General features: G+C 35.1%; 1 protein-coding gene and 1 long non-coding RNA gene across 3 annotated transcripts; one reads left to right on the top strand and one right to left on the bottom strand.

Moving 5' to 3' along the window:
• Nucleotides 1-219: 219 nt before the first annotated feature.
• LOC111508100 (glutathione S-transferase 1-1) lies at nt 220-37,318 on the bottom strand. The gene is made up of 5 exons (XM_074172945.1): nt 37,056-37,318; nt 31,193-31,251; nt 27,863-28,004; nt 20,859-20,982; nt 220-622 (listed from the first exon to the last, which is right to left on the bottom strand). The coding sequence occupies exons 1-5, from the start codon at nt 37,194-37,196 to the stop codon at nt 435-437; spliced, it is 654 nt and encodes a 217-aa protein (XP_074029046.1). The 5' UTR covers nt 37,197-37,318; the 3' UTR covers nt 220-434.
• LOC141481435 (uncharacterized) lies at nt 22,253-36,543 on the top strand. 2 transcript variants are annotated; one of them, XR_012464979.1, is made up of 4 exons: nt 22,253-22,310; nt 22,962-23,018; nt 23,079-23,216; nt 35,588-36,543. It is a non-coding gene; the product is annotated as an uncharacterized lncRNA (long non-coding RNA). The 2 variants fall into 2 exon arrangements; XR_012464978.1 differs by lacking the exons at nt 22,962-23,018; nt 23,079-23,216.
• Nucleotides 37,319-60,948: the final 23,630 nt, after the last annotated feature.

The raw sequence follows: 60,948 nt of genomic DNA, 5'->3' as shown, positions 1-60,948 counted from the left end.
ACTCATTTTCTTTCCAAATAAATTTTGAACTTTTTCTCAAACCATTTTGAGTATGTTTTTAAAATAATGTCATTACTATGTTTTTTTTCAGTATACAAGTCAAATTTGAATTTTCAAAACCTCATGGCCTTTAAACTCGGTTCCAAATGATATTGTTCCATATCACCCTGAAATTTCATCATGTTATTGTAATAAAATTCAAACTACAAAAAAATAATATTTCGTATTGAGAAAGAAAATATTTATTTAAATTTTTGCGATAATTGACATTATTTGACAAATAACTTTACTCGAACTCCATTCATTTTGGTTACACACAACTCGATATTCTATTATCTCTGAGTAACGTTCAGATAATTACCAATATATGAAAAAAGTGATTTATGTATTTTTATATCCTTACTGGATGGATAGAATGGTGTAAATAATATGACTCAAATCTGGGACACTACTTTCGAAAGTTCTTTCATTCCCGCTTCAACAATTTTCCATAAAGTTGGATGTTCCAATTTGTATGTGTCATACCAGTTTTTAACTAGAGGCCAAGGGCTTATGTCGAAGTTGATAGATTCGAGACACATGGTCGCTGTTATCAATTGAAAATCGGCAATTGTCACAGTATCTGAAAACAAAAAAATAAGTATTTCAACTGAACATTATTGCAAATTCAGCATCTATGAAAAGTGAGGTGATGTTGATGTAGAGAAGTATAAATTCATACTTTGGACAAATGTATGTACGATCCTATATTTGAGTGATATGTGCAGTTCAGTTCATTTGTAACGGATAAATTAATTTTCTATGTCATTATATTTTACAAGTATGAGGCCAGAAATATCTCAATTCTCAAATTTAAAAAGACATATATAATATCCTATATACGTCCCTCTTCAAATCACTTATAGTGTATGCACCCCCTTTTTAAACAGATTGGGGATGCACGTGAGTGCTCATTTGAAAGATTTTGTTTACGCTTCAGTGAGAAAATTGATATTGAAAATTCCTAAAAGTATTTCGAATGTATCAAATGTTGGAAATACTTCTTGTATTTCATAACGATGAATGTTATGTTCTTATGTTACTATATATTGTTAAGTTATTGTTAACACATGTCAAGTAATACAATTCTTGTTCAACTTGTCGAAAGTTTTTTCTCCTGTCTGTTAATCGAGTACAAAGTAAATCTCCATTTTTAGTTTCGATTTCAGCCTTAATCCTAACAGGTAACGGTTCTGCCCATACACTGAATTCCGTATGTGGCGTAGAGCTAGCTGCAAATATATATCGTGAGGTTGTTCAATTAATGACCTATTCATTTTGTAGAAATTCATATTGAATATAGGATAAAGAAAATACCTTTTGTCTGATTTCTACTAAGATTTTCATTTCTTACGATCTTAGGAGAAATTAGATAAATGTTATTTTTGTTGGAAGGTGGTTGACAGAAGAAGCTATCCGAAGATGGGGACCTGAAAGATAGAACAAACTTACCAATACAAGTAATCATGAAATTACTAGGATGCTGTGTACGAAACTGCTAATTGCAACTCAAGGACGAATTCTTTACGCAAGATGAAGGACTGCCAATGGGATCGCCACTTTCACCGGTTATAACCAATGTATATATGGAGTGGTTTGAAACTCTGGCCATTGAAGAAGCCCACAAGGAGCCCTGAGTCTGGTTGAGATACGTAGACGACACCTTCATAATATGGAATCATTGGAATGCAGAACTAGACACTTTCCCGAAGCACATCAACAACGTAAGTCCTTCCATCACTTTCACAATGGAGAAGGAAGTCCACAACGAATTGCTTTTCTTAGACGTATTGGTGAAGAGGACCGACACTAAATGTAAAACATCTGCATGTCGAGAACCCACTAACACAGGACAGTATCTGAACCAGAAATCTAACCACCAACAATCGACTAAGAGAGGAATAATCAAGACGCTACTAGACCGTGCTTTCGGGCTCTGTAATACAAAGGAAGGTCTCGAAAAGGAACTGGGCATCATCAAAAATGACCTTCAACGGAATGGTTACTCCAGAGTGATGGTAGAACAGGCTTTAGCTAGAAGAAAGCAAGAGCTCCTCAAGGAAGAGGAGCCGTCACAACCAGTACTTGTACTTCCCTACATCAAAGGATTATCGAAAAGGATAAGAAACATTGGGTCCAAGTATAACATCAAGACCTGCTTCAGATCTGGGAACACCATCCGTAGCAGCCTCACGAAAACCAGGCCACCAAACGCAGACTGCGATTCCAAGAATTGCATTGATATTCTACTTGAATGTCTCTTATGGGTTAGACATATTTCACTGTGCTGTCATAAAAGTATTATAAATTAGTAAATTATTATCTTACAAGCTTTGTTAGTGAGCAGTGATTGTGCATATAGAATTGTTCTATATTACATTGCTGAATTGGTACTTTATTTGCACCATAAAACAAAATTTGAATATGGGTTCTCGAGCCAACAAACGGGGCGAGGAAGATCTGCAGACGTTAGTCAGAAATTTAGTTCTGAAACTTTGTTCTTCTGAAGAATTTATCAACCAGGTAACTATCACTATAACAGAGACACTCAACGAAACATTTGAAAAAGAAATTCAATTGTTGAAAGAAAAAAATGAGAGTATGTTGATGAACTTAAAAAATCAAGAAATACAAATAAACACACTCATGGAAAAACAAAATGAATATGAACAGTATAGAAAAAGTTGAAATATCATAGTCTATGGTGTTTCAGAGGAAAATGATGAAGACTGTTATTCAAAATCAATTGATATTTTTAAAAACGAAATTGAACTGCATATTGATCATGTAAACATTGAGAATTGCTATAGAATAAAATCGGCGAATTTGAATAAACCCAAACCTATTTTTGTGAGATTTACCAGAAACAGACTTGAAAATGATGTTTACCATAACAAGAAATCTCTGAAAAACACTGGGATCATCATCAGGGAGGATCTAACTAATCAGCAGCGTCAAATTCTCACCGCTGCCATAAGAAGATTTGGTAATAATGGAAAAGTATGGACCAACCGGGGAACTATTTTTGGTAAAATCAACGAAGAAGCAAATGCATCTAAAATAAATTCCTTTGGTGATCTTGATAGACTTTCTATCTGAATATTTACTTTTTCTCTGCTCATTTTTTCCAAATATATATATAGCAAAATGGATTAACGGGGTCTCTCGGTCAAAAAATCAAAAATCAAATCTCTGTTCTACTTTGCCAAGCTTTCGCTTCTGATAGGAAGCTTCTTCAGGGCCTATAATTTATTGAGTTGTTGGTTTTTTTGCCATCGAAAAACATTACAATTCATACTTACAGTAAAAATGAGGTAAAAACAATAAATTGAACATATAAACTGACGGAGAAGGTTGAACATGTATAAGATTATTTTAGTTTGACAAATGTCAAACCTTCACATAAATGTCATTTTTCAATGGGTATGATGATTTCATAATCTTTGACTTTAAGAAAGAGTTATTGATTGATACAATTTTCATCATTATCATGTTTTTGATGTAGTTCCAGTAAGTTACTGTATATATTGCTGAGATTATGAATGTTAGTTTTCTGATTCATACAAACAGAAGACTTATTAATTTCAACCATATCAAGAAAAAGGCGTTTAGAAATATTTTTTTCTGTATGTAAAACTTTGATATTAGAGTAATTTGGTTTATGTCCTGTTTCTATAGAATGTTGTGCTAAAGCGCATGATTTTTTATTAATCTTTATATAATTTTTATGCGAAGTTATTCTATCATTAAGAATTCTAGATGTTGTTCAAATATAATCCAAGTTACAGTTGTTAACAAGGAATGTTATAAATCACATTTGACTTTTTGGTGGTATCAGTTTTATCTTTCAATTTAGTATTCAAATTCATTATAGTTTTAATATTTTTTGGCATATTTTGATATTTTGTTCATTATGAAATAGTTTTATGATATTTGATACATTTCCAAGGTTAGGTATAGATTTATAAAAAAAATTCATAGGTAAACTATCATTACATACATTTCTGTTGATTACATTGGAATTTGTATTATTGCCAGTATTGAAAATTTTTTTATTGAGAAGTTTTCTGGGATAAGAATTTTCGATCAATATGTCTCTAAGAAGTCTGAGATTTTTTTGCTTGAGGGAAGGGTGTACTAATTTTTCTATTCTTTCTTTCAAATATTGTATTACATTGATTTTAACTGATTTTTATGAAAAGAATAGTAATTAATATATCTTCCTGAATTAGTAGGTTTGACATACCAATCAGTAATCAAGGAATTATCAGTTCTACGGCTAACTCTTGTATCAAGAAAAGGAAGAGTCTGATTATTTTCTATTTCGATAGTGAACTGTAAATTTTTATCATATCTATTGACAGCATCAAGAATTTCATTAGATTTGTCATAAGGTATTGCACAAATGACATCGTCAACGTATTTATTTAAAAGGGGAATTTCAAACCTCAGTTTGGGAAGTATGTTTTCAAAAAGATCATCCATCACGTTTCGAGCTAAAATAATCTTATACATGTTCAAACTTCTCCGTCAGTTTAGATGTTCAATTTATTGTTTTTAACTCATTTTTACTGTAAGTATGAATTGTAATGTTTTTCGATGGCAAAAAACCAACCACTCAATAAATTATAGGCCCTGAAGAAGCTTCCCATTAGATGCGCAAGCTTGGCAAAGTAGAACAGATATTTGATTTTTGATTTTTTGACTGAGAGACCTCGTTAATCCATTTTGCTCTACATTTCTCCATATACCTATATATATATATATATATATATATATATATATATATATTATATATATATATATTACATATATATGTAGTCCATTTTGCTCTACATATGTAGAGCAAAATGGATTAACGAGGTCTCTCAGTCAAAAAATCAAAAATCAAATCTCTGTTCTACTTTGCCAAGCTTGCGCATCTAATGAGAAGCTTCTTCAGGGCCTATAATTTATTGAGTTGTTGGTTTTTTGCCATCGAAAAACATTACAATTCATACTTACAGTAAAAATGAGTTAAAAACAATAAATTGAACATCTAAACTGACGGAGAAGTTTGAACATGTATAAGATTATTTTAGCTCGAAACGTAATGGATGATCTTTTTGAAAACATACTTCCCAAACTGATCTTAATAATATACTTCAAAGCAAACTCAACAAATGAAGTTTTTTATTCATGTTTACAAGTATAATTTGAAAAATTTGTCGACAGCATGGGTGCAATTGATCCCTGCCCATTTAGTTTATAGCTACATTTTTCTTTTTTGATTGGAGTGAGAGTAGGATCGGTTTTCGTTCCTCAGTTTTTGTTTTCCTTTTGCTAAAATATTTATTTTTTTGCTTTGAAGGAGGTACATTGTTGATATAAAATTGTTTGGGTCTTATTATAGATGATTTAAAATATTTGATATGAACTATTTGAAAATAGGCGGGTTGAATGTTAGATCTCTGATACTGTCATTTTCAGAGGTTAAAAATATAATAATACAGGAAAATTTTGATATTTTTACAGTTTTCGAGTCTAGGCTGAAAGCGGACATACAGGATCATCTGATCAAAATCAATGGTTTTAAGTTATTTAGGAAAAACAGGCAGAGCCGAGGAGGTGGTGTTTGTATATATGTTTCGAATAAATTTAAATGTTAAGTCATCGGTCGACTTAACCGTTTTTGTGAACAATTGTGCGGTAAAAATTTCTCTTCAAAGAAATTTTTTTGCATTGGGTGTAATATACAAGCCCCCTCAACAGGATGAAAAACTGTTTTTAGAAGAATTCGAAGATACTCTGAGTTATTTTCATCCAAATGTTGATGAAATTATATGCACTGGCGATTTCAACATCAACGTCCTAGATTTCGGAAATACACACGTAGACAATCTTTTAACAGTTTTAAAAAACTTTGGTTTGACTCAAATCATTGACTTGCCTACTAGAATAGGTAAAAACAGCCAATCACTTTTGGATTTGATTATAGTTAACGAAAATTCTGAGATAGAAGGGGGTGTCATCGATAATAATGGAATTTCAGATCACTTCATGGTTCAATGTAAAATAAGAGTTGTAAAATAAGAGCAGTTGAAGAGCAGCTGAGAAATCATCTCTCTCGCTTTTCGCTACTTCGGAAGTACAATCTGGGTTTCGCAAAGGTCATAGCTGCGCCACTGCTCTGCTGCACATTGTGGACGACATTATTGGGGCTACAGATGAGGGTCTTTGTTCTGTTCTTGTGCTTCTTGATTTTAGTCGAGCTTTTGACACTCTAAACTATGATCTACTTCTCGCCATTTCAAACTATATGGGATTATCGGGTAGTGCTATCAGACTTCTTGAATGTTACATCAAAAACAGGGAACAAAAAGTGTGCCAGGGTGGAATCTATTTGAATTTCAATTTTTTGTCTAATGAAATTGTTATTTTATTGTTATTTTCGGTTAATCCTTTTTTTTATTTTTTATTCAGGGATTTCAAATCAATTTATATTATATTAGACAATGAAAGTCCGAACTGATGAAATGTTATTTTCTTTTTCCTTTATTCTAGAAAATCAAGGATTGAATCCCTAAGCAAAAAAAATTGTCACACCTGGAAAATGCACATGGAAGCATAACTAATATATAACGACGTCTGGATATATGTTAATGGTGAAATGTCTTTGTTGGGGCTTCGTCATTTTCGTGTTCTTGCTGTGCAAGAGTCTTGTTACTTCAAAATAAAATAAAGTAAGCAGTTTTCTCAGTTTTATTCATCAAGAAGTCATAACCTCAATAATATTTAATTTATGTTCTTATGCGTAATCCAATCGCAAATAAATCAGAACCGTTAGATTCGTCAAAAATCGTTTTTCGGAATGTTCTAATGAAAAAATGGTCGCCATTTGAACATACCAGTCGAACATACTAGTCACTGGAAACTCTGCGATTGTAATTTTCTGATATCACCTGAGGTAGGTACTTGGATTAGTTTACGTCCGATCATGGCCACCTAGAAGCAATTTCAAAAGTGTCTCTGAAAAATTCAGTAGACGTAAAAACTCCCGAAAATGTCACATTCTGATCCAGAATTGTCTCAGAAATCCAATATAAAGGGTGTTCCATTTAAACATTTAGAACCGGAGTCATTTCCGGTTAAACCAAAAGTGACCAAAAAATTGAAAATATGTGAAAACTCTCCTCTTTACATATCATTTACATATACCAAATCCCATTTTGATACACCTAATAGTCTAGAAGTTATGACTAGTCTAACAGATTCGGTGACACCCGGCATTTTTTTTCTATCGATAAGTTACAAAAGATGGAAGTTGAACTGAATCCAGATTTTTTCAACTGTCATGCTGCTGATAGTATAATCTGGACTCCGGTTTGGAGAATTTTCGGTGAGAAATAGAGTTGCAAGACAAATTGCCTTCACTGAATGTCTTGAGTGTGAAACTAACTGAAGAAAGTGATGCTACAGAAACGAGTCCCAAAGTTTTGAAAAAAATGCTATGTATGTTAAGGTTGGTTCAAATAAATAAATATAGTTGAAAACAAAATAAAAAACACGCTTTCAAAGAATATCGAAATAAAAAGTTAAAAATATTTTTTTTAAATAAGCTTGAAACAATAACGAACGAAAAATAATGAAATTATTGTGAAAAAAGCCACGGGCGCTTGATATATAAAATATATAGCACAAAGCGCCCACGCTTTTTTCACAAAGATACTAGTATTTTTCGTTCCTTATTGGTTCGAACTTATTTAAAAAAAATATATTTCTAACTTTTTAGTTCGATGGTCTTCAAAAGCGTGCTTTTTAGTTCTTAAAACTATATTTATTTTTCATTTTTTGCTATGAAATCGTTTTTTTTTCGTTTTTTTTAGTCTTTTTGAACTAGATTCATTTTATCTAAACTTTGAGACCAATCAGCCGTATATTGTTTAGGAAAATAACCATTGATATTTTCCAATTCCGGAGAGGGAGCCTGAAAATCAGCTACCAAGCCCAACGAAGGCAGCTGGCGCGCAAAGGAGGATTACAGATAAGGCAGCAGTAGCGCGTCTTAATAAAAAAAATAGTTTTTCAAATATAAATGTAAAGTAAATTCGAATTATATCAAGGAGAAACGTACAGCGCCATCTGCCCGCGAATAGATCACGCAATAATGTCGATAGTTCTGTCAAATACAGATCCACACAATTCGAAGATTCTACCTCCAATGCCAACAGCCGTCTTCTAGCCAACCTTTTACTCGATCACAACCTGTACAGAATTCCCTGTCCTGACCCGACGTTTCTGAGCCACCGGGGGGCCTCTATCATTGATCATATCTTGTGTTCGGAAAGTCTGATAGAGGTGGTCGATGATCTGGCCTATATCGGTGACACAATCATGTCGGATCACCTACGCCTAATCGTCAAAACTTTTAAAAACTTTCCTATTCCGTCACCCCCTGAAAACATTTTCTATTGAAAAAACAAATCACGATTCAACTCCCTCATGAACCAAAAACTTTCTTCCCTTGATAATCCTCCCCTCAATCATCCCAGACAATTAGACGCACAAATCAACAAAATTCAAAACTTATTTCTGACTCTGACGACTTAGCCACCCCTACTTCAACCAGACGAATCGATCAACCCCCACTTTCACCTTATCTCATAACACTTATTAAGAACAAACGCAAACTATACATAACATTCATTCGAACCAGAGACCCTGCTCTAAAAACCGAGTGGAATCGACTTAATGCACGCATACGTCTCCTCATCAATCAATTCACCCAGAAAACGTGAATCGAGGAGACAAAGAAACTTTGAATTTGTTCCAGAAAGCCGTTCCGTCCCTGTCCTTACAAGACAAAAACGGAAAACCGATAGTCACCTAGTGATTGACGGTAACATCATTTCCAACCCTTCTGATGAAGCAAAAGTCTTCCGTGAAGATCTCGAACTTACATTTCGACCCCCTAACGACGCTCATTTCGACAACCCCAGCTACGCAGCAAATGCCTGCGTAGCTGGGCAGGCATCCCGGTCAGATTCCCCTTGACTTCAACTGCCCCTTGAGATCCCCATTTAGCGAGGAAGATATCCTCAATACTATTCACAGCGATAGAAATACCGCTCCAGGCCCAGACTTAGTGGATCGCTGAGTGCTGAAAAACCTTCCCAACTCCGACATTCATTTCATCAAACACACCCTAGATGCTTGTCTAGTACACGCCTACTTCCCAACCGCCTGGAAACCTCATTCCTATAGACATATCAGCTTGCTTAGTTGTCTGGGAAAACTGCTGGAATGATTAATGACCAACCGACTGAATGACTTCCCTCAAGAACATAACATCATCCCTCCACACCAGCATGGTTTCAGACCTGACCCAAAATATCAACTCTTCTTTTGGCGCTATCGCCATCCTCTTGGACACCCAGAAAGCTTTCGACAAGGTCTGGCACGCGGGCCTAATCTGGAAGCTTATCCAAATTCGTTTTCCACACCACTTCATCAGACTAGTATTCCTACCTATCTAACCGACAAATTCGCGTTAAAGTCGGTGATGCTTTGTCCTCCTCTTTGTCTCCCAAATCCGGTATTCCTCAGGGCTCAGTCCTCGCTCCCTCATTATTTCTAATTTACACTCACGACGTCCCCACTACCCAGAAAATCCTCCAGTGAGCCGATGATACTATCCTCTACTCTTTCGTCTCCAACACCCGCAGCTTGCAAATTCAAGTACAAAGCATGATCGATCACTTCGAGCAGTGGTGCAACAAGTGGTGTATCAAGATCAATCCCCCCAAAACCCAAACCATTCTTTTCCGACATCCTCACACCACTACCCGTCCTAAACTAAATACCGATAACTTGAACCTCAGACTTTTAGGAGAAAACCTCATAATCCAAGATTCGGTGTCCTACTTCACGAGGACCCTCGAGGGTCCTCGTGACGAGGTCACTTTCACGAGGACCCTCAACTGGGAGGTCGCCCTGAGAGAAACTCTAGAGAGAGTCCGGAAGAGAGCAAACCTGCTAAAAGCACTGAGAGGCAAGCTCGGGAGGGGCGACAGTAAAACTCTCCTACATACATATAAATCTTTCATCAGGCCAGTCCTAGACTACAAAGCGATGATATACTGTACGCTTCCCCCGAGACTATCCCACCGTATCCTAACTACCGAGAGAAGAATCCTACGCAACATCCACAACCTCATTCACATCCACTTACCGATACCCATCCCAAAACTTATATAACCTAGTAAACACTACACCAATCAACCTACAATTTCAGGAACTTCAAGGACGATATGGACCAGAACGATGAGCAGCAGTAACGCCGATGCCATCAATTCGCTGACAACACCGTGGACACCCTGTGGAGGACCCAGAAGAATTCCTAGGAAGAAGCTCCCGTTTCCCCCAGCAAGACTCCTGGGAACACTGGAAGATCCGCCGGAGCACATCCAGGATATCCTAGAGAAATAAACACTTGGAATCAGATTGCGGACAGCTACGTCCTGGAAGGAGCTGAAATCTGAAGCCAGTACCCCCGGCCTTACAACCCGTACCCAATAACTCCAATGACCACTGCAACTGACCCGGACCACTCTAACGGAAAAACAAGAGGAACACATGACAACTAAAACACCACTACACTAGACATCACTACACACGACACCACACATGCAACCCACTAACCCTGAAGAGGCAGAAGCCTATAGCTGGGCCCCACACAAAACACAATCACAATATTTTGTAATTAATCCTGAAGCTAATAAACATTTTTGCCTTGACTTGACTTGAGATCAAGCAATAATTGATAATTCTGTCAAATACAGATCACGAACATTCAAACGGGAATAAATATGAAATGAAATGGAGAGTTACAAACAAACATACATACAGGTGAAGCTAATAAAAACGTGTTAATTGAAAAACATACTTTTTTCTAATGAAGAAATACATGTGAAGTGAGTTCAAGGAGGTTACGTACAGCGCCATCTGCCGCGAATAGATCAGGTAATAATGTCGATAATTTTGGAGTTACAAACAAACAAACAAACATACATACATACAGGTGTAGCTAATAGAAGCGTGTTAATGAATTGAAAAAAGACCAAATTTTTCAGGTGCAAGTATCGTAACTGTAGGAAAGTTGATCAGAAAGCTTCTGAGTTCCGTAAAATGAAAATAAATTTATTCAACTCCTGAAAGATGTGCCGAAAAATTTGTCCCTTTACGCCGAGAATACTTTGGAAACCATTTCTCCTGATTTGAGTACCAAATGGTGCTCAGATAGTTATGCTACGTCACACCTTTGTAAGGAACTTTATAAAGTTGTAGGTATCAAAATTAGAACATGCCCAAAACTTCATCTAGCAAATGAAGCATGCGGAGTTCAAATTATGCTTCAGAAAAGTTATTTCAACAATGGATTTTGAAATGTTTCATAATTTTATTGGTCGGTTGGTAGCCGGTTGGTAGCCGGTAGGTCGGAAGCCGGTCGGTTCGACGTGGGTGCTTTGTTCACTCACTCGAATTGACTGCCGTGTCGGTCGGTGGTTCAAGCCCCAGACTGAACGATCGATTTTCATTTGCTGTCGTCCAACCCATGTTATAAATCCCACGTTAAAAGGTAAGACCTCGTTAATCCTTAGCTCGTACAAGTTTCGAATTCTGAGGGTTGTCGTTCGTAGGGGTGCGACAGCTGGTTAACGAAAAAACAGATTTCAAACACATTTTTTTTAACAGATTTTTATTCATTGGTTGAAAATTATCTAGAAAGTTAATTTCTCCATTAGCAATGAACTATATCATGTATGTTTTGTCGGTCAGTCTATTCCATTCTTCATATAGAATAAATACCCAGTAAATGGAAAGCTTGATAGATTTTATGATTCTTATTCATCCATATCATACAGGGTGTCCCTGGACTTTCTCTTTTCCTCTCGAGAATGTATAGATGGGGTCAAAATATCATCAGTACTTTATATAACTTTCGTTTCTGAAATCCTTTGTTACCAAGTTACGGGCCATCAAAATTACAAAATGAAAAATGTTTTTCTTTGATAACTTTTCAAGTATGTATTCAAAATCAACCAAATTTTGTTGATTGACTGAACAAATGAGTTGCTTTGATGAGCTCTCAATATTTTTCAACAAAATCAGGTTACTTAGACAATTTTCCGCATGAAAGTATTCGTGTAACAAATCGATCGACGCAACGATTTTTGATAATCATGCACTTTTGTTCGACGACAACCGACCTGAGGTGTCTGCCATTATTCGAAAAGATTAATTTTGAATGAAAATAAACTGCTCAATACGACTCTTTTCTTTCTTAATACATTTTCATATTCTGCGAAGACACCCTCTCTGTACTTGAAATAGCATTCCAGGGTCGTTTCGTATGGCTTCACTATGTAATGTTATACTATTCAACAAGGCATCTCTTGTGTGAATGGGTGTAAATTTAATAGATTTGAATCCGGAAACCACTGTGGCAATGTATATGGCTCACCATTACCAATTCATCTATGTATTGTGGAAAGTATGGTTCAGATGATCCCGCACAATCAAACTAAAATGAAGAGAAGCGCCATCATGCATAAACAACATATCTCTTCGGGTTTGCAATGGATCATGTACCGAAAGTCCATTCAAATCGTTCTGAAGGAAATTCAAATAACGTTCGCCATTCAATCGGTCATGTATAACGGATGGTCCTATAAGATGGTTTCCTATGATACCAGCCCAAACATTCACATTGAATTTTCGTTGGTTTTTGGTTTGTAATATCCCATTGAGATTGTCTTCGGCCCATATGTGGAGCTAATGAGACTTGACAACTTCATTTCTACTGAAACCTCCTCTATCAGTAAATAAAACTAGAGGAATAAAAGTCATATCCTCTCTTTGCTTATCCATGAACCAATTGTCATATTTCAGTCGTGCTGGAAAATCTTCAGGAGCCATGGCTTGTATCGTCTGGATGTGATATTGGTGGAGCAGTTGTCCTCTAATTATTTAATGAATAGTGGACTTGAATGTATGGAACTGTTCTGATAAATTTCTGATGTTCATTGAAGTATCGTCAGTGACAGCTTCCAAAATATTTTCCTCCAATACAACGGTACACAAGCATTAGGAGCGCCCTCACCACCTCGTTTTGGCAAAACTGTACGTAGGTTCAGGTATTATTGTAGAATAATATAGAAATAAAACAACAGGCTCCAATTAATTATCCATTAGACATACCTGTCTCCCTCAAGCTGCGATCGACACGCTCGAACGTTTCTCTTCCCGGTACCGTTCGATTGGGAAATTTCCGGAATACAGACGGCGGCTTCTGTAGCATTAGAAAATGTTCGTCCTTGCTTGTCGCCCATTTGTCCGGTACAGTACAGCACAGCTCGTCTCATCAAAAAACGGCTAGGGTTGGAACAATGAAAAGTAAAGGACAATCGCCCACTAGTCCGGCACGGCACAGCCAAGAGCGTCCGCCGCCGGAAAGGATTCCAGCACTCCGAATCTGTCCGGCAAATAACGGTACGTGCTGTGACGGACTGGCCAAGTGAGTGCATCGCCGGCCAGCGGTTGTTAGCATATACTTTTCCAAACGTACCTGGAAGGTTTCTGTCTCTCTGTTTCGTTATTCCATCAGTTGACAACGCAAGGTCAGACGGTACCTATGAAAATGGACGCGAAAAAATGAGTTGCTTGTTAAGGCAGGCTCTAAAATATCCAGAAGTTCTGAAAATTTTCCTGGATCATTCAGAAATACTGGAAAAATTTCTCCTCGTCTTCTTTCAGGTCGTTGAAAAAATGATGAAACTCTCTCAGATTGGCCCATTTTTATTAATGGGATGGATCCACAACATTCTTTTTTGTTGATATTTTCTTCTACATTCAATAATGCGGCCACTATAATGACGACTTCTTCGTCAGAACTGTTAGTGATAGACATGTTTCTGTCACCGCTCGATGTCAACTGAAATTCCCTTGAAATCGAACAAAGAGCACCTTCAGTATGCTTGTTGTAGCTGGATAAGTGGGCGATGCTAGTACCCGTCGCCATCAGGTGACGGACAGTGCCGTGCTGTGCCGTGCTGTGCTGTGACGTCAAAATACGTATAGAATTGGAACAATGAAAATGAATGGACAACCACTCACTAGCCCGGCACGGCACAGCCAAGAGCGTCCGCCGCCGGAAAGGATTCCAGCTCTCCGGATGGACAGCGCCGTGCTTTGATGTGCCGGACAAGTAAAGGCGACAAGCTTAAAATGCATACATATCTGCATATTCGTTGAATGTAGTCTGTTCTGTCATATCAACAAACTTCAAAATACCCTATCGAATATTGATCGGGTTGAAGATTTTCTCCCATCAAATTAAGTTTCAGCTGTGAATACGGCTTTTAAACATTCGATTGTTGAAACTCATGAGCTTCAGGATAACTCAACAGGAAACGTGATTATTCCACATGTATATACAAAATAAGGACTGATTTCGATATTCGCGTAGCTTGTTAGTTCGAAAACACCACGAATCTACAGAACTCGATACTTCATTTGTATTATATATTGATATATATATATATATATATATATATATATATATATATATATATATATATATATATATATATATATATATATATATATATATATATATATATATATATATATATATATATATATATATATATATATATATATATATATATATATATATATATATATATATATAGATATTGTATTTGTATTGTTGCATAATTATTTCTGCTGTGAAAATTTTTCATTTCAAATAATGGTAAACATCTCAGGTTGGATGTTGGCGAGCAAAAGTGCATTATTATCAAAAATCGTTGTTCAGATCGATTTTCCACACAAGTTATTTTATGCAGAAAATTGTCTACGTAAAGTTTTGGGGTATAAACTATTGTTGGTAGACCGTTCCTGACTTCGTAGCAAAACAACTGACTCCTGCATGATAGCTCATCAAAACAATCCATTTGTTCAGTAAATCACCAAAATTTGGTTGATTTTGAATATTCTCTTGAAAAGTTATCGAAGAATAACATTTTTTATTGTGTAACCTTAAGGGCCCGTAACTTGGTAACGAAGGATTTCAGGGGAAAAAGTCATAAATGAAATACGGGTGATATTTTGACCCAATTTATACATTTCCGGTGGTATACAGGGACACCCCGTATACCACCCCTCAAGTTATGGTTGCATCAATATAAAGGAGAAATCTACTGGGACAAAATGAAGCTTTTGTGAAGAAATATAGCATACAATATGAATACATGTGTTTGTGATGTATTTCGAAAGCACATACAATTTCCAAGATAACCAGTTAATAAAACATTTTCAGCATTTCAGATATTTAAAATTATATACCACAGTGAACAGAGGCTGGGAGATAATATATTCAACAAATTGATGGATGTAGTCGTTACTACGTGGTAGGAAATCATAATGAAGAAAAGAGAATTGAAACTTTCTATGTTTTTACCACTTTTATTTGTAACTAACGTTACTGCAGATTCGTCCTATAAGGACATTTTTCAAACTTATACATTGAAGTTCAATGTATCTTCTGCAGTTTCGTCCTTATAGGAAGAAACCGCAGTAACGTTATAGTTTGAAAAATGTCCTTATAGGAGGAAACTGAAGTAACGTTAGTTACAAATAGAAGTTGTAAAAAACATAGAAAGTTTCAATTTTCTTTTCTTCAAGATAATATATTGTTAGGTATCATTTGACAAATTCTAAAGGCGATTTCTTGGAAGCTACGGAAGTTATGGTCGGATCAAAGTAGTTCCTAAGTCTAACGTTTTTCTGATTGATTATTTTGAAAACATGCCCAAGAACATAAACAAGAGGAGTCGTCAATAAAAGTCACTAGTTGTGATTTCGGTCAACTGTGTGCTTACGAGGCCTCAATTGATTTCATCCCGGAGGCCAGGTGTAAGTCAAAGAATACGGTGAGTGCTTTTGATCTAGAAATACAGGGATGGTACGTGGTATGCACGTTTTCATGCCTGATGTTTCGTCTACTACTGCGGTAGACATTATCGAAGGCGATGAGGTAACGGTCGACCACACTAATAGACGAAACATCAGGCATAGCAACTTGTCGACCACGTCCAATAAACCCGGAAAATAGCTTTGACACAGTTTTCTCCAGCTGTGAATGTTCACATTATCAGGCATAGGCAAGTTGAGAAGTAAGTCAAATTACTCATGATATATACGCCTTCGTCATGAGCTATGGCCACCACCGTTATAACCTGGTGTGTTTGTGCGTTCTGCAATCTGCAATAACGTGTTGCACTTTCTTGCACTCATTCTATAACATTATTAAACAGCCAGTTCGCCAGAAATAAGTATCTATAGTTTGTATTCAGGATTATTCTCTCACTGATTTACCAAATATAAGGAATTTGATGTAGTTAAGGATAAGGCTAGGCATTGCGTACTGATTCAACATTAGGAGCCAGATTCCACATTTACAACTTCAGATAGAAAACCGTGTGTTGCTAAGTGGACAGCCCACATCGCTATAATTATTATGAAGCATTGAATATAACAGCAATCCATTTCCCAATTTTGGGAAATAAAATAATTTGGCTTTCTACTTTCTCTTTTCTATACAAAGGCATGTAAGAATATTTCCATATTTTTTTGTATAAAGATGAAGAAGTAGAAAGCTAAAACCTTTCTTTCCCAAAAATAACTGAACTAATGGATGATTTTTAAATAGTTACTTCAATTAATCTGGCATTTTGGAAGAGTTCCTAAATGCTATATCTCAAACAAATTTTTAAGTATGTCAGAAATATTTTTTTTGTGTCAATGGCATTGAGTGCTTTGGTCATTAGCCGCGTATTCTGGGTTGACAATATTAATTACTCTTCAAGAAACCTGATGAGCATTACGAATATTTGCAGTCCGTCGGCCATGTAGCGTTGCAGAATTATCCCAACTTCAACTGGAAACTAGATAAATTCTCTCTAGAAAAATATCTGGTCAAGGTAGCTATCGAACTCAAAACCAATTCACCGAAGAGTTAATATTATATTCACTCTTTACAAAGGAATTATTTTCATATAGAAACTTCAATTGTTTACTTTTTATAAAGAAAAATATACAATATGTATGTATTATCTGCTAGAAATAGTATATTGTACAACAATTGAGAAAAATGACATTTTTCTCACGAGCGCAGAAGTTTGATTGCACGAACCGAAGGCGAGTGCCGCAAATCAAGCGAGTGAGAAATAAGTCATTTTTCCATGCTTTGTACACTCTACTTTTTCTACGGTTGCGTTGTTTTCAAGTATTGAAAATTGAAATACATATATAATAATAGTTGTATGTCATTAACTCATTTTTATATTTCATTTAACCGAGATATGCCCACTGTCCTTCTATAAGGACACCAAATATTGGAATCTACATTTTATATTTTTCATGAATTTGAGCTACTTAAACACAGATGGCGGGTTGACAAATACTCTCAATATCTTTAAGTAGAATTTACAGCTGACCATCACGAAGCAAGTGTTCAAAAACTCTGACATACAATCCTCTAAATATTCAGTGTTTTTTAAAATGGATGATATAATCGACCTTCGCCCAGTTGGGTAAGTTTCCATTTAATATTGTAGAAACTATTGGTAAGTTCAGGTGTAATGTAATATATTTCTCCTTTCACGTTGATACACTGATCTAAAGTTTATATATGGGTAGTTATTTTTTACTATTTTTGAGAGTGTCCTTTTAAAAGGACAGTGGGCACTTACACAAACTTTTTTAGGGGGCTGACTTTACACGAGTTACTGTCTGAGCTTGAAGATCTGCCAAATGAAGCTAAAACACCCACTTCTGCGATTGACGTCGTTTTAACACCTCCGAACAATGCTTGTGATGATCACACATATGAAGATTCAGGAGATGAGGACTTTATGTCTATAAACAACCTTCCTGCTTCTCAACTAAATGTCCAAGCTGAATTTTTTCATAATGATGAATCTTCAGAAAGTGATCCGGAAGATCATATACCTCTTCAACTATTAAGAAAAAAGTGGCTAGAATCTAAGAAGCAGGCAAACAGCAAGAAGCAAAAAAAAATACAATTGGATCAAATCTGATATAGAAAAAAAACACATCGGATTGGTTACCGAAATAAACTGCAAGTCATTCACTATCTCCACCTGAAATATTCTTTCTTTTCTTCGATGAAGAAGTAATGAACTTGATTACCCATTTCACCAACAGATATATTTCGCAGAAAAACAAGAAAGCAGACATTTCAATAAGTGAAATGAAAAGTTTTATAGGTATATTGATTATAAGTGGTTACAATTGCATGAGTAGACGCCGTATGTACTGGGAACAATCTGCTGATGTGCACAATGATTTGGTTGTAAATGCCATGTCAAGAAATCTATTTAAATTTATATTATCCAATATCCATGTATGTGACAATCAAAATTTAGATAATGCAGATCGCTTCATAAAAGTGAGACCGTTGATATCAGCTTTGAATAAAAGATTTCAAGATTATGCACCACATTCTGAAAATCATAGTGTTGATGAAGCGATGGTACTCTACTATGGTAGACACCCTTGTAAACAATTCATTAGAAATAAACCGATAAGATATGGATATAAATTCTGGATAGGGTGCACCAGTGGTGGACATATTATTTGGATGAATCCATATCAGGGTGCTAATAGTGAAGTAAAAGAAACATACAAACAGCTTGGGCTGGGCCCATCTGTGGTTTTGGAATACGCTGATGTCTTACTGAAAATAGGACATTATCATTATCATATATTCATTGACAATTTCTTTACAACAGTACCTCTGCTCGAAGAATTATCAAGGAAAGGCATAAGAGCAACTGGAACGATTCGAGAGAACAGAACATCGAAATGTCCATTGGAAGATGCCAAAAGAATGAGAAAGAGTAACAGGGGTTCTTATGATTATAGGTCAACCAAGGAAAAAACAGTTGTTGTTGTTCGTTAGAATGCCAATAATGTTATGTGTATTGCTTCTAATTGTGAAACAGTATTTCCACTACAGAAAGTCAAGAGGTTTTCAAAAAAGGAAAAAACACATTTGTATGTTGATCAACCGCCTCAATTGATAAAGCCTTACAACAGTTTCATAGGGGGAGTGGATCGATCAGATCAGAATATGAGTCTTTACAGGATAAGTGTTAGAGGGAAAAAATGGTATATTCCAATTTTTATGCATTGTATCGATATGTCGATCCAAAATTCTTGGCAACTGTACCGTCAGCAAGGAGGTACTATGTATCTACTGACATTTAGACGAAGAATTGCTCTTTTTCTATTGGTGACAAATAACAAAACGTCACTCAAAAGGAGCCGTTCTTTTTCGTTACCAAAAACTGGATTCCAGATTTGATCGTTTGGGTAACCTAATTATTTCCAAGGATAAGCAGACACTGTGTCGTGTCTGTCATAAAAAAAGTATCGACAAAGTGTGAAAAATGTAATGTTGCACTTCACATCAACTGTTTCAAGTCATACCATATAAATGATTGATATTTCATTAGAATTAGCTGTTCAATAAACATTATTTAGTTAACAGGTCCGTTTGATTATCCATTAGCTCACTGTCCTTCTGAAAGGACACCCGTTTTTGGAAAAAACTGATGATTAAAATTTTTTTCACCATTTTTGCACAATCATTTGTGAGCCATCAAAGAGGGTTTTTCGACAAAAATCAAAAAATCTAGATTTTTGTTTTTTTGGGCATATCTGGGTTAAAATAGTAATTAAAAGTTATATTTGAACAATTTTTTAAAGTAATTCCTGGTTTTGTTTCAACATGTTTTCGGCAATTGAAATATTAGCTGCGATCGAAGTTGAAGTTGATGGGGAAACGTACTGAGCTTCTACAGCATTGTTGTCTTCAGATTCTAATGGCGCTGCAGTCTGAATGGATTCTATTATACTTTTTGAAATTTTCATTTTGTTAACTATGGAGTTGTCGATATGAGATTCAGCAACATTGCTGGATTTCCAACCCCCATGGCGTTTTAAAGTTAAAAGATCTGCCCCTGCATTAACTAAAATAGTCGCAGATGACGTTCGGAAACCGTGGCCAGTATACATTTAAGGGTTCAGTAATTATAAACTAACAAGATATTTTCGGAACAAGAATTCACCTTGGCTTTCATTTTCCAGTCCATAAAGTTTCTGTAAGCGATTTCATATTTTTCTCTTGATGTGCTTGGTAGCAAATTATTACAAACATCTATTGCTTTCTGAACAATTTCTGGAGGTGTATTTTCCAACTCTAAATCTTCGTATTCCATTATATTCAATATTTAATAAATCTGAACGTTGGGTAAGTTAACAGCAATAATTATGCAGTGCTTCGGTTTTGTTGTTATGTAAACGCCGACAATGGGCTGCTTGAATATTGCACGCAAATCGTCGGCGTAGCGTTGTCAACATGGAGAACGTGTCATATCATTCTGACATGTAACAATTCATGACTGACTTGGGTTATCGTGATAACACTGAGAAATTATTTCTCACTGTAATGGCGGATATTTCTCACTGCGTGAGAAATCTTTCGTTTTGAACGTATGAAAGATGAGAGAAGTGGGACATTGTATAGCATCCGTAGAAAAAGAAATGTACACTAGCGTTCAAAAACACTTTACGAAGTACGAACTCTAATTTCAAATAACACTATTTCAGTTGCAATTTGTCAACACTCACATCAAAACTGATTTAGTTGAATGTTGAATGAAATAGACCAAATATAAAATGCTTCTCACCTCCTGCAGCATATTTTTTCCCAAGTAACTTCAAGTAGGTGGTAAAATTATCGAGGGCAATAATCGTATGCGTTATCTGTGGACTCGGAGGAGTTGTTGGATGATCAGGAAATAATTGGTCTACCTGAAAATAATATTCATAATTAGGTATATTTTATGTTTGATATTTGCATAAACTTTCACTTGTGGAAAGATTGTGATTATAAATATGAAAACGTGTTCGCTCAACTAGAAACGGTGAGTAATTATCAAATTATATTAACTTTTTGAATGAATATATACAATTTTGGATGGGGACTAGAATTAATTGATAAAAACTTCAACAAAAAATATTGTATGGATAATGTAGACAGTCTTTTAGAATTTCTAGCAAATACCGAGAGAAAATGACCAAACGAAGTTTTTACTGAGAACACAGAGTCAATGTATTTTGACTTGCAATGAAAAACTAATTATTCATTATTGAAATTGAAACGAACCATTACAGAATGATTCATTTTTCTGAAGCGTATTTATACACTAACATTCAATTTATTTTTACTCCAAAAAGGATTTTATCAATTATGATTGATGAATACTCTGACCCGTGACTTGATGGAAATTAATAACACTATCTATGATAATGATTATATAATTTTCAAAGTCAATTTTATTTGAAGACGCGTTCCGCTACACGGTAGCCTCATCAGTTACTGGTATGAGAAACAATTCTACAATGTATTTCAAAGTGACAAAACTTATTGAATAAATGAATAATCTGGACAAACGGGTAGATTTTGAGAAAACATCGGAAAAAAAGATTTGTTACTTCGAAGAAATTTATTTAGTCTAATTTATTTCATCATTTTCATTAAATATCATCCATTCCAAACGACGTGTGTATTGTATCGATTAGATGATCATTTTGCGGAGACAAAATGAAATTCTCATTTTGATTTCTCTAATATTTCAATTCAAGAGGTATTTTACTTAGTCAAATGAATTGTGGATCATTTCAAGAATAACATTTATTGAGTTCTCAAAATAATTCAGTTGAGTCAAACAATATAATTTCATCAAATCAAAAGTACGTCTGTTGAATGAAAACTTTCCAATTCAGTTTAACAGTATGGGGTGCTGTTTTGACACTAATATATAATTGAATCAGCTGAATATTTATTTTCACTTCAACAATACATATCAATACATTCAACTAATTTTGGACATAATTTCAAGCCTATGGATAATTTCATTTCAATATTTTTATTTTTTGTTGGTTTGAAAAATTAAATTATTTTATTGAATGAAATGGTTTAGTTGAAATACTTCTAAGGATTAGAGTACCGGTCAGCACCATTTGCGTTTGCGCAAGAACCGTAAACTAATCACGAATGGAATAAGAATTAAAATTGTGTGAGGTTTACAGTTTCTTTTTGAGTATACGTAGATTGAAGTTTTTCAGTGTTTTCACAGGTAGGTATGTTGATATTTATTTACTTTCTTTCATTCCATATTTTGAAATAATTATGAATAGCATGTATTGGATAAACGGACATCGTTTTTTTAAGCACGTGCCCATACATTTTTCTCGACAGCTATCCTCTATGAAAGTGGCTTGAAGTTCTTATTGTTTAATGTAATGACTAAAGGAAAGCTTCGATGTTTTCAATTCTGTTTTTAAGAGAGTAGAAGTTGTTGAGTGAAATGATTATCATTGAGTGGTAGGTAGGTATGCATACACTGGGTACCTAGTTGACCTTTGATCTTTAGATATGGAGGAATCGGACATTTTCAGAGTAAATACAATTAAGGTGTTTGCCACAGAAATAGGTGTAGGTATGTCAATATCAATGTTGAATTGTAAATTACTTACATCATAAATAATTGAATGGTGCCGTAAACAATGATTTCATTTTCATCATGATTGTATATACTGAAACTTCGAAGGAACCTGTTTTTAAGATTTTTCTTTTAAGAACATTGTGAAATAATCAGAGTTTTCTCTTGTATTACTTCATTAAAATCAGTAAGACCGAAAGAGGAAAGTTATTTGTAACATATTTACAGAAATGATGACATCCAGCACGAACTCAAAACATGCATTATAATCTTTTTTATTTTTAGACATGGAGGAATTTCTTAATAACTTGGGATTAAATGACCTGATTGGCATTTTTAAAGGTATAAAAAATAGATATCTCCCACTAATAGGTACACTTAAAACACATACTTTTCAAACAGAAAATTATGTAACCTTAGACATAGCTGAAAGGCTCACTGATGGAGAAATCAAAGAAATGATTCCCTCAATTGGCAAAAGAAAAATATTCAATCAAGGAAGCAATTGATGGAATAAATTTAAAATCATATATAACAGAGGTATGTCTTTCATTCATAACTTTTATAATAAATATGTATACCATTTCAATAAAAAACATATTAAGTTTTCTCAAATAACTATATATTTTTGCGATTTGCTGTAGATTCTTATTATTATTCAGGTCTGTACCTGAGTAATTAAATGCTAGAATTCTCAAATTTAGTAGATTTAAAGGCTTGAAAGTTATGTTTGGAGAGCTAAGTGAATTTTGTTATCACAGTCATATTTCTAATCAAATTTTTCTGTGATGAAGTACGTCATTGTTTTTTTTCCTATTATCAAAAAATAAGGATACCTCCGTTTGTTAAATTTTATTTGTACAAAAAAAATAATCATATATTTATATTTCTATGAGATCCAATGATATTATTGCGAAAATGTAGACAATCACTAATCTCTGTTCTCTTTCAATTTAGAACTTTACTTCAGTGAAAGGTTTCGAAATGGCCTCTAATTGTTCTTTAGTAGATGTTACCAATAATAATAATGAATAATAAAATATGTTAATGTTTAGGATTAACCATTTGTGAAGAATTTATATTTTTATTTAATTATTTGTAAAACTCTATTATAATTTATTAATTGTTTGAATGAGTTTGTTACTAAAATTTCTGTATTTTCATTTATATTTTGCTCATTCCCATGTTGAAACATTTTCCATGGCATTTACATAATCAGTTTTGAATATGAAATATTATGCGCAAGACTGATTAAAAAATCTTGATACGTAAGTAGATCAATAATCCAGTTGAGAAAATGATACAAATTGTATTTCATGTATCAAGAAATTGGGTTGTTGAACAAATTATAATATATTCTCACGATTATTCAATAACTAGATCTATTTCGATTGGAGATTCATGTAAATTCAATCACTGACTCTCTGTATTTCTGATTCTGCCGAAAAGTACTTTTTTCAATACTAAAACTACGTAATGCTTTTAATCTACAGCAGGGGATGACAACAATCGATGGTCTAATCATTTTTATAGAAAAATATTTGATGGTAAAAAGCATATTGAAGTTTTAGAGAAGAGAAAAGTAATTTTCAGTAGAACCGATCTGAAGCTCCATTACTACCAACGAGATGCTGGTACTCAAATTAGTATAATATTTGGTTGATTGAATCCAATGACCAAATCCAAACAAGAGGAAAGGATTTTGATTTGTAACTTCATTTCATTTGGTCCATCATTATTCATACTTATTTTGAACTTTCGAAATGAGGTATAAACATTGTTTGTTCAACTACTATTCATTATTTGTTCAACAAAATCATTACTTCAGTGGAAATTTTCCCATTATCAAAACAAGCTAAGTTCTCCATCATCCTGCAGATATGTTATGTTTCTTCAACATTTTTACTCAATTTACTCAATTTTACATTTGATTATTTCAATCAGTTCCACTATTTCACCCTTCTTTAAATTTTGTTTGTTTATTAGAATATTCGAATTACTCTAAATAATTCTCGCTATCAATTAGACAATATATTACTTGAATTTAATTCTTCTTTAAATTGAAATAATTGATCGATGTGATTGTTTCAATCAAATATTTGTTTGATACAATGAACATATGCTTGAAGAAATAGTTGGTAGAAATTTTGTCGTGCATATATGAAACTTTTATTTCTTTGAATGAAGTGAATTTTCTTTCATTCAAATCTTTATTTTGATTACAATACAATGTTACTTCTATGAAAACAGGTAGAACATTGGCCTCTAATGTCAAACTGAATCAGTTAAATCAATACTTTTAGCAAAACAAGTAGATTCTGAAAGAACAATCATAACATTATTAATTATTTTTTTTAAGGTGGTTGACAATGTTTCGTGGTGTATTTCATTAGTTTGGACTTCCATTGTCTAATATAATATAAATTGATTTGATAACCCTGAAAAAAAAAACCAAAATTAACAATTTTATTAAACAAAAAACTGAAATTACAAAGAAATAACATAAAACAACAACCAAACAAATAAAAATTGAAATATCAATAAAAGCTGAAAAAAATTGAAAAATTAAAAATATTATTAACAAAAAATGAAAAAATTAAAATTAAAAGATTTCAAACCAAGTTATGTCACAACGTTTCGATTGTTAGTATCCAGAATCATCTTCGGGTGATAACTGGACTTATTTCTTCGAGATCTTACTATTTATAGGTCATTCGAGTGCTTTCACCCATCCCCTCTTCCCTCTTTCCGCTTCATTGGTTTTTGGCGGGAGATGACCGTTTGGCGGGAGTTGGTCGTTTTTCGCTTGATGAGAGGTTTCCATATGTTACATATCTCTACGCTAGCTTGACTAAATGCGTTGTTGGACAACATATATGCAGCTTCTTTAAATTTTCTCCTAAACCAGTGTTCCTCTTCGTGGATGATTTCAGCTTGAGCTCACTTGATGTTATGTTGATGAGTCCAAACATGCTCTGCTATTTCGGATTTGCTGGTTTCTCCTCGCTGTGTGTGTTTCTTGTGCCCAGCAATGCGAACTTTCAAGGTCCTCTTAGTTTCACCAATGTATGATTCTCCGCATTCGCAGGGTATCCGGTAAATGCAATTGTTGGAATCGCAGTCCGCGTTTGGTGGTCTGGTTTTCGTGTGGCTGCTATGGATAGTATTCCCAGATCTGAAGCAGGTCCTGATGTTACACTTGGACCCAATCCGTCTTATCCTTTCCTGTTCTACCATCACTTTGGAGTAACCATTCCGTTGAAGGTCATTTTTGATGATGCCTAGTTCCTTTTCGAGACCTTCCTTTGTATTACAGAGCCCAAAAGCACATTCCAGTAGAGTCTTGATGATTTCTCTCTTAGTCGATTGATGGTGGTTGGATTTCTGGTTCAAATAATGTCCTGTGTGAGAGGGTTTTCGTTTAGTGTCGGTCCTCTTCACCAATACGGCTAAGAAAGGCAATTCGTTGTGGATTTCCTTCTCCATTGTGAAAGTGATGGAAGGCCTTACGTTGTTGATGTCCTTCAGGAAAGTGTCTTGTTCTGCATCACCATGGTTCCATATTATGAAGGTGTCATCTACGTATCTCAACCAGACTCGGCTCTTCTTGTGGGCTTCTTCAATGGCCAAAGTTTCAAACCACTCCATATATAATTTGGCTATAACAGGTGAAGAGGACTGACACTAAATGAAAAACATCTGTATATCGAAAACCCACTCACACAGGACAGTATCTGAACCAAAAATCCAATCACCATCAATCGACTAAGAGAGGAATCATCAAGACTCTACTGGACCGTGCTTTTGGACTCTGTAATACAAAGGAAGGTCTCGAAAAGGAACTTGGCATCATCAAAAATGTCCTTCAACGGAATGGTTACTCCAAAGTGATGGTGGAACAGGCCTCAGCAAGAACTCCACAAGGAATTGAAGCCGCCACAACTAGTACTTGTACTTCCCTACATGAGAGGATTATCGGAATGGATAAGACGGATTGGGTCCAAGTATAACATCAGGACCTGCTTCAGATTTGGGAACACTATCCGTAGCAGCCTCACGAAAACCAGACCACCAAACGCGGACTGCGATTCCAAGAATTGCATTTACCGGATACCCTGCGAGTGCGGAGAATCTCACATCGGTGAAACTAAGAGGCCATTGAAAGTTCGCATTGCTGTGCACAAGAAATACACACAGCGATGAGAAACCAGCAAATCCGGAATAGCAGAGCATGTTTGGACTCATCAACACAACATCAAGTGGGCTCAAGCTGAAATCATCCACGAAGAGGAACACTGGTTTAGGAGAAAATTTAAAGAAGCCGCGTATATATTGTCCAACAACGCATTTAGTCAAGCTAGCGTAGAGATATGTAACACATGGAAACCTCCAATCAAGCGAAAAACGACCAACTCCCGCCAAAACCAATGAAGCGGAAAGAGGAAAGAGGGGATGGGTGAAAGCACTCGAATGACCTATAAACAGTCGGATCTCGGAGGAATGAGTCCAGTTATCACCCGAAGACGATTGTGGATACTAACAATCGAAACGTCGTGACATAACTTGGTTTGAAATCTTTTAACTTTTATGTTTTCATTTTTTGTTAATGATATTTTCAATTTTTAAATTTTTTCAGCTTTTATTAATATTTCAATTTTTTATTTGTTTAGTTGTTGTTGTATGTTATTTTTTTTGTAATTTCAGTTTTTTGTTTAATAAAATTGTTATTTTCGATTAATCTTTTTTGATTTTTTCAAGGTTTTCAAATCAATTTATATTATATTAGACAATGGAAGTCCGAACTGATGAAATTCAATCACATCACATTTAATTATTTATTTAATTGGTTCGACTTGTGTTACATAAGTTACATAAGCTTGAAAATAAATCTTTCAGTGTGTATGTATGAAAGTAACTCACACAATTAATTTTCAATAAGAATTTCAATGCAATTAGGATGTTCAGTCTGTATGGAAAATAAAATAAAATGAAATATGAGAAAGTAATATGATTCAAATGACGCTTATTTCAATTATATCGAATAAGTATTCACTGAGATGTTAAAGCTTGATGTAGACTCATGTAAACGGGCAAAACTTTTGAAACAACCTCATAGGTTAGTATTCATTGTTTTAAAAAAGACGGTTTCATCAGTAAATAATTTCTGCAAAAATGAGCAAACTCACCGCGCCTCTTGAAATATATGAGTAGTAAGTGGATGAGTGGAAACAGAGTCTGTGATTTACAACTGCTCTAGCTTTTGGATCTTTTGGATATAATGTGTCATCTTTTCCGTATTGTTCTGCCAGGTACTGGAGAATTGCGGTACTGAAAATAAAATAATTATTACCTATAGTATCGATTCTGATTATGTCTAGGAATTATTGAAAAACTTTCGGGCCTTCTGTGAGTTTTTATTTTTTTTACTTTCTCTCAGTTCATTCCATATGTACAAAAAAGGTATCTAATATTGAATGAATATTTTTTTTTAACTCGACATGAATTCGTGAGATGGTCATCAATAATATTCACCCCGGATAAAATGTGCTATTATGATTTGCCTTATCTGCCAATTCATTTTAAAAAATAGAAGAAGGTTGCTAGAATAATGAAAAATCAAGAAAGAACAGTAAATAGTTTTTCAATTCTATATTTTTATGATGAGTTTGATTTTGATTGAATGAATTATTGTTTTCTAAATGGCAGGAATGCTATGTTGTTTGTATGTTTTGAAGTTTTGCGATTCTACATATTTTTCAAAAAATGAAAAGAAGAACTTTGAAATTTTTCATGTCCTCCTCATAATGATTTCCTTCAGCTGATAGGTAATCTTATTTTTTCTTCAATAAATTCTGGTCACCTTCTTGAACAATTTTTGGAAAATTCCAATCTTCGTGAATGAATATCACGATGAATATATGATGGTTACTAGACTTGTGAAATTTTCATTGAAATCATATTTGGAAATGGCTTGGCTCGTACTCAATCACGATTCGTTAGAAAAGAATAGTAATGAATGTTTAGAACACAGAAAGTGAATACTTGGAAAGAAGTTGTATTTTTCAGAATCCAATCAACCCGTGGCGGGTTGGCTGTCCTTGTTCATCTTTCACTACCTGAACCACGGAGCAAGCTGTTTTTGGCGAGTGCATGTGGGGGTTGAGCAAACCGGCCATCGGATGCCTGCTTCCACGTAGCCCCGCTGGATACGGGAATGACAGAATCACTTGTGGTTCTAACAATCCCTAACTGAATGGCTTAACTCTAAGGTGTGTGTATCCGTGCCGAAAGGATGACGAGATACCGGACGCCCTCTCGTCGTAGCATCGCCTTGTCACGGTAATGCGGGGCTCTGCCATGATTGACCTTCTTTCCCTAGCTACTCGTGGGACTTTTATGGACAGAGTAAACTTAACTGACTGACCTCCCTGTAAATTTAGTTCAGGAACGAGCCTCTAGAGGAGATGGATATCGAGCTTATGACTCCAACTGACATCCCTGTAAACTTAGATCAGGAGCGAGTCTACAGAGGAGAAGGATGTCGAGTTAACGACTCCAACTGACCTCTCTGTACATTTAGTTTGGGGGCGAGCCTACAGGAGAGATGAATGTCGTGTTTACGATTCCAACTGACCTCCCTGTGAATTCAGTTTAGGAGCGAGCCTACAGAGGAGATGCATGTCGAGCTTACGATTCCAACTGACCTCCCTGTAAATTTAGTTTGGGAGCGAGCCTACAGGAGAGATAGATGTCGAGTTTACGATTCCAACTGACCTCCTTGTGAATTTAGTTCAGGAACGAGTCTACAGAGGAGATGCATGTTGAGTTCACGACTTCTACTGACCTCCCTGTAAATTCAGTTCAGGAGCGAGCCCACAGAGGAGATGGATGTCGAGTTAACGACTACAACGGACCTCCCTGTAAATTTAGTTCAGGTACGACTCTACAGAGGAGATGTATGTGGAGTTTATGACTCCAACTGACCTCCCTGTGAACTTAGATCAGGAGTGAGTCTACAGAGGAGAAGGATGTCGAGTAAACGACTCCAACTGACTTCCCTGTAAATTTAGTTTGGGAGCGAGCCTACAGGAGAGATGAATGTCGAGTTCACGATTCCAACTGACCTCCCTGTAAATTCAGTTTATAAATTTAGTTCAGGAGCGAGCCTACAGAGGAGTTGCATATCGAGTTTACGATTCCAACTGACCTACCTGTAATTTCAGTTCAGGAACGAGTCTACAGAGGAGATGGATGTCGAATTTACGACTCCTACTGACCTCCCTGTAAATTTAGTTCAGGAGCGAGTCTACAGAGGAGATGGATGTCGAATTTAAGACTCCAACGGGCCTTCCTGTAAATTTACTTTAGGAGCGAGCCCACAGAAGAGATGGATGTCGAGTTAACGACTCCAACGGACCTTCCTGTAAATTCAGTTCAGGTACGAGTCTACAGAGGAGATGTATGTCGAGTTTACGACTCCAACTGACCTTCCAGTAAATTTAGTTCTGGAGCGAGCCCACAGAGGAGATGGATATCGAGTTTACGACTCCAACTGACCTCCCTGTGAATTTAGTTCAGGAGCGAGCCCACAGAGGAGATGGATGTCGAGTTAACGACTTCAACGGACCTCCTTGTGAATTTAGTTCTGGAACGAGTCTACAGAGGAGATGGATGTCGAGTTTATGACTACAACTGTCCTCGCTATGAATTAAGTTCAGGAGCGGGTCTACAGAGGAGACAGATGTCGAGTTTAGGACTCCAACCGACCTTCCTGTAAATTTAGTTCAGGAGCGAGAGCTTCTCTACTCCCCAAAATTCCTGATTCAATAACTGAACCTTAATAAATGAAAAGGTTTGGTGGTGCAGCCAGGAAACGACTAAGTCGTCTCCTCAAGTTCGGGGTACCTTATAAAATCGCCTTGCACCAACTTCTTGAGCGACGTACGTAGAATCTGTCTCAGGTGGGGCAACAAACCCCCCATGAGCAGCTTAGCAAACGTTTGCGCTCAAGTGATGATTCACCAAAATCAGAGGCGAAAAAGTCCTGCACGGTTAAACCTAAGGTATCGTTAGGTGTAGCTAACGTGCAAAAACCCCCATATGAGAAGGTTGTCGTGGGTATCAAGATGGGAATATTCAACTTGACTATCCGACTACCTCATCAACGATGAAACAGCAGTGCATTACCTTTTTACCTGCGCTGCTAGAAACCGAATCAGGTTTTTTGAGTTCGGCAGAGCCGTACTCTTAACATCTGACCTGAAAGACCACTCACCATACAAAGTAATCGGCTCTTTTGAGAAGCTGGGTATATTTGGTCGAGTGTGAATAGGCGTGAGCTACAATAAACCCTTACGGGTTGTGGTGTAGGGTCGAATAGACCCACTTCCTTTGGACCAATGTTCGTTATTTTGTTTTAAACGTAATTTTGTGAGTTGAACGTAATTTTGTGAATTGACATAGACATCATTCAAACATTTTGATTCGTTTTCAGGATAGAACGGTGACACACTCACCTTTCTACCAAGATGAAACCGTTGTCATCTAGAACTGGTATTTCCATCTGTGGATTATTCTGAAAAAATAAATTATGGTCATTTGTGACATAAGCCACAACTCGATGAATACATATAATATATATATATATATATATATATATATATATATATATATATATATATATATATATATACACATATATTCACACACACATATATATATATATATATATATAGAAAGAACTTCGAAACCACTATGTGATTTTTGTTTGTGAGGTTGCAGTCAATTTTGAGGATGCCAGGGAGTAAGAAAAACTCTTTGGTATTATTTCATGCTTCCAGAAATGTCTATTTCCTTCTTCAGGACTTACTAAAGAATTGTAAACAAATTAACAACACTGTTATAGTCTATCCATTCCCAATTGGAACGACAATAGAAATAAAAGCACTACGAGGGGTGTTCATAATCACTGCCCGGCAATTGGAAATGTATATACTACCAGTGCTTTTATTTTCAAAGCGTCCCTGATACAGTCATAAATATTTCTTGCCTGTGGCCCCTATTCGCCCAGATAGTTAGTAAATGTGCTATCAAATGTAGTTGAGGAATAAAGGCTCGGCTAGCTGGACTGGCTGAAAACTAATTTTTGTCCGTTTCACAATATTTCTTTATCAGTGTCGTGTGTTCGTTGGATTAGGTGAGGTAGTGAGTGGTTTTGCAAACCGATTTTTGAAAACTTTTTGAGATCAATTACCCTAACACCAAACTGATATTTTTGCACTCCATTCGCGTTTCGCTAACAAGGTTAGCATCTTCAGGAGAAGCAAATTGATACTGAATCTAAAGACAAGGGTTAGCTGTTTAAATACCTAAAGTTTTTTGGTCCGATGTGAACTTTGTTTGTTAAATAATGATTATCCTAATTGATTTTTCGGTAATTGACTAGTGAAACCACTACCTGCAAATTAATTTGTCAACAATAGATTAAAAAGTGGACAAATTAATTTGCAGGTAGTGGTTTCACTAGTTTCTCTAGAAGAAGGTTTCAACTTTTACACCAAAGGTTCCAATCTCATCCTTTTTGGGTACTTTCATCAATATGGCTTTCTGGAGACCTTTTGAAACAAATGACAACATTACGTGTGACGAATCTGTGTCAATCGATAGGGATCCGGAATTTAAAAATAAGGACTTACATGTTCAAGTTCAGCGAGTAATTTTAAATATTCATGAATTTTTGAAGAAGGAAAACTGTCACACTTCACAGAATGCTATTGTGAATAGAATATGCGAGTTAACGAATCTATCTCGTTCGACAGTTCTTCGAGTCATTAAAATAGGGGATGTCATTGACCATGCAATGAAATGAAATGAAATAATTCCGTGGAAGGAATTAAAAATTCGCAAACGTTGATGGTGCTACAAAAGATGTGATTCGGTGAACAATTTATGGTATATACCAAAAAATGAAGTACCAACCTTGGAAATGATTTGTTACAAATTACTCGACTATCCCAATTACAATTACAAATCTTTAGAAACTCTTCGAGGTGTCTTATTGTCTTGTGGTTTCAAATGTAAAAAATTGAACAATCGGATGGTCATATTGGAATCGACACGCATTGTTCAACTCTGACAAAAATATTTGAGGCGAATGAAAAGCTACTGAGAATCCAGCAGACTCATAATCTACCTCGACGAAACTTGGTTTATCAAATATGGCTGGGTAGACGAAACCAAGTATTGTGCTTTGAACACACCTTCTTCAAGAGGAAAACGTGTTATAATTTTGCATGCCGGAAATGAAAGTGGTTCCGTACCTAACGCTTTGCTTTTGTCGGCCAAAAATATAAAAGATTCGTCTGCTGATTACCACGAAGATATGACTGCGGCTTTATTCGAAACCTGGTTCAGTGAGCAGCTTCTCCCAAATATACCTCCAAACTCGGTTATTGTTATGGATCACGCTTCGTATCATTCTCGGTTATTGACTACAATACCAAACAATAACACAAAAAAGCAGATATTGTTGATTTCATGCGAAATTATGTCATGCGAAATCATGACATGGAAATACCCGAAAAGATTCCAACGAAAAAGGTATTACTGGCGACCATAAAACAACGTAATTTCATAAAAGAGTATATTATTGATTCGATGTGTGAAACACGTGGTCATATTCTCTTATGTTTGCCTCCATACTATTGTGTGTTCAATCCAATTGAAATGGTTTGGGTCACAATGGAAGAAAGCTTGCGGAAATGTAATCAGTCATCGACTTTGAATGCTGTGGTGCTGACAATATGAGGCGAGTGGTGAATGAAGTACACAATGACAATTTAATGTTACATTAAATTGTCATTGTGTACGAAGATGCAAAATGGTGCAACATATAATGATTCAACACAAAATTTTCAGTTACGACCACCTTAATTAGTAAGTAGTGAGGTATTATAAGTGAACTCAAATCTGGATAGTTTTTTAGAAAAATAATCAGAAATGATATTGATCCCAGTATCTCCTAACAAATCCTCCTAACTATTTGGGGTTATGTTCCATTGGGCTTCCATTGTCTAATATGATATGATTTGACATCTATGAAATAACACATGAAAATGAAAATTAAAAAGAATAGCTGAACATAACAATTATATTTTAAAAAACTTTGAAATGTAATAACAATAAAATAAAAATTAAGCAAAAAATTTAATAATTGAAATGAAACAAAATTTTAAAATCAAAGTATTCCAAGCCAAGTTACATCACGACGTTTCGATTGTTAGTAAACACAATCGTCTTCGAGTGATGACTGGACTTATTTCTCCGAGAGATGACTATTCATGGGTCATTCAAGTGCTTTCACCTATCCCCTCTCTCCGCTTCACCGGTTTAGCGGGAGATGGCCGTTTGGCGGGAGTTGACCATTTTCCGCTATATTATGAGTTTCCATATATTGCGTATCTTTACGCTAGTTTGGCGAAGGAAGGTTTCGAGAAGGAACTAGGCATTATCAAAAAAGATCTTCAATGAAATGGTTACTCCAAAGTAATGATAGAATAGACTTCGGCTGAAAGAGAACAAGAGCTCGCAAGGAAAAGAATCCGCTTGTGCTTGTACTTCCCTACATCAGTGGATTGTGGGAAAGAATAAAATGAATTGGATCCAAGTACAACATCAGAACGTGCTTCAGATCCAGAAACGCCATCCGTAGCACCCTCACGATAACCAGGCTACCAAAGCGGACTGCGATTTTAAGAATTGCATTTACCGGATATCCCGTGAGTGCGGCATATCCTACATCGGTGAAACTAAGAGGTTATTGAAAGTCCCCATTGCCAAGCACACGAAACACACACAGGGCGGAGAAATCAGCAAATCGGGAACAGCAGAGCATGTTTGGACCCATCAAGATAACATCAAGTGGTCCTAAGCTGAGATCATCCTCAGGGAAGACCACTGGTTTGGGAGGAAATCCGCATACATGCATTCAGCCAAGCTAGCGTAGAGAGACGCAACATATGGAAATCCATGATAAAGCGGAAAACGGTCAACACCCGTCAAACGGCCATCTCCCGCTAAACCGGTGAAGCGGCACTCGAATGAACTTCAAACAGTCATTTCTCTAAAAAATAAGTCCAGTTACGAATGTATCAGATAATACCCGATGTAATCAAAGACAATCATAATAACGAAAGTTTCAAGAAAAAAGTTAAAAAATGGATATTGCTCACCGAAAGATCATTTTTCCATGAACCCGTAAATCAAAATCTCATTTCATACTAGTTAAGACTGTTTTCCAAACATTGGTCATTTTATCACATTCAAAATATATTTTGCGTTCAACCGTCAATAACTATTGTCCCTGAACTACTGTAAATATTAGCCCGATCGTAAGCACTATTTTATAATTCAGACTTATTTTGACATTTTTTCAACAATAACTTTATATTACTTCTTATGACTAATTTCAACTTCCCTCATATGTACTAATTTTTTATATTTTATTATTTGCTGATATGGCTATACCACGTACAAGGAACACTCTTTCGGTGATGCCCCTTTTGTGATGCCGTTGTTTATATACTCCTTTTTTATATTTGAGAATTATGTATACCATTTATCTATAATAAGTGAACAAACATTATTATTATTATTTTCAGTAACTTGGCTTCAAATCTCTTGATTTTTAATTTTTATTTCATTTCAATTGTTCAATTTTTTGCGTGATTTTCATTTAATTTCTATTTTCAGCTATTTTCCTCAATTTTGAATTTGATTTGTCATTTCAGAAATTTCAAATAATATCATATCAGACAATGAAAGTCCGAAATAATGAAGTTCACCATGAAACATTGTCAACCACCATCAAACAAATATCTGGGGTTATACATCATTCATTTGTTTCATTGCAGGCAATGCAACGAAGGGAGGCACTGAATCAACGGAGCGAACAATTTATGGACATTCCAAATCATGTAGAGTAGAACATGACACATATAATAGCAATGTATCGGTATCAACTAGTGCAATCTCAGAAATCGAAAGTGAAAAGCAGATAGATTTTCAGATAATTTTCCTGAAGGAAGGTTGATTGGCTGACATAATTAATTTAAGAAAAAATGGTTTCCTGCCAATATTTCGAATTTGATTAAATTCTTTCTTCAAAGCTCGAAAAGTAGTTTCCTCCTGATGATAATATTACTATTTTGAAAACCATCAGACAAATTAGATACATATCAAAAAATAAAAAAACATTGCAACAGACAAACTTCCGACACAACACCAACACAAAACGACATGAAACAAATGTCGTTTGTCGTTTTGTGTTGGTGTTTTCTCGGAGGTTTGTCTGTTGCAATAAAATATTTGAATATGTATGTCTGATGGTTTTTAAAATAGTAATACTATCAACACGAAGAAACTACTTTTCGAGTTCTGAAGAAAAATTACAAATCATTAAGTAGAACAACTAGATATATGAGCTTATTAGTTATTGAATGTATTTTTCCTCTGATGATTACCTTATCCAGTTTTGAAAATTCTCAGTAGCATCTATACACTGTCTGCAACAGTTACCTAGTAGTAGTATTTGTAGTTACCTAGTTGTAGTAATCACTCTAAGATTTGCAGACCATCTTCATGCAGAAGAACATGAATTCAATGACGACTATGACGTGTTCCAAATAGAAGAAAAAAGTTTGAATCTCATGTTCATAAATGAATGGATTTAGGAATTCGGTCATATACTGAATGACCAAATAGAATTAAATACTCCCCGTTACTGAATAGTTTTTCAAATTTGGAAACTGGTAATCAACTGATAGATAAGCTCCGGCAATTTCATTTATAATATATTTATTTGATGTAAGTGTTTATTGATTCATTTTTAATCTCAGGTACACATTCTCAACTTTAATTGAGCAAGTAAAACTCAGGTACTTCAAATTATTAAAAATAAATATAAAGTATTGAATATGTAGATTTCGGTTCGTATAGACACATCTGAAGAAGCTATTTTATAGTGGAATACGTGTTACGTTTTCGTAAAACTATTTATTGAACACCTCACAATGAAGTGTTTCTCAATTATGTCACGGATTTTCATCAAGTATCGGCCGATTACATCAGATACCTTGGTTTCGATCTACTTTTAGTGCTGGTGGCAGTGAAACTGGCAGCTTTCACTGGATACCGCTGGCATTAAAAGTAATCATTGAATCTCATGTTTTTTCACAAATATGTAATATGTTTTATACGGAGCCACGCCAATCACCACTTTTTCTTCTATTAAGACAGTATATCATCGGGACATCAAGCTAAGTACCTACGTTTTTAATTTTATCGTAGTCAATAAAACTTCTAAATCGGTTCTACCCTTACCCGTGTAATTTCTTGAGGCATAGGATCACTATCGTTAACACTTATATTCACCAGTTCGTGTTCCAACTCTAAATATTCCAATGCTTGACTGACAGCCAAAGATGACGGATCACCTATTGAAGAATAGAGTGTTATTGGCATATTTCACACAATGACAATTTGTTAAAAAGAATTCAATAATTGTGGATGTTCACTTCTGGTGTTGTTCACTTGAACAGTTGCTCTAAACTTCATAAACTTACTGAGAAATTCACTTTGGCATTGAACGTATGGCAAATACTCGACAGAAAAAACAACAACTAAAGTTTTTTACGTCGTGTATCTGGCCACACGTGCCTTAAAGTCGTAGGTTCACATGAGAGGAAGGGTGAGGTGGTTTCACTTATACTTGAGTATAATATATTAGTCCAGGAATATTAGTCAAATGAGGGCAAGTTAATCGGAATGATAGATAATCAGCTATAAAGTTGTATATAGAACTTTATTTTGACACCGTAGGGTGTCTGTGATTACAGATATTCCAAGGTCAAAGGTCAAAAAATCAATCGATTTTTTACACATTCATTACAAATAACTCATTCCCTATGGGCTTAATGTTATTTGTGTTCATCATAAATATTGTAGTGGATTGAATTCTCTACAACTTTTTTTCGAACATTTTTTATATCTTGAACAATTTTCGAGATAGAGGGCAGAGCGCGCGAAATGTTTAACTATTTAGAGTATCATTCAAGGACAACCTGTAGTCACGATCAAAAACACACTGTATACAGTTTACAGTTTAAAAGTTATTGATAAATATATAATTCTAAATATTCATAGTCTAGAAATTGTTGTTGTATTTGATAAATACTCAGATAAAAACATAAAAGCAATGGAACAGCGGAAAATAACTGCTTCTTTTTCATGAACAAACGAAGTTTGTTTCGGCGAAACCATGGTTGTACCTATTATCCAAGTGTTATGGGCACGCTTTGTCTCAATACTTCAATACAAAGTGATATCAATGAAGATGTTTTTTTGACCCCGAAATCCTGGAAGAACTGGGGACAAATATCATTGAAGACGAGAGCATATAAGAATTTGAAATTTAACAGCGTCTAGAAAATTCAATTCTTTTATTTTTATTCAGTAAGGAAGTAATTAATATGAATTTAAAATTAATTGAAGTATTTCCCTTAATAACTTTATGATTACACGAGTAGGTAAGTGTTAATAAATCAATGGATACTGAATTATAAAAAAAAAATAATTATGACGTAACAGTTTATTGAAAACGCAAACTATTCAGAATTACATTTCAATATTATCAATATTTAATAAACTCTATAAGGCGAGAACAACCTACGATAAGAAGGTTTTGAGACAAGTTTTAGACAGGGTTTATATAAGTTCATAGCAGACTTTCCCTCATATATACCGGGTGATTCTCTTCGGTGGCCCACCCCTATACCTTTTTTATTATTGGAGATAGAAAAACGAAATTTCGGGGTTGTGTATTATAGTTCAATTTACATTTTTCGACATATTTACTTGCTTTGCCGTACTTCCGGTTTGACCGGAACAATCAAGGTCGCATATCTATAGTTGGTTGCACCATCATGACACTTGTCATTCGCCCAGATATCATTGTTCGTAAGTGCACGCGTGACGAAATATTTGGAAAAATACTGTTCAACTGTAAAGTGCCTGAAATATTTATTCTGGCTTTAATACTTTGACACGGTGGGGTAAGACAGGACAATCATTACCCCAAAGTGTAAATGGAAATGATTTTTTGTTTGGTTCACATGAGTTGGGTTACTTTTATTATTTGCGTGCTTTTCATTGTTTTTCTCTTTATGAATTCGTGAATACAAACGCATGACTAGCAGAGGGTCGTAGTCAGTTTTTCGGCCTATAACAGGAAACGTCGTTCAGGGCTCAATACAGTGGGTACAAATAATCAGTCGGCAACGCTTCAAGCTGTTACTAAAGAGGTGTCACTTCATGTTCATCGACTAGATCCAAACTCAACAGAGGAACAGTTAACTAAGCATTTGAAACTGATTTTTCCAGAAGTTGAGTGTTCTGCCTGGAATATAAATATCTTGAGTAGTACTCATCATTTAAGGTGACCATCAACCAAGACAATTTTGAGAGAGCAATGGAACCAAACAGCTGGCCATATAGTGCCTGCATCCAGCATTTTTCATTCCTTCGTGAAAGGAAGACAAATCAGAGCTGAAAGAGTTATTCGACACATATATTTTATTGCTTATGTGGACACAAGTTTTTGATTGAGAAATCAAGATTTCTCAATTTTCAAATTTGATTTTTTTATGTTTTATTGAGACATGGGAAAAAAGTAACTCTTCACAGTATATGAATAATGAAGATTTTTAAGTTATGCACGTCATTTAGTGGTATATGTTTGAAGGAGGAGGTGTAGCAATTTATGCAAAAAGATGGCAAGAGTGTGATATCAATCAATCTTACTGACTACTGTCTAGAAAAAGTGATCGAACTATATAAAACGGCATTAATTGATTTGAATATGTCAATGGGCTGCAATAACCATATATTGGGGTATTTCAAACGATCGTCTTAGAAAAACTTGAATAATATATATGATATTTGGACGAAGCATTCAATTATTTCTATTACATATTTTTATATCTTTTTGATAACTTGAAAAATCTTTTCAGAATGAAAAGCACTTACCCAGATCTTCAGAATATATATACTGAGGCAAAAAAGCACACTTCAAGTTCATTGAAGATACGAAAAGAAAATATTATCAAGATAAAATTTCCTCATCAGAAAACTCTGTCTAATGAAAATAGATCTGAAACCAAGAATATAAAAATTGAAAACAATAACAATATTTTGATAAATCAACCTGACATGGCCAATTTATTCTGTACTTCTTTTGCTGAAACACCTAGAGAGACTTTATCACAAATTCCAAAGGTCAACGATGTGCTAAATAGCCAAATAATTAACACTTTCTTATTAGTCAGTGGACTGGCAATAAACAAATCTAAAGCAAATGAACTTCAAACGTTCAAGCCAGTCTCGATATACCTACACAGTTGGTTTAATGGACTGACGCCTATCAAAAAACAACTACTCCCCTGGCTAATACCACGAAGGGCGTTGGTTTATATCCGACAGGCGTCAGTGCAGGAATCTTCACAGACAATTTCCTGCATAATCCAAACTGTGGTATAAAAGCATGAGAACATCAAAAGAGACTGTTTGTTTCAACCTACGAAGTAAATATATATGTTTACTGAGCTTCAGTTTGACACTATCAACATGGAACCTCCAGGTAAGTTTATTATCAATATCAACACCCAAGAATTTAGTACAATTAACTTGATGTGAAGTTTCATTATTCAATCTTACCAAATAGCTTTTATCAATAGTTATATTTTCAGTAACAAAGTTGAGCATTTGAGATTTGGCAGAATTTAGTAGCATGCCATTTGTAGAACACCACTCCTCAATTTGATCAGTTACTTCATTAGCTTTGACAATTACATTTGCTTTAGATTTAAATAATTAACAATAGAGGGATACTTTCACCTTTTATTAAAAAGAAAATTTTAATTTTAATTTTTCAACCTATGCGGCCAATATATATCATTCTTGCTCCCCAAATATGAGCTGCAGTCCTCGTGGTTTTGGTTCCCTTTCAGTGGAAGAGCTTCATGAAGCAAGAGCCGAATCGATTCTTCTACGAAACCCTTCATCACTTGGAAGGATCGATCGCAGCTTGAGAAATGGTTCTTATGCAGATTATGTGAAACATGTTCCTCCTCACGAATCAGTAGGGAGTGGTCCTGAAAAACTTGAGAAGAAAATTGGATCAGATAATTTAGGAAACACTTGCTACATGAATAGCATCTTACAAGTGTTTTTCATAGCGAATAATTTCAAGAACTAGGTTTCAAAGATGAACGAGACCTGTTCATGCAGCTGCAGTTTCGTAAGAATGTATCATCTTTCCCACCAACCGATTTCCTAGAGTCTTTGAAGTCCACTGGATACTCGTTAGGGCAACAAGAGGATTGCTCCGAATTCTTATGGTTCTTGTTGAATACTCTTGGTGGGCAGGAAAATAGCAGAATCAATACTCCTGACCGTTCTGGATTGAATGATTCTGTACAGTCTATCTCGTCTTGTGTTTGTAGATCTTTTGGTGGAAAAATCCTCACTAGTTTACTTTGTAGTCATAACCAATCCGTGCAAAGCTTATTGTTAAATCATCTGAAAATAGAACTTTTAATGGGTGGTGATCAATTGTATTGCCAAATATGCGACAAACTAACTGACTATCATAAGAAAACAAGTATAGCTGAGGCACCAGTCAGTATAATAATAACACTGATGATCTTCAAACATGACTCAACCTCTGACGGAAGTACCAAACTCTTACGAAGGTTCGAAATCGATGAACACTTCAATCTAGCATACCACTATTGTAATTTTCATGCAGTCATTGTTCACTGTGATTCTGGCGTTGAATCTGGTGATTATAACGCATTGGTCCAAAAAGAAAATGGGCTGGTTTAAGTTTGACGATAGTCGTCATTAAATATTCTGGCAATATCTTGAATTTATTGGAGCCTCTGGAAACACCCTATATTCAATTCTATGAAAGAGGGGACATTGGCATATCAAGATCTTCAGATAATGTGGTGCTGCAGGTTTTTCCGGGTTTTCCTGCAGTTGAAAATGCAAATGCGCCACTGGAATCAATGAAGTCGCCCCCGAGCGCCAATAAATTTTTGTTGTTGTTGTTTCATGGTATGTTTTACTGTCTTTTTATATATATTACCTGTAAACTATCTAGTACATTTATCATTTGAATCAGGAGGCTGCTTTCCACATCGTCTCAAGGTGGGAGAGGTAGTTCCGTTATATAACACACATATAAACACATATATAGAACTATAGACCAGTCACCATATCCCATAGTATGGGAGAAATTTTTGAATATTGTTTTCTAAGTCGTCTCGATTCAATTCTTCGAAGGTATATGATAATTTCTCATAATCAGCATGGACTCCGATGTGGTTTTTCGACGGTTAAGGATTTAAATGCATATTATGAAAAGTTGGTCCCATTTGTTGATGGTGTGGAATTATTTTGTGACCTCAGCAGGGCATTTGACTGCGTCAATCACGATATATTGCTGAAGAAATTGGAGGAATATGGTATCAGGGGAACAGCATTGGACTGGCTCTCATCATTCCTGAGTGATCGAAAGCAGTTTGTCAGTATGAATTTTTGTGAATGGAAAAAATGAAAACAGTAAAATCGCATCAAGTTTCAGTTGATAATGGAGTTGCCCAGGGTTCTATTTTGGATCATGTGTTATTCTCTCTGTATGTGAATGAAGTAGGTTCATTAACATCTGACGCTCTCATTACGCAATATACCAATGACACATCTGCAATTATATCAGACAGACTGGGAATCGACTTGGAAAACAAATGTAATAGAGTGGTTTCTACAATGAATGCATTTTTTTCTCAAAACTTACTACTTTTCAATCCAACAAAAGTTAAACAACGTTTATCTTGAAAATGTTCACATACCTAGAACAAAGAAATAATGTTAAATTTTTAGGAATTGAGGTTAATAAGCACCTCTAGTCGAATGGGCTATCAAGTCGTTTCAGCCCTTCAAATCTCCTGGAGAGGATGGCATATTTCCAGATCTACTTCAAAACGGACTGGAAATAATTTTACCTATCTTCAGAAAATTGTATAGAGGAGTTGAACTACCCAATTGGTTGGCAGCAAGGGTGGTATATATACCTAAAGTGGGCCGGAGAGACCCACACCCTAAATCGGTTCGACCAATCAGCCTTACATCCTTCCTATTGAAAATACTTAAGAGGATACTGGACGGACACATCAGGAGGGTAGCATTATATGCATCCCCCTGAATAATCACCAGTATGCTTATCAAACCCCCCAAATCGACAGATTTAGCATTAAACAACCTTGTAGAGAAAATCTCTCCCAATCCCTTGACAACAAGGAGATTGCAGTTGCTGTATTTCTTGATATTGATGGAGCATTTGATAATGCATTACCTAAATCTATAGGATGGTCTCTGGCTAGAAAAGGTATAAAATCGACCATAACTAGCTGGATATATGCCATGCTGGTAAACAGAACGGCAACTACGACTCATCAAGGCGATGCAAGTTAGGGTAACATCTCCCCTTCTGTGGTCGCTCCTAATGGATAGTCTGTTTGACGCCCTCGACAGAAGAAAAGTAGATCTGCAAGCTTATGCAGATGACCTTGTCATCTTGGCAAAGTTCTTGTTGGGAAGGGTAGCTCGTAATATACTCCAAAGCACGTTCACAGTTGGTGCCTAAGGAAGCAGATGTCTGTCAACCCCAGCAAAACTGTGATTATCCTCTTCACCAGGAGGAGTGGTCTAACGCCACTTTCCCTCAATGGTCACGTCATTCCATTTGGAACGGAGGTGACATATCTGGCATTGTTCTTGATAAAAGACTGACCTTGAACGCTCACTTGGGAACAATTTTACATAAAGTCAGACTGTCCCTATAGACATGTCGAAGGATTTGTGTTATAACTTGGGGTTAAGGTCTCAAATAGATTCATTGGATTTATGTGATGATTGTCAGACCAATGATCACTTATGCTTCAATTGCCTGGTGGCCGAAGGCTTTACAGAAAACGGCCCAGGCGAAGCTGTCTGGCTTACAGAGACAGGCTTGTCTGGATATCAGTGGTGCCATCAGTACCACACCGTCAGCGGCCATTGAGATCCTTCTAGATCTACCTCCTCTCCACATGTCTCTGGAGAGAGAGGGTAGATGGACTACATACAGACTTGTGCACATTGCCAATTGCACAAATCAATTTAATGCAGAGTGCAACAGGCTATTGATTGACACTGGAAGTCACAGTGGAAATGACCTCTGACTTTATACCTCTAATTGTCAACTAAGAACTGCCTTATGAAGTACTGTCAAAAACACCTTCCGGTTCTGGTGCAGGTGTTTTTAGTCGCAGACCCAGGACAGAGACATCTACCTGCCTAGAAACCTATGCGACTGTATTTTAATCGAAAATTCACGCTATTGAATCGTGTACGGAGAGATTGGAAGAATCCAACCTCATATACAAGTCAATAAAAATATTCTCGGACACTCATGCGGCGTTGGAAGCTCTTGTTTCCTACCGAGCAAGTTTATATTGGTAGCAAATTATCAAATTGCCAAAAACGACTCTCCTCGATAGAAAGACTTGACAGATTGTCTCCGGTCTTGATTACTGGCCATACTGGCCTGGAAGGCAATGAGGCTGCTGACTACCTTGCAAAGGAGGGTGCTGCAAGCATCTTCATCGGACCAGAACCTGTTATTATTATCGCTTCAGGCTTTGCCAAAAAATATTGAACACCTGGATGGCAGGAAGATTTATGGACTTCTGGCAGAATATTTCAGAATTGTCTCACTCCAAGGCGTTTATTCATCTTTCGAATCTTGAGACCAAACAGTTGTTGGACTACAGTAGGGATGAACTACGATGTCTAACAAGCCTTCTTACAGGTCACTTCCATTTGAATCATCATATGCAGAGACTCGGACTGTCGGAAGACAATGTGTGTCGATTCTGTTTGAAAAATTATGAAACAGCAGAGCACATTCTTTGTGTCTGCCCTGCTGGGGACCGAATCAGGTATTTAGAGTTAGGCAGAGCCGTTCTCTTACCATCTGACCTGAAAGACCACTCACCATACGAACTAATCGGCTTCGTTAAGAAGCTGGGTTCATTTGGTCGGGTGTGAATAGGTATGAGCCATAATAAACCCTTGCAGGTTGCGGTGGAGGGTCGAATAGACCCACTCAGTTCAGACCTAACCTAACCTAAGCTAATAAGCATTTCGATTGGAAACTCCATTGCTCTGGGATTGTCTCTAAGTTGGAATCTAAAACATATTTGTTTCATAATCTGAAATAAATTTTTAATGTAGGTCAAAAGATAAATTTATTCTTCGCTCAGGTCGATTCAAGACTGCTTTATGGCATCTGTGTATGGGGAAATTCTACTTTCACTACAGAAATATTAAAATTGCAAAACACAGTACTGAGATGTATTATTGGTCCCCCAAAAAGGCCACCTTGCCGCCAATATGTATATGAAATGTGCTATGTTTTCAAAAACAGAAATACATCCATTCGTGTTGGGGTACATTACTCTTTTCACACAAGACAAAATAAAAACTATAATATACCTGGTCAAACAACCAGAAATCAAGAAATGGATAAATCTAACATATTTTGGAAAAGGAACAGAGTTAATTGCGGGTTGTTTCAGAAAAAACAATGTGGAAGTGGCATTCAGCCCACATGCCAGGTTATCTCATTTCCTTTTCAATGCCAAAGATAAGATGGGCAAGATGGAGAAATCTGGAGTTTATAAGCTTAAGTGTCTGGAGTGTAATAGTGTTCATGTGGACAATGTGGCCGAAATTTCCAAAAACGGTATGCTGAACATGAAAGGTCCTTCAGGCTAGGAAAAAATGATTCGATGTTTTCAAACCATTCCTTGGCATGCAACCACAAGTTTCCGAATCTAAACGAACGGAAATTTTGCACTATGCCAGGAAGGGTTACAAACTCAATCATTTAGAATCCTTGGAAATTCACAAGCATGAACATTGTGGGTGCAACCTGTTGAATGATCATATCAAATTAGTTTACTCACCGGTTTTTAATTGGCATATCCGCATTGTTAACTGTAAATTCAGGTACTCAATCAAGCCAAGTACCTCTATTAGTACCTACAGGGGTGGTATATAAAGGCTAATGTAATGAACCATATTGTTAGTTTATTGTATAAGAGTAGAATAGCTAAAAGATTATGAGGCAAATGACAACACCGCCTTATGAGAAATACCATGTAAATTTGGAGTAAAAAGCCAAGCTCCGTTTTGCAAATTTTCGTCCCAACATGGGAGTCTCCATAAGACAGTGTTGCCAGATTTCTCCAAATCCACAAGATTTCATACACCATTCAGATGTCGCACGATCCACTGTATTGAAAATAAAAATAAAATAACTCTGCGCTCTCGACCCAATACTATCTAGCATTGAAGATGAAATTCAGTCATTGCCACCCTCGTGTGGGTTGAATAATTTTTCAAACTACCTGTTCCATATTAAAAAGTAGGGTCTGTGTGTGTGAACGGCCGGGAGCCGTGATGTTGTGATCGATTTAAGACAGGTGTTGTGAAGTAGTGTGAAGTGAGAAGATTGAATCACGTGCATTTAATAAAAAATATTGAGAAATCTCGTGAAGTATTAACCTGAAAATTATCAACTTAAGTTGTGTCAAGGTAAGGTTGAGATGAATTGTAATTCAAGACATAGGTGTTGGGGTAGTATGAACCGAAGAGAGGAAATAACGTGCATTTGTATAGGTAATATTGTCGAATCTCGTGAAGTATCAATCTGAAAATAATCAACTTGAGCTGTGCCAAGGTATGGTTAGGGCGAATTGAATAAATATAACATTCGACAGTAACTCTCCCTACTATAGCAAAATTTGACCTCATATTTCCGCTTTGAAACCTCATTGAATTATTGAGACAGCGTCGGAATGCAAAGTTGAAGGTTATAAAATAATTAGAGATGAGTATTGGGTTCATTGCATGTATTCAAATGATTCAACATGAATCAAACCGATAAAGCACAAGGGATAAGAAATAAGAGTTCAGAGAGTGAATTCTTGTTGTTTGTAACTATTTAATGGAATTTAAGACCTGAATCTTGTGCAATGTTATAATCATTGTGACGAATAAAAATCAGTTATTATTTAGGTCTATTTCATGTAGGGAAAACTCTGAAAAGATTGGACTTGAATTACAGAATACATATTCGAAAGAAAAATATTTTAGTATTGAGAAAATCTTGGGGTTTGGTTAGAATTTAAAAATTGTCGGAAGAGACAACTGCTTTGATGAGCCGATTTTTTATAGTTTGTACCTGTATTTTTTGGTTACGTATAACAAAAAACTTGTCGATTTTGATATTGCACGTAGCTTTTGCATTCCGTTACGACCTTCACAGCATATGACATCGGCGTAACTATAACTGAAAAGTAGAATATGTCATCACTTTGATCAAAAATGAATTCATTCACCTGTCATTACCAGATATAGCCGTCAAGTTTGGTTTGACTTTGAAATAAATGCAAGGTTATTATCTGTCGAGGTCATGATAGATGGATGTGTGTGAGGTACCCAAAACAGATGCGTAGACTCAACACATAACATTTTACAGGAGAACGGACTGACATTTCTCACGCATATGCATGTCTAACATGAACTACCACATATTTAATAATGATTCAAAATGCTACACTATATTTTTCTTGAAATATAATTACATTACAATTTGAAGCAACATAGTAGATGATATTGACGTAACTTCAACTGAAAAGTGTGTATCACCTCACTTTGGTCTCTTTTTCCCCACACATTGGCCAGATCTGATGGAGAAGTTTGGTTTATCCTTGAAACTGAATGCTAGGTTTTTTTCGAGGGTCGAGTTTTTATGTATGCCGATGACATAACAATCATTGTAACGTCCCCAGTCTGAATGAAATTGGAAATAAAACAAAACTAGTAATCAATGAATTCGAATGTTGGTGTAGAAACAATCATTCAATGAATATTGAAGATAAAACAACATTCATCCAGTTTTCAAGTAAGTATCAGCACCCTCTCCAAATAAATCTAGGTTTTGAAATAACAGAATATACAAAATTCCTTGGAATACAACTTGACAATAACTTGTCTTTCAATAATCACATCGAATACTTGTGTACTTCTCTGAAAAAAATGTATTTTGCCTTCCTATCAATGAAATCAAATTTTTTGAAACATAATTTCTAGGATATATGTTATGTGGTCCACACTGAATTTATATTTTTAAAAACAAACTTTATTGAATATAATATTTACAATAAAGTATTAAATATTACAAAAATATGATTCAAGAAATCGACGAACTTGGATAGTCGCGAAGTGATTCAAGAATGAGGCGTCCTCTTGTTTTCCCATATTTATAGGATCAGGAACTGCTGATGTAGATATGCGTTTCTTCGAATGTTTTAGAAAAACCTTGGAAATGTGCTGAATATGCTGAGTCATTTCCTGGGTGACTGCGTAGTGGCTGATGCAATGTTTGTTTATTATGGTGCAATCCTTGGACAAAGGGTGCATTGATTTTTCTAATATAACAACTTCCCCCTTGAAAAGAAAGTTGATGCGGTGCTGCAACTTTCAGTCAAGCGAATGTTTTATTTGAGTTTAACTCAATTTCTTCCTCAATGGGTTCCTCTAGGTGGATACTGGGTCTTCTTCCTGGAGCTGGGAGTAATCTTCGTAATGAAGCGAAAGTTCTTCTGGGTCCAGGTGGTTGATCATCATTGCTTGATGTCATTATACCAATTTGCATAGAGCGTCTTTTTCTACATTTACAAAATATGTAAAGTACTATTATTATTACAATTGTGAAAATAGTAAACCATGAAACATGTCGGTTTACGAATGGTTCATTTATAATTTGGTCCAACTGATCTGAATATTGATCTAATTTATGTTGAGCAATATTGAGATTGTCTACATTCAATTTACTCAATTTCAAAGGTTTTAAATGTGGTAAACTTTCTTTTTCTGGTACATCTTTGCAACATTGATATGGTATCAAAATTGGATGACTTTTATAAGTTACATTCTGTTCATTTGCAAGTATTTCTGAATACACTCTTGTGTTTCCAATGAAAGCATTACAATTATCTTGAAGTTTCAAGATTGAATTGGTTTTTATAATTCGTGTTTCAACCTCACGTTTTTGGCAATTTATTGTTACAGCTAAGGGATCTGATAATGCAATTAGCCAAGTATTACTTTGGATTTCATACACATTATAATCTTTTGCAAATAAAAGTGAAATTGAACACATTCTAGGAAGTTCTGAAAGTGGTCTCAAAATTTGAGCTTCGCACATTGCGTTACTATCAATTGGGTACGAAATTACATTTTGACATATATCAATATTATAGTTTAAGTTTTTACATGAATTTAGATTTTCAAATGCAGCATACAGCATTGAATCATCATCTTTTGCTATAAATTTCTTGTTTTTGGGTAAAATGTGATGTAACCCTGTTCGATTATCCAAAATTGGAATGGGGTACAATCTATAAACAGTATATAATTCAGGTTCTACTAGTGGTATTTTTAAAATAAAGACAAGTCTTGAATCTGCTTGAAAAGCTTGTAATTCAATTATGTCAAGATATTTTGATATTGAAGAAAGTCTTGTTGGTAAAGGTAAATTGTTTCTTTGTATTGTTTGAGCAATTTCCTGAAGGGACGAAACTAAATCGTTTGGCTTTATGATTGATGTGTGAATGATATGAAATCTGGCAAAACTAATTGCGTTCAGCATATCATTTAAATTATCTTCTAGAAATACATAACTTTCTAAAAGTTGTTCGCAAATTTGGATGGCTTTCAACCTTGCGTTTATTAAAGATACTCTGTCGGATAGCGTATATATCCATGCTTCAATTTGAACTATATCTTCATTAAATGCTTGTTCATCAACCTGTAATTGTCGTATTGTAGTATTAAATTCTTTAATTACAGAGGTTGTGACTGAAATTTGGTTTTTTAATAAATTTTCAATTTGGTGTTCATCTTTATAAATCTTGTTAATACATTCATTAAAATATTCGCCGTCACTGGCGTCAAGGTTGCCGGTTATTGCTTTCCATACGGAACCTATTCCATTTAAAAGTCCTCGTTTATATCGCTTATTATTCTTATTGTAATCATTCGCGTCTATTTGCGTCTCTTCATATTTTAATTCTACTGAATCATCTTCTTTATTTAAAAGGCTAATATGTGTGCTTATCTCTGAACTGAAAGTTTTCATTCTTAAATTGTTTGTTTCAAATAGGTGAATGAGATTACTTAGAGTGTTTCGATTATGGGCAATGGCTTGTTTTACAGGTGCCATGTCTTTTACAACTAATAAAGTCCATTTTTCATTTGATATTTTCATGCTTCCGGTTTCATGGTAATAAATACCTATAGTGTTGTTCACAGGTACTAGCATATACTGGGCGTTGATTATTTGAATCGTTAGTGCCAGTAGAAGAATCATTCTTGATCTGAAACAAAACATGGTTTCAGTCTATCGAAATTGACTTTTGTTGTTTGGTTAGTTTCAGGATTTCTCAGTAATGCTGAGTTTTTGAAAATTTCTATTACTTCAAAAGGTCCATTGAATTTATTTTCTAACTTGTTTTTGATTTGGGACTCTTTTACATATACTTTGTCACCTATATTGTAAGTTTTTGGTTCATGATGTAAGTTACTATCAAATCTTACTTTAGCTTTTTCTTTCTTTCGTTCAGTATTTGTGCATGCTACTTTGTAATAATATTCCATACGATTGTTAAGATCTCTGACATACTTTGTCATAAGGTCTTTTTGATTATATAAAGTTTCTGGGGGTCTACCCGATGTGTGTCCGAATATTAATTCATAAGGACTAAATCCGTGGGTTTTATTAATACTGTTGTTATAACATATAACAGCATAGGGTATAATAGAAAATGGGTGGTCTTTGGGGTTTTCTGCTAGATTTACTCTTATCATTTCCATTAGGGTGGCATGGAATCTTTCAAATGAGCCATTTGATTGTGGATGGTCAACACTAGAAAATGTTAATTTAATATTATAGAGTAAACATATATCTTTCAATAGGTAATTGTTAAATTATTTTCCTGAATCGGCATGGATTCTTAGTGGTGTTCCATAATGTTGGAAATATAGTAATAATGTGTTTACAACTGATTTCGCTGTTTTATCAGAAATAGGGTATGCTTGAGTGAATTTTGTAAGTTCATCTCGAATTGTAAGGAGATAATTCTTTGTTGGAATTTCTAAAATGTCTATATTTATTCTTTCAAAAGCTGTTTTGGGGGTTTCCGTGATTACTAACGGATTTTCTAAGTTTTTCCTGGCAGATTTTTGTTTTTTGACATACCTCACAGGCTTTAATAAAATTTTCAACATCTTTTGTTATACCGTTCCAGTTGTATTTTTGTTTTATTCTTCGTAAAGTTTCATTTATTCCTCGGTGTAAATTGTTTTTACCGTTATGAAACTGGTCTAATATTATTGTAATCTGATCTTTGTCAGGGGTCGTTACAATGTTTTCACATATTTGGAATTTTATGTCATCTTTGTCAGCTAAAATATAGGATAACATTTCTTGTATTGGGAATCCTACATTTGTTTTGAGTTGGTATACTTTGTTTGGTACAAATAAATTTTGGTCTTTATATAGGGAGCTAAACAAGTATTCTATTGCTCCGTCATGATCAAAAGGTAATGGGATCAAGTAATATTTTCGATCTTTCACCGTTTTGCTGGATACAACATTGATTTTGTTATAGAAGAAATCGGGATATTCTTCGAAAATGTCTTCGAGTATTTTGTCATGGATTTCTGTAAGTTTGTTTCTTTGCAGAAAAACAATTATGTCTTTATGTTTTTTGTCTAAAAATTGGTCATTAGTAAAAATGAATTTAGAATAGTCAATTAGTGATTTTGATTCATAAAGTTTTGTAAAGTTTTTCAATTCTTCAAAAATTGTTTCTTGACCTATTTCAGTTTCAGTATCTGAAATTTCTTCGTTTTCATTTTGATTTTCATTTTCGATTGCGAAAATTTTTGAATGAAATTTTGCGCATTCTTTGAAATAGTTTATTTTAATTCTAGACAAAGCGTCTGCGTTTTTGTGTATTTTTCCGGGTCTATAAATTACATTGAATTGATATTCTTTTAATTTTAATCGCCATCTGGCTAATCGGCTGCCAGGGTCTTTGATTGAAAATAACCACGTTAAAGGGCGATGGTCTACTATAAAATTAAATTTTCTTCCATAAAGGTAGGGACGAAAATGTTTAACTGCCCATACCATGGCTAATAATTCTCTTTCTATGGTAGAGTATTTTGTCTCGGCTGGACATAATGTTCTAGATGCATAGGCTATAGGTAAATCTTTTCCTATGGGTCCTTGAGATAATACTGCTCCTATTGCAAAGGAAGGTGCGTCTGTTGTTGAAATAAAGGGTTCGTCAAAATTAGGGTATATTAGAATTGGGGTTGACGTTAATGCTTTTTTCAATTCTTGAAATGCAATTTTACATTCATTGTCGAAATTAAATTTCACATCTCTTTGTAATAAATGTGTCATTGGTTCAGATATTTTGGAAAAATTTGGGATAAATTTTCGGTAATAACCTGCTAAACCTAAAAATTGTTTTATTTCTTTAACGTTTATAGGCTCTGGAAAGTCTATTATGCAATTCACCTTTTCTGGGTTTGGTTTTACTCCATTTTTGGTTATAAGGTGTCCTAAGTATGCAATTTCTTGTCTTAAAAATTCGCATTTGTCGGATTGTATTTTTAAATTAGCTTTTCTTAAGCGTTTGAATACTAGTTTTAAATTTTGCAAGTGGTCGTCAATTGTTGGGGAATAAATTATTATGTCGTCCATGTAGACTAGACATCTTTCGTTTCTAAGTCCGGTTAGTATATGGTCTAAAATTCGTTGAAGGGTGGAGGGTGAGTTTTTCATCCCGAATGGCATTCTCAGAAATTCGTAGAGGCCATTTTCTACAGAAAATGCAGTTTTTTCTATGTCTTTAGGATCCATTTCAATTTGGTGGAATCCTGATGCTAAGTCAAGTGTTGTAAAGTATTGACACTTTCTTAATCGATCTAAAAGGTCTGAGATATTAGGTAGAGGATATTTATCGTCTACTGTGATTTCATTTAATTTCCTGTAATCAACGCGCCATTTCTGTTTTCCAGATGCGTCAAGTTTTTTAGGTACTATCCAAACTGGGGCTGACCAAGGTGAGACTGATGGTCGTATTATGTTTTGTTCTAATAGTTTTGAAATTTGAGTTTTCACTTCATTTTTATGAATGTGTGGATACCTATAAGATTTTGTTGAGATGGGTTGGGCATTCTCTTTTAGTTTTACAGAATGTTTTATTTCACTCGTGAATGTTAAAGGATCTCCTTCTATATAGAATATGTCTGAGAATTCTAAACAAAGGTTCTCAATGAGTTCTTTTTCTTCTTCATTCAAATGTTCTAAGCGAAGCAAACTTTTTATTTCTGTTGAACGATTTGGAAAAATTTCACTAGAATCATTTTGAATTTCATTTTCATTAAATTTTTCAAATTGTAAGTCTGGGAAATCAATGGATTTTTCAATTGCGTTTCCATTTACAACTGTTACTAAAAATTCTCCTTTTTCATTTATTTTTACAAGAGCGTTTGGAAGTCTTACTTTTTCTTTTTCAGCAGCTAACAGTATAACTTCTGTATTTCTAAGTTTCGATTTTAATTTAAAAACTTTTTCTACTCTTGGTTCGATTTTTATGTTATTGATGGGAATTTCATCTTCTAAGTATTTGTAATAGTCGTATTTACTTTCGAAAAAATAATTATCAGGGTCATACTCAAAAATATCATTTATTTCAGCCATTGATGTTTCAGAGTTTAAGAGTGACTTTATTTTGATTTTGTTTCTCTTAAGATTTTTGGTCATCTTGTTTCTCTTTAGATTTTTGGTCATCAATCATTTCTGTTGCTTTTATTAGCGGGATTGTGCCATAGTTTAATTTTAATTGTTGATCTTCTATATCTACAACTCCTTCAAAATGTTCCAAAAAATCACATCCTAATATTCCGTCAAAATCGATATCTAAATCGTGAATATAAACTTTGTGTTCAACTCTATTTTTTCCAAACGGTAATAATACGGATTCATTAATTGTTACCTTTCCTTCAGTTACTCCTGTTATTTGAATATTTTCTTTAAATCTTTTTGAATAATTTTCTACAGTTTTCTTTTTGAAAATTGATATTCCTGCTCCGGTATCAATTAGTATTTTGAAATTGCTTAAACTGTTTATGTAATAAAGATTGCTTAGGATCGGACTTATACGAATAATTGTTCTTTGTTCATTGTTCGAACGGGACTGATATTCGTTTTGATGACTGCCGCAAATTTCTCGGTTATCGGCTGTGCTACGCATGATGGGTCTATTAATAGCTTGTCTATATACTGGGTTTGTCGTAATTGGGGATTGATATTGTCTGAATGACTGTTGGTAGTTCGTATACATGGGTTCTCTATATGAGGGTTGGCTATAGGAGGGTTGTCTAAAGACAGGGCATTGTGAAAATCCTCATAGAATTGTTCTTCTTCATATTGATTTTGAAAATAATTGTTATCATCGTAAAATGAATTATTTTCCGAACTGTATTCGTCTTGGTATTGGTTGTCATTATAAAAGTATTCATTTTGATCATACTCATTATCATAATTATAGTCATTGTAATCAAGATAATGGGTTCTCATATTATTATTTATTGGATTTTGGGGATTTTTCTGAATTACTGTAGGCCTATTTTGTGGTTGACCGTAATTCTGTTGTCTGAATTGATTTGTTTGATTAGGTTGTGTACGTTGTTGTACTGGAAAGTTGGGTCTTGGAATATATGATTGTTGGTAGTTTTGTGGTCTTTGAAAACCTTGTTGAAAGCTTTGACTTTGATTTTGATTTCCAATGGGTCTTATTGGATTTTGGCTTTGCATATAATTTCTTTGGAAATTATTTTGGGTATTTGCCATTTGTCTTGGTTTGTTCTGACTTTGATTTGGGGGTAAACGTGTATTCAATCTTTGATTTTCAAAGTATGAGAGCTGTATCTCACGTTTTATTCTGATTGATGCTTCTAACATCGTTGTTGGGTTACTTGCTCGTATAATGTGACCTAATTTGGGTTCTAATCCTGTCAATAAAGTATTTAATATCATTGACTCGATTAGTACTGATTGTGCTAATTTTTGTTCGTGAGTCAAGTTTGAAGCTTGTATGCAAGATAACATTTTTGCATTGTGACTTTGTAGTCTTGAGAAAAATGTCAGTGCATTTTCTCCATTTCCTTGTTTTACTCTCTGTAGATCTTGAATTAGTGACGTTAGATCTCGCGTATCACCAAAGTGAGAATTTAATAAACCTCTGATCTCTTGATAAGTTCCTGGGTTTCTGGAATTATCAATTGAGCAGCTTTTCCTCTTAATTTATTTCTAATATGTATTGTAAGTAAAGTTTTTTGTTGGTCTACGGCCATGCGTTCGGCATGATCGCAAGCATTTATGAAATTTCCTAGCGAAATTGAATCACCATCGTATTTGGGAACAATTGAAAATATTTCAGAAAGTTTGTAGGGTTCAATTGGATCATTTTCAGCCATTTTTAAAATGTTATTCAAAATTTGAACAAGGGTTAATCAAAATTTCAATTTCAATTGTGATGATAATTCAAAGTGTACTCACGCTTTTCCTTATCCTAGTTTCTTATTCTATTCTTCTTTGTTTTTTCTTTTTCGTTGTGGCTTCTGGTTGCTTGGTGTGGCGGGATGAAATCCTAGCTCTGGCTACAGCAAGATGAGCAGCGTTCGACGACTTACGCGTGTTTCCTGGAGTGATTTCTTCACAACGGATGGGCAACGGCGACGACTTGTGCGGGTTTCTTGTTGCTGAAGAGACCGTCCTGTCCACTGGGGTTGGTGCTTGTTCTTCTTCTTGTCGAAAGTCTGGAGACTACCGCTGTTTGGATATCAGCGTTTCTCAAGATCCTATCGACTGCGCCAATTTGTTATGTGGTTCACACTGAATTTATATTTTTAAAAACAAACTTTATTGAATATAATATTTACAATAAAGTATTAAATATTACAAAAATATGATTCAAGAAATCGACGAACTTGGATAGTCGCGAAGTGATTCAAGAATGAGGCGTCCTCTTGTTTTCCCATATTTATAGGATCAGGAACTGCTGATGTAGATATGCGTTTCTTCGAATGTTCTAGAAAAACCTTGGAAATGTGCTGAATATGCTGAGTCATTTCCTGGGTAACTGCGTAGTGGCTGATGCAATGTTTGTTTATTATGGTGCAATCCTTGGACAAAGGGTGCATTGATTTTTCTAATATAACATATATAATATGGTCTAGTGTATTCTAAGCTTAATATAAATATTACCATTTGGGGATACTCATCAGAAATAAATAGAATCTTTATAATGCAAAAACGCTTCATTAGACTAACTTTTGATCTCAAATACAGAGAATCTTGTAAGAAAACATTCCAAGACAAAAAAAATTCCACATTACCATGTATTTATCTTCAGAAAATATTAAGCTACGTTCATGTACATTCTCATTTGCTAACAAGAAATGAGGAAATTCACTCTCATCAAACGAGACGTAGGAACGACTTCCATCAGGAAAAAATAAACCGTAATTACTACAAAGGTTCGCCACTTCATGCCGGGGCAAAATATTTTAACTTATTACCACACAGCATCAGAAGTGAAACGAATTTTCTCAAATTCAAGAAAAAAGTCACAAAGACTTTTTTGGTAACAAGTTGTTTTTACTCCCTGAAAGAGTATGAAAATAATATTTTAGTGTAACATGTGCTGTTATTGATATGAATGATATTAGATAAAATATCTGTTGTAAAATGTGACGTGTCATATATACAGTCATGTATCAAAAATGATTATTATAATTTGACTTTGACTTCTCCGCCAATGCCATGCTAGACGGAAATTTGTAGACATGTAGTGTCATCACTTGACATCTTACAGGAGAACAGACTGATAGTTCTCACACATATGCATGCCCTACATGAATTTCCGTATGCTTAAAAATGAGGTAATAATTGAAAATGTCACACTACGTTTTTCTTTTCGAAAAATAATTTATCACAAATCTGAAGCCATATAGTAGATGATATTCATATGATTTCAACTGAAAAGCAGTTTGGTTTGAGCTTCAAACTGAACGTGAGTTTATTCACTGCCAAGGTTATGCTATATGGAGATTTGCGGAGTTTCCGAAAGAGATGCGTAGGGTCAACACATCCTATTTTGCAGTGGAATAGATTGATATTTCTCACACACGCATATGCTCGCCTAACAAGAACTTTCACGTATTGCAATACAATCTAATCATTTGAAATGCAACACTATATTGCAATATCTGAAGATGGTGTGTGGTTTGAATATGAAAATGAATACAGAGTCTTCCTTTGTTCTCCAAAACAATGCATACAGTCACAACACACCATTTTACAACGAAAAAGACACATATTTTTCACACCTAAATATATTCTCGACATTAACTTTTACATGTCGCAATACACGTTTCAATTTGAAATGTATTACTATATTGTACTTGAAACTCAATATTATCCAAGATTTAAGCCAATGAACCATATGAGGTAAGTGTGTATTCAACTGAAAATGAGGTATTTCCACACTTCGACCTAAAAACTGATTGAGTGTGATCTTCGACTTGAAAACGAGGTCGTTTTCTGTCGATGTCCTGCTATACGGGTCTGTGAGCCCCCCCACATTTTTTCGCACATTCACACGCATGCTTCATACCAACTTTTTTCATGTTGTATTATGATGTATCCATCAGAAGTGCAATACTAGGAGTTTGATACGAACTAGCATTCAATTCCAATACATGAGTTGGATTCGACCTAATATCGATACTTAGGATCAGTGTATGCTAAAGAAGGCGAACACAAGTATCTCAAAGAATTTTTCAGTTCAATTTATTCAATATGAAGTTTCCACATATTGATTTCTCTATTCTTTCAATCAGTATAATATTTACTTGCTGCTTGATAAAGATACAATAATGCAACTTATCGCTATCGAATTGGGTATTGTAATAGCGCGATAAACATTTTTTATCCACATTTTTACTGTTGGTCCTGTAAATATAGTGTTTCAGACTAATATATTTATCATCATAGAACTTCATTTTTCTGACATACTATGATTCCATAGGACATATGTCTCTATAGCAGATTTTATTCATATTCATATTTGATTACATTACTTCTAACGCAAAGCTTTCCTCGCTAGGTGGCGCTGTTTCTAATTTACTGTTCGAGGAATATTTCCCGGCTATATATATATAAGCGCTCCACATCGAAAAAGGCATTAGCTTATAGCAGGGCCCCACACAAACATACCCAACAAATGTAATGTTAATATCAAACAAATTTGAATAAACGATTTTCATTCATTCATTCATTCGGTCGATCAGTTATTGTTGAACCTGCTTCTGCAATTTTGAGAAATGTTTGCTGATGTTTGCAGATTCATGAGTTCTTCGCTGGATACGTTAGTATCATATCTGTCAGATTTTCCAAATCTCATATCACAGTTTTCCAACCTCTCGAATTATCAACAGCAGATTTTGACAAAAAAAGGTGTAATGCCGTATGACTATATCGATTTTTTCGAAAAATCAATGAAGATTGTTTACTCCCTATCGAAATCTTTTACAACAAATTGAAGGATAATCCGTGTCCTAGGAGATCTTACTCACGTGCCAAGTTGATATGGGCTACTTTCAAGATAAACACATTGGGGGAATATACGGATCCGTATTTGAAGACAGGTGTTATGCTCCTGGCTGATGTCTTCGAGCAGTTCCGCTCAAGTTGTCATAAAACTTACGTTTTGGATCCTGCCCATTATTTCACTCTGCCTGGCTATACATGGGATGCTATGTTATACAAAACGAAACAGTAACTTGAACTTCTCACCCATGTAGATCAGCTGCTGTTTTTCGAAAAGGGAACAAGAGGTGGATTGAGTCAAGTTTGCTCCAAGCGAAGAGTCAGAGCTAATAACAAGTACATGGGTGACAATTATTATAAAGCTAAAGCTGACTCATACCTAATGTATTTCGATGTTAATAATCAATATCATCTATTTTACCGTTTACGTATGTTTCCATATCATGCTTACTAAATATCAACTTACTTTTTCTCACTCACGCACAAGCAACCCCTTGCTTCTGTGAGCATATATGTTTATTATTCTATATTTATTGATTGTATTAATTTTTCTATTTGAAATGAACATTATTATTATTATTATTATTATTATTAATATGGATGTGCAATGTCTCAATATCTACCATACTGCGGGTTTGAGTGGATGGACACTAACACTGATATCACAAATGTGCCTGATGATGCCTCAGAAGGTCATATACTAGGAGTTGATCTGGAGTATCCAAACAACCTTCACGATATGCATAAGGATTTACCATTCTGCCCCGATATCATGTGGATCCTGAGACAAAAAAATCTCGAGCCGAAAGTACATCGCATGTGAAACAATTTAAATTGATGGCTACTCTCCAGTCGAAGAAAAAGTATGTGATCCATAATAGAAATCTCAAGCAGGCCTTAGAACATGGTTTCATTTTGAAGAAAATTCATCGTGTTCTAAAGTTCAAGCAGTCCACATGGTTAAAGCCCTACATAGACTTGAACACACGTTTGCGAACTGCTGCCTCGAATGATTTTGAGTTTGAGATAATGAATAATGCCGTATTTGGTAAGTACTACTATATTCAAAACTCAATTTTTGTCTCATATATATAAATATTTGTTTCAGGGAAAACTATAGAAAATCTGAGAAAGCCAGAATCTCCAATCCTCGGTTCAAGAGTTTGACTGTCTTCGATGAAAACTTGGCAGCCATCGAATTGGGAAAATCCAAAATATTCTTCAACAAACCTATATATGTTGGAATGGTAGTACTCGATTTGGCAAAGTTGAACACATATAATTTCCATTATGAGTACATGGCTCCTAGGTATAGAGAAAATTTTTGCGCAGTTTATACTGACACGGACAGTTTGATTAATGAAATTATAAATTATGATCCATATGATGAAAATGATGATGAAAAATGATTGTCATCAGTATTTCGATACCAGCGATTATCAATCAGATAACATCTACAATATTCCCCGAGTGGATAAGGAAGTGATTGGATTGATGAAGGATGAGAACAACGGAAAGCTTATGATCGACTTTATTGGACTCAGATCTGAATTTTACTCAACTAAAACTGCAACGTCAGAAGATCAAATCACTAATCTGAAAGAAAGATTGAAGCAGGAGAATTATGAAAATGATGAAATCAAACAAACTGTGGCCAATTTCAGAGTATGCAAGAAAGTGAAGGGCGTTAAACATAATGTTGTAAAAACAAAAATCGCTTTCAAAGGTTACGTGGCTTATTTGGAAAATTGTATCGAAAAAGCAATCACACAAAAATTAATAAAATCCTATAAGCATAGGCTGTGATCAACAGAACAAACGAAGATTGCTCTGAATCCTAACGATGACAAACGCTATCTAATTTCCGAAACCCACCATACTCTTCCATGGGGACATTACTCAATTCAAAATCTATTAATATTGATTGATAACAATATCAACTTCAGATTATTCTCGTCTCAAATGAACGGTTCTATGTACGAGTGAAAATCACATATCACATTGAAAGTTTTTGTTAACATATTATCCTGTTGCTGAGATATAGGTGTATTTTTGTGAGTCAAAGCAGAACTATTGTAAAAATGAACCCTTCTATCATATATTTCAAATTGAATTATACACCTATTTTCTTTCGAGAGAGGTTTTATATAGGGCTATTGGCTATGTTTTTCTCCTCTATATCCTAAAAAACAAACGCTCCGGCAGCTCTACCTCCAGGGTGGTGTGGAAACGAGCAAAAAACTGTTTTAACGATGAACTCACAACCTGATGATATCAACCCCTTGTCCTCATTTTTTATGTTAACATATCTTGGTTTCTTCCTTTGAAGGGCTTATAAGTATCTATTAAGTC

The sequence above is a fragment of the Leptinotarsa decemlineata genome, unplaced genomic scaffold (genome assembly GCF_025532065.1).
Source record: "Leptinotarsa decemlineata unplaced genomic scaffold, Ldec_3_MD MMD2_tig00000199_RagTag_RagTag, whole genome shotgun sequence".
NCBI lineage: Eukaryota > Metazoa > Arthropoda > Insecta > Coleoptera > Chrysomelidae > Leptinotarsa > Leptinotarsa decemlineata.
The sequence above is the reverse complement of the archived record's forward strand: the minus strand, read 5'-3'. Positions and strand labels throughout refer to the sequence as shown.

Coding starts and splice junctions, on each gene's coding strand:
- LOC111508100 (XM_074172945.1), bottom strand. CDS start 37,196: ATGCCAATAACACTCTATTCTTCAATAGGTGATCCGTCATCTTTGGCT. Junction 31,252..37,055: donor TGCCTCAAGAAATTACACGG/GTAAGGGTAGAA, acceptor TTATTTTTTCAG/AATAATCCACAGATGGAAAT. Junction 28,005..31,192: donor GGTTTCATCTTGGTAGAAAG/GTGAGTGTGTCA, acceptor TTTTATTTTCAG/TACCGCAATTCTCCAGTACC.